Raw genomic sequence first — 72,089 nt, 5'->3', positions numbered from 1 at the left:
ACTGGTCGTGGGCACTAAGGAAGAGGACCATGAGTACAGAGCTTCAGCCATTACTGCTTCTGGTGTGTGCTACTGGCCTGCATGGAAGAGGAGTAGGAGAGCTGCTGGAGGGGGTTAGTAAAGGTGGCTTTTTAAGTTTATTTTTCTTGATTGACTGCCATTTTAATTACTGAATATTATGTGATGTGTCTGCTGTTTTGAAATATTTTATTGGTGTTTGGAGAATTTTAAATAATTTTTATGAGTTTTTAATTGTTGGATATTATTCTGTTCATAGTTGTTGTGAAACATTTATTCTGCTTATTAGTATAGTTATACAATTATTTCTGTGTTGAGATCTGTAGCTGCTTGGCTAGTTCTGTTTTCCTAAAAGAAGGTTTATTGGTGTTTAGGGCCTGATTTAATATTTGTAATGTTGCCTTTTCATAGGTAGGGTTGTTACTGTTTGAGTGCATTCCATAATACAGGTGTAACTGTGTGCGGATTAGTTTATGTGCATTACTGCAGATCCTGGGAGTATGTTAGGCTGGTTCTGTGTATGTGACCGAGGTGAGGTATTTTACTGTGTCGGTCTTATTTGTTGTATTTTCTCAAGAGGACATGCATTAGTGATAAACTGCTGTCTTTTCATAAGTAGGGCTATTGAGCCTGTTAGTTGGAGTTTGTGTTGCTGTTACTTAGATGACACTAGAACCAGAATATATTTTTTGTAAGGTGAGTTGTACGGGGAATGTCATAATTCTGCTTTACATCCATAATTGTGGGTCAGGGGGTTCCTGTGGATGCAAACTGTACTTTTACATTTAGCCCTATGATGGTCATGTGTTCAGTGTGTGAAGCATGTGAGAACCATCTGTCAGGTGTGTCCCGACAGAAAAAAGGTTGAGAACCACTGCTCTAGATGATGTAGCATCCAATGCTAACAATTCGGAGTTAAACAGCCTTAAGTACTTTCCCCCATATAGGAAAATATCCTTGAAGGTGCAACATTTGTCTCTGACCAAATAGTTCCTTTTTCTGGCATACTTCCAACATTGCATTATGATACATTGCCTGTTTCCACCGTCCAATTGATGGGATCTCATCATTATGCCAACAGAACAGGATCACCTTCTTAGCCAATGTAAGGGAGACAGCAGGAAACCTATTACCCCCATTTGGTAAACTGATTTCCCTTTTAATCATGTGTAAATAGATTGAAGCACCATCCCAGGCGAATAGATGCCCCATAATCTTTTCCAGGCACATACATATTTTTTTCCAAAATGATCTCATTTTCAGACATTCTGTGAGCATATGACAAAGACCCAGGTCCAAGGACCCAGGTCCGATATGAGGGTCCTCCCACATGGAGATCCTCCGAGGTGGTCGCCACCATTTTCCCTTGATCGCCGCCCTGTCCGCTGATCCGATCCGTGCGCATAGAGGTGAGCCTGGCGTACAAATCACTTGTGCGCATATCGGCGCGCACATAAGTGCTGTGTGCACAGCGATGCACTCGAGGGTGCTGGGCGCACAGCCACACGCTCAACTGTGCATAAGTTAAATCTGTGCACACAGCGGCACACGCATCTTATTGAGCGCGCATCCGACCTACATGCACAACTTCGGTGTGGCCGAACGCATAACTAAGCCTCCCGGTGTACAATTGAACGCACAAACTGGGGGTTTCTGAAATTCTACGCGCACAAGCCATGGCGCCACCGGATAAGAAGCTCAAGGCTCAGGTCCTCTGCCCAGCATGCCACATAAGAGCTGCACAGCACGAAGAGGCCAGGGCTCTGTGTCTTCAGTGTGAGGAGGCCCTGGGTGAACCAGGTCAAGGTCCTCCCCAGCCAGCACTGGGATACGGATCCACCGACAGTACACCGGACCTCTCTACCCCCAGCGGGAGCCTCCTTCAATCGGGGCTCCCCGGGGACGCAGCGCCTCTCAATTTAGACCCAGCATCTTTCTCCTGGGTAGAATTCTTCAAAGGCCTACATACCTTTGTCCACATGCAACTGATGCCTCCGATGTCACAGCCACAGCCTCCCCCAGAGGACCCTAACATCCCGGGACCCTCTAAATCCAGAGAAGTGCCTCTCCTGCCCAAAAGCCCCAACATTGGGGACACGGACACCTCAGCGAGGATCAAGACTCCCTGGAGGAAGGGGAAATTCCCCCAGGAACGGAACCTTACCGAACCATGAGGCGGTTCTTCGCCAAAGACGAACTATCAGATCTCGTGGCTTGCAGCTTGAAAGAGCTCGCTATCCCAGGCACGAGTGCCACAGGGGAACCGAGGATGAACCCCCTCGTCGAGGGACTCCATCAGGCCTCCCGCCATTTCCCTTTGCTGCAAGCTGTTCAACAGCCTAACAAGCCTACTCTCAATGATCTTTTCCATTTTTCTGAATTGCCAATTACTTGTTCTGTATCTCTGATCGATTGATTATGATTATCTTGTATCTCTGATCGATTGATTATGATTATCATTAATTTAATTGTTATTAGTTCTTAATGTTGTTCTTAATTTGTCCTTAATTGATTTATTATGTACACCTGATTTCGTTCTCATATTGACTGTAAAGCTTGTTGCTGATTTACTGAACCGAGGTGATGTTATTAACATGCCGTGTATATAAAAAATTACGAAATAAATAAATAAAATAAATAAACAGCTGATTGACCTGGAATGGGAGGCTCTGGAGGCCACGTTCAAGGGGGGACGGACCCTGGCAGCCCTATACCCCCTGGACCCCGCCACCAAAGATCTCCTGGCATTCCCCAAAGTGGATGCCATGGTCTGCGCGGTCTCAAAGAACACTACCATCCCATTCGAAGGAAGAGCGGTACTCAAGGATGCCCAGGACAGACGTCTGGAATCCATCCTCAAACAGTCATTCAACATATCAGCTATGTCACTATAGATTGCGGCCTGCTGTGCCGTGGTGACACGGGCCTGCTTATCAAAGACCAGGAACGCCACCACACCAGTCGAAGCACTAGAACCAGCAGTATCATTCCTCACGGATGCGACCTCCGACCTGGTGCGCACCACAGCCAGAGGCGTTTCATCCATTGTGGCAGCCAGAAGGCAACTCTGGCTCCGAAGCTGGTCAGCCAACGCGACGTCCAAGAGGACAGCAGTGGAAACCACACTGACCAAACTGCTCGACTTAAAGGCCATAACGCTGGTGCCCACGCATCAACAAAATACTGGGCACTATTCCATCTATTTTATTGTTCCCAAGAAAGAAAGTATGTTCCGGCCCATCCTGGACCTCAAGTCCATCAACCGCCACCTGAGGGTACCTCGCTTCCACATGGAAACCCTACACTCGGTCATAAGGGCGATACAGCTGGGAGAATTTCTCACATCCCCGGATCTGTCAGAAGCTTACCTGCACATCCCTGTCCATCACGAACATCAGCATTTTTTACGCTTCGCGATCCTGGACCACCACAACAGTTCCGGGCACTAACCTTTGGGCTAGCCACAGCACCCCGAACGTTCACCAAAATCATGGTAGTAGTGGCGGCGACATGAGGAAAGAAGGAATCCTCGTACACCCACATTTGGACGATTGGCTGATCAGGGCAAAATCCCCAAAGGAAAGTCATCAGGCAACCAGAGTCAAAACACTACTGGAGAACCTTGGGTGGGTGGTCAACACAAACAAGAGCTGTCTGCAGCCCTCCCAATCTCTGGAATACCTGGTAGTCCGGTTCGACACCAGACAAGACAAGGTCATTCTGACTCCTACAAGGAGAACAAAACTGATGAACCAATTGCGAAACCTGTTCAGCAGTCTTCACCCCAAGGTGTGGGACTACCTCCAAGTCCTCGGTCTCATGACATCCACACTGGGAATGGTTCCATGGGCAAGAGCTCACATGCGACCCCTACAGCGTTCCCTACTGTCACGATGGAATCCAATGTCCCAGAACTACTCCGTTCGCCTCCAGCTCCCGGAGGAAGTTCGAACCCAGCTACAATGGTGGCTACAAGAAGACCATCTGAGCAAAGGAGTAAGGCTATCCCCGCCGACCTGGATCCTGCTCACCATGGATGCGAGCCTACTAGGGTGGGCACTATATGAAGTTAGCATGTGGCACATTTAAAACTAATTGTAAAAAGTTCTTTTTCACTCAACGCACAATTAAACTCTGGAATTTGTTGCCAGGGGATGTGGTTAGGGCAGTTAGAATAGCTGTGCTTAATAAAGGATTGGATAAGTTCTTGGACGAGAAGTCCATAACCTGCTATTAATTAAGTTGACTTAGAAAATAGCCACTGCTATTTCTAGCAACAGTAACATGGGATAGACTTAGTTTTTGGGTACTTGCCAGGTTCTTATGGCCTGGATTGGCCTCTGTTGGAGACAGGATGCTGGGCTTGATGGACCCTTGGTCTGACCCAGTATGGCATGTTCTTATGTAAAAAAAAAACAGATAGATCCTTCTACTTCAACAGCTTAGAAATTGGGTTAAGAAACTGAAAGGAAATTTGTCTGAATTGTGGTTAGTTTGTGAGGAGATATTTGGATAATATTGTGACAAGGGTACCTGTCCCCATGAGCGTGCACATGCCTCTGGATTAAGCAGCACAAGCTCCTTAAGTGCCTTAATATTGACAAGCTGCTTTTCAGTTCCAGGCAGGGAAAATATTCATCAACTATGACAGCCCTTTACTGAGATAAAAAAGATTTAAAGCAAGAGAACTGACAGTGAATGCAGAATAAATGTTCACTCCTCTTCAAAGCTTCTCCCTCCCCCTCCTGAGGACAGCCAACTTGTGATGTTGCAGGAAGTGTTTTGGACCAATGGGAGCCTCAGAACTACCCAGGAAGCAAGGAGGTTTCTGACCAATGGGGAGAGAGGAAAAGGAGAGACCGGGTTTCTGCTGAAAGGAAATAAGGGAGCTGGCAGTGAAAGGAGACCAGGATCTGGCTTTTGTGTGAAGCCCATGCTAAAAAACCTCATAGAGGTGTACTACACCAAGAAGAGCACTGCTGAGCACCAGTGAAAGGGAAAGGATCTCTCAACAGGGGACAGGGTCAAGCTGGGAATAAACTCCTCCCTTACTTTCCTTCCCTCCCTCAGGCTGCAGATTCTGTGGAGGAGGTGTCATTCCTCTGCTGAAGGAGCCAACAGAGAAAAGTAAACAACCAACAAAACAATCTGGGGCAGATTTTTAAAATTATGCGCGGGTGGGTACATTTGTGCGCGCTACCCAGCGCGCACAAATGTACACCCAATTTTATAACATGCGCATGCTGCTGCATGCATGTTATAATATCCGGGGTCTGCGTGCGCAAGGGGGTGCACACGTGCACTTGCGCGCGCTGAGCCCTAGGGGAGGCCCGATGGCTTTCCCCGTTCCCTCCAAGGCCTCTCCAAAATTGGAGTGGCCTTGGAGGGAATTTTTTTTTGTTCCCCCCCCCCCCCCCACCTTTCTCTCCCTTCCCCTATCTAACCCACCCCCCAGCACTACCTAAATCCCCCCACCTTATTTTGTTGAGTTACGCCTGCCTCTGGCACTCGGCCACGCCCCTGGACCTCCCCACCCACGCCCTGCCCATTTTTGCAAGCCCTGGGACATATGCGTATCCTGGGGCTTGCGTGCGCCGCCGAGCCTATGCAAAATAGGGTCGGCGCGCGCAGGGTTTTTTTTTAAGGGTTACACGCGTAACTTACGCGCGTAACCCTTTTAAAATCCGCCCCTCTGTATTTTAACTGTTAACCTGCATTTGGACGCGGGTTTTCGACGTGCTAGCTTTACCCCTTATTCAGTAAGAGGTAATTGCGCGTCGAAAACGCGCTTCCAACCCCCCCCCCCCCCCCCGAAACTAATAGCGCCTGCAACATGCAAATGCATGTTGATGGCCCTATTAGTTATTCCCGCGTGATTCAGTAAGTAAAATGTGCGCCGGCCATCCATTGCTCCTACCATGTGACAGGGGCCGACCAATGGCACCGGTAGCCCCTGTGACATAGTAAGGTCAAAGGCTATCGGCGCCATTTTGAATACCGGCAGCCGAGGGTGTGAGTGCAGGAGATGGCTCCCGGATCCCCCGCTGGACTACCAGGGAGTTTTGGTAAGTCTTGGGGGTCAGGAGGGTGGGGGAGTTGTAGTTAATTCAATTTTAGCAGGGAAACGAATAAGAATGAACCCATTAACGTATTGGGGGCCCCCCCCTTGCCGAATGCAATGTATTTGCCCCCCGACGAATACGAATTCCGAATGCAACGTATGGCGTCCCTCTGCACATCCCTACCCTCCACCCACCACGAGGTTATGCATGAGGTCATGCATATTCATCAGCTAGAAAATATAAGACTGGGGCAAGGAAGAAGAAAAAGTGAAGGAAGACCCTGAAACCAAAAGGAGGAGAAAGACAAGCAATGGACCCAGGGAGGAGGAGGAGACACAAACCTGGGGAGAAAACACAGAGAGCGAGAACATGTGCTGAGGTGTCCCTGGAAGCGAAAGGGGGCCAGAGGCAAACCAGCTCTCCCTGCTATCGAGAAAGGAGAAGACTAGGTGTGGCCAGGTGATCAGAGAGAGGAGACCCCAGCTCAGGTGATCGGAGAGAAGAGACCCCAGCTCAGGTGCGGAGAGTGATACATAGTCATAGACGAGGAAGGATGAGAACCAGACCAGACAGCTGGCAGGCAGCAGAGCCAGAAGCTAGCCTCCTTCCTGCATATCCTGCCTGCCCTGCCAGCACCAAGCCCAGGAAGCAAGCCACTCCCCTGCCCACATTCTTCAGCTCTCCAGCTGGAACCTGCTTCAGAGGTGAACAGAGGTATCACCTGAAGTTGGAAACAGGGTAAGGAAGTTAGCCATAAGTATTAATATCTTAAGCAAGCTAAGGTTTATTAAGTGTGAAACTACCCATGATACAGAACTTTCTCTAGGGAAAACTGGTGCTTAGTGGCCAGGACGTTAGAGATAGGAATTGCTGTTCTAAATGCTATGTCCTGCCAAATCTGATAAATAAAAGTCTATTTCTGAGGAGAATACACGTTGTCTTTTCCCTGAATTAGGATCGCAAATAAGGTAGGAGGGCAGCTGGCAGTGTCTTGTAGCAGACAGATCCCTGCACCCCTAAACCTGCTTACAGTTTAGTGATGGAGGCAGCCCAAAAGCCCCATTCAGACAGAAATGCATACAAACGTCTGCAGACTTTCTCCGCAAAGATTCCAGAACCCAACGGAGAGGATGACTGAAAGTTGGATGCAGCAACACAAATTGTTCAGGAGTAGAGCTGCTCAGATGGGGAGAAATGTCAGTGTATTGGAGAAAGTTTACGAGGCCCCACTTTAAGTATATTTGGGGTCCTCAAAGCTAAGAACCCCTAAGCCACGGCGGTAGACTGTCTGGATACCTTGGACTTTGGTAGTTCTGAAATTGGGCCTGACCTATATTTTAGGTTCTGGAAGACTAGTCAGTGAGAGAAGGAACAACTATTGGACTTCCTGAGACGACTGGAACACCTCCTTTAGGAGAGTTGTCCAAAAAGGGGGAGCTCTCCCTACCCAGAAGGCAGCACTTCTGATAGAGCAGTTGGTGCGAGGAGCCCCACAGTCTGACTGGATAATCATGCATTTGCATTTGAGAGAATGGTGAGTTGCTTCTCTGAGTTTTCTACAGCTCCTTCAAGAGATCAGAGATGAAGAGGAGCAGAAGGCTGCTGGTCAGGCCCTGGTTAGGGCTGAATGGAAATTGGACCCCCCGCCTGTCTGTTGGCACAGGTAAATGAAATGGCTGGATGAGAGAAGCCCCTCCAGCAAGTAAAGGAAGAGATCACTGCCCTGAAAGCACACTACACCCTTCCGGTTCTACCTGCAGAGAAGCCAGCAGCCAGAGCCAAAGCTGTGACCACAAGTTCAGATAGGGACTTAAAAGCTATTGTGGCATGATTGAGCCAGTACATGGCAGCCCTGAAGCAAGCCATATTGGGCCGAGAAGAGCCTACATCCTCTAGGGAGGCATATACAACCCTCTTTGAACAAGAAGAACATTGGGCCAGAGCTTGTCATATCCTATAATTGAATTTAAAACCCTGTCTTCTGAATTCCTATGGGATTTGAGTTGTTTAAGAGCTATCTTTTTAGAAGGCCTCAACACTCGTATAAAAGATGAACTTGCTGCACAGTCGTCCCATCTGTCCAGGAAACATGCAGGCCTAGGATCCGCCGGAGGACTCTTCCTAGGTCTGATTGCACCATCTACTCCATTGACTCTCCCAGTCTCTATCATCTCTGGGCCACTTGAGTTCGCCACACAAGCACTAGTCGATTCTGGTGCAGGTGAGAATTTTATTCTGTAAAGACTGGTAGAACAGCTATGCATTCCTACCGAACCAGTACCCATACCGCTGCTTCTCTCATCCATACATGGTGAGCCGTTGCCAGGAGATGTTTTGCTTACCATGCAACCCGTCTGCCTATACACTGGGTCCCTGCATACCGAGACCATCACGTTCTTGATCCTCGAGAAAGATATCCACGCTATAGTACTGGGTATCCCATGGATGGAAGACCATTTTCCCCAGTTCAACTGGTCTTTGATGGAGTTATCTCAATGGGATCAGACCTGCCATGACAGATGCTTAAAAAAGGTAAAACCATTGCCATGCTTTGCCACTTCTACTGCTCTCCCTGGCCTACCACTGCAGTATGCATCATTCCAAGATGTATTTTCTGTTGCGCTTGGAGGTGGACCCTTGTTCTGGAGCAGTGTAGGGTGGCTCCCTGGTCGGACCGAAGAAGCACCTGCCACCAGGAGGCGGAGCACAGGAGGAGACAGAGGCTAGCTGGAGCTTCACCACTGGAAGCCCGCGGTCCCCCCGAGTGGAGCCCTTGGGGACTCGGGCCGCTTGGACTTAGGTGGGCCTCGCAGGGTCTCCCAGAAAGGAAGTTCAATGGTGTGCCCACCAGGATCAAGGGTGCGTGGTCGACGTCTAAACTAGAGGCCTGAGGGATCAAGGAAGGCCAGTACAGTGTCTGCGATGACAAGGCTAGGAGCAGGGCCAGAATCAAGAAGGTGTGGTCAGTAATCGCAGAGGTCAAGTTCCAAAGATCAGGCCGAGAGTAGTCAGCCAAAGCAGAGGTCAAGTTCCAAGGATTGGTCCGAGAGCAGTCAGTCAAAGCAGGGGTCAGGTTCCAGAGATCAGACGTGATCAAGGAGGCAGGCAGAGGTTAGAACCCGGGCAGCGATCAACATGGTCAAGGACAGGCAGAGGTCACTACCAGAGAGTCAGTCCAAAGGGTACTACCTGGGGGAACGCTGGAACAGGAGGACGCTGGAACAGGAGGATGCTGGAACAAGACTGGAACAAGACTGGAATAGGTGATGAGACATGGAGGCAAACTAGTACATACACGGTGTCGACCCAATTGCCAAGGCAAGGAAGTGCAGGCAGGCACTTCCTCTTGTACTGCATTCAATCAGGTTGAGCCACGGAGCTTGGACCTGCCCCTGGCCCTATAAGGGACCAGGCGGTTCGCGCGCGTGCCTAGGGGCAGGGCCAAAACCACGGAGGATGCCGAGCCCCGCCGTGAGGCCTGGTGCGCTGAGGAAGGCGCAGCGACTGCCGCCGTGGGACGCCGAGGCCTGGAGGAGCTTGCGGCTGTTGCTGGAGAGGCCAACCCGGGACCTGCAGAGGAGTTGTAGAGGTGAGAAGGCCCATGCGCGGGCCGAGCGTGGACGGGTCGCGCAACAGTACCCCCCCCCCCCCCCTTTCTAGGCCTCCCTCTATGCGGGCGAGGTTTTTCAGGATGAGCCTTGTGGAATATTCTGAGGAGTTCTTTGTCTAGAATATTGTGGGAAGGTTCCAACGAGTTCTCCTCAGCCCCATAACCCTCCCAGGATAAGAAGTATTCCCATCTGCCTCGACGTTGACAAACATCGAGAACTTCTCTTACCTGGAGAGTGGAATCTGGTTCTGTGGAGATCTGAGGTGGCGAGGAATCTCTGCGAGAGGGCCAGGATAGGACTAGTGGCTTCAGCAGGGAAACGTGGAAGGTGTTGTGAATACCCATGGCACGTGGCAGTTGCAATTAGTAGGACACTGCTGCCAATCTTTGGAGGACAGGAAAAGAACCAATGAACTTAGGTGCCAAACGATGAGGGGAGTCACAGCCTTATGTGTCGGGTGCTTAGCCACACCTTCTGGCCAGGATGTCCTGTCTGTGGGCATCTGATGTTCACTTGGAACATTCGGCGGCCTGATTGAGGCATTCCTTAACCTGGTTCCACACCTGACGGTGTGAGCCGTGAATTGAGCGGCTGGTGATGGAACAGCGAGGGGTACTGGCAGCGGTAAACGTGGTTGTCGACCAAACACCACAGAATACGGTGATACATCAGGGCAGCAGGTCGGACCAATTGTCCTGTTGGTCATTCACATATGAGCGGAGGAAGGTCTTCAGGGTCTGATTGGTTCTTTCTGCTTGGCCGTTGGCCTGGGGGTGATAGGCCGACGTGAGATTCAAGGTGATGTTGAATTTTTTACATAAGGAGTGCCAGTACCTTGCAGCGAACTGTGATCCTCGGTCTGATATGATCTCTTTTGGGAGACCATGGAGGCATAAGACATGCTTTAGAAACAATTTGGCCAATTCTGGAGCCGATGGAAGGCCTTGCAGGGGAATGAAGTGACTCATTTTAGAAAAACGGTCAGTGATGACCCAGATCACGGTATTGTTCTGTGACGGTGGTAGGTCCGTGATGAAATCCATCGATATACTTGACCAAGGTTTGGTGGGAGCTGGAAGCAGTTGGAGGAGATCCCATGGCCGCCCTCTAGGGGGTTTCTGTTGGGCACAGATGGGGCATGAATCTACGTAGTTGCGGGAGTCTTGCACCATACTAGGCCACTAGTTAAATCTCCGCAACATCTCGAGGGTTCTTGTACAGCCCGGATGTCCTGCCAACTTAGAATTATGGGCCCACTTAAGAACCCACTCATGTAATCTACATGGAACAACGGTTTTTCCGGCAGGGACCGTGGTGGTCGCTGCAAGAGATACACAGGCAGGGTCAATAATGTGTCTTGGAACATTGGGAATGTCTTCTGGTTCAAAGGATCTGGAGAGCGCATCTGCACGGAGGTTTTTTGAGGCTGGCCGGTAGCGCAGTTCGAAATTGAATCACTCGAAGAACAGTGCCCATTGGGCTTGCCTTGGATTCAGGAGTTGTGCCTCTTTTAAGTGTTCAAGGTTTTTATGATCGGTGAAAATGGTAAATTTGTGTTGCACCCCTTCCAACCAGGGGTGCCACTCTTAGAGGGCCAACTTGACCACTAGGAGTTCCTGATCTCTGACTATGTAGTTCTGTTCTGTAGGTGAGAATTTGTGCAAATAGAATGAGCATGGTATCAGTGTATCCTTGGGAGAAAATTGGCTTAATACTGCCCCAGCTCCAATAGCAGATGCGTCGACTTCTACGATGAATGGGCGTCTCAGATCTGGATGTTGCAGGCAAGGGCCAGAGCAGAATGCCTCTTTTAGCGTTTGAAAGGCGGCTTGTGCTTTGGGAGTCCACACAAGGGTGTTAACCCCTTTCTTAGTAGAATAATTAGCAATAAAGCTTCTATAATAGTTCGTAAAACCAAGGAAGCATTGCAAAGCATGGAGGCCAACTGGCTGAGGCCAGTCTTGGATGCCTTGAAGTTTTTCTGGAGCCATAGAAAATCCTTGATCGGAGATGATATGACCCTAGGAAGGGCAAGTGGTTTTGCTCGAAGATGCATTTTTCTAGTTTGGCGTTGAGATGATTCTTTCTTAGTGGTCTTGACATGATCACGATTTGATTCTAGATCTTTAGAGAAAATCAGAATGTCTTCCAGGTATATGACTACAAAGGAGTATAAGAGGTCTCAGAGAATTTTGTTCATGAGACGTTGAAAGACAGCAGGGGTGTTACATAGGCCTAAGGGCATCACGATGTACTCATAGTGACCATCCCTAGTGTTGAATGCGATCTTCCAAATATCTTCCGGTTGGATATGCACAAGATTGTACGCATCCCTCAGATCCAACTTGGTAAAGATCCGAGCCCCTTGGAGGCGGTCATACAGCTCGCTGATGAGGGGCAATGGGTACCGGTCTTTTCGGGTTATGGCATTACACCCTCTATAATCAATACAAGGGCATAATCCTCCGTCCTTTTTCTTAATGAAGAAAAACCCCGCTCCTGCGGGAGAGTCGGAGGGTCTAATGAACCCTTTTTCTAGGTTTTCTTTAATATACTTGGATATGGCTAGGGTTTCTGGACGAGACAATGGATAGGTTCTGCCCTTGGGGGGCATCGTGCCTGGCAGAAGCTCTATAGGGCAATTCAGTTTGCACAATGAAGGTAACGTGTCTGCCTTCTGCTTCGAGAAGACGTCCTCAAACTCAGCATACTGGGTTGGCAACCCAGTAAGGGTGGTGGACTTTAAGACGGTTACCACTGGAGATACTTGTCATAAACAGGTCTTCTGGCATTTGGAACATGACTGCACAAACTGCAGGGATTGCCAATCAAATTGAGGTCCGTGGACCAGGAGCCAGGGCAGTCCCAGGATGAGAGGGTGTGTAGAACGTTTCAACACAGAGAAGGTCATCTCCTCCTCGTGAAGAGTGCCCATGGTAAGGTGGACTGCCACTGTTCGGTGGGTGATGAGCCCTGGGAGGTGTTCCCCTTGGATAGACGCAATGCGGAGGCTCACCTCTAGTGGCTGTAGAGGGATGTTCAGGAGCTTGACGACATCATCCATGATGAAGCTGCCACTTGCCCCTGTGTCGACAAAAGCAGTGGTGGCAAAGAAGTGAGACTCGATGCCAAGGGAGACTGGAAGTAGACATTGGGGGCCGGTGACAGTAGCGTCCATGCTCGGGACCCCCGCTGGGCTCAGGCATTGCAGTTTCCCAGTCAAACCAGGCAGGACTACCGAAGAAGTCTGGAGGCACCACAGTAAAGGTAGACACCTTCCTTCCTCAGATGAAGATGTTCGGTCGGAGACAGTTGCCCTCGATTAACCTGCATGGTTTCTTCAGCAGGAGGTGGTGCTGCCATTGAAGCCTTAGATGGAGGACTTTCGGCATGCATGGGGCGTGGAGTAGGAGATCGAGAGGCCTTTATTTCTATGCGCTGTTGCCGGAGTTGGTGGTCGATCTTCCCGGTGAGGGAGATCAGGTCCTCTAGAGATGTGGGAGTCTCACGGATGGCGAGTTCATCTTTGACAGCGCTGGAGAGTACATCTAGGAAGATGGCTTGCAGACAATCCTTTTGCCACCCGAGTTCAGTAGCCAGGGTCCTGAATTCCACCGTGTACTCAGAGAGGGTTTTCGACCCTTGACGAAGGTGGAGAAGATTATGGCTGGCTACTGTTTTGTGGCCCGGGTCTCCGAAGATCTGCTTGAAAATAGTGACGAACTCTGATAACTGGGAGAGCATGGGGTCGAGCTTTCCCACAACGGAGAAGCCCATGCTAGAGCCTTTCCTTCTAAGCAGGAAAGGATGAAAGTCACTTTCGTGGTCTCCTTCAGGAACAAGGAGGGTTGCAGTGCAAATTGCATGAAGCACTGATTAAGGAAGCTTCGACTGAGGCGTTGATCCCCATTGAATCGAGGAGGTGCTGGGAGAGCCAATGATGCTCTAGGTAGCAGGGAGGCCGACAGGCCCATGGGATTGGCCAGAGCTGTATCTTGCAACTGGGAGTGAAGCTCTTCAACTGAAGAGGCTGATTCCAAGGCTCATTGATGCTCTTGGACAGTTGCGGCCAGACCCGGTAGGGCCCGGGAGGCAGAAGACTCCACCGAATCCATGGCCTTGGCAACCTGTTGTGCTTGGAGGTGGACCCTTGTTCTGGAGCAGTGTAGATCGGCTCCCTGGTCGGACCCAGGAAGCACCTGCCACCAGGAGGTGGAGCACAGGAGGAGACAGAGGCTAGCTGGAGCTTCACCACTGGAAGCCCGCGGTCCCCCCAGGTGGAGCCCTTGGGGACCCGGGCCGCTTGGACTTAGGTGGGCCTCGCAGGGTCTCCCAGAAAGGAAGTTCAATGGTGTGCCCACCAGGATCAAGGGTGCGCAGTCGATGTCTAGACTGAAGGCCTGAGGGATCAAGGAAGGCCAGTACAATGTCTGCAATGACAAGGCTAGGAGCAGGGCCAGAATCAAGAAGGCGTGGTCAGTAATCGCAGAGGTCATTCCAAAGATCAGTCCGAGAGTAGTCCACGAAAGCAGAGGTCAAGTTTCAAGGATCAGTCCGAGAGTAGTCAGTCAAAGCAGGGGTCAGGTTCCAGAGATCAGACATGGTCAAGGAGGCAGGCAGAGGTCAGTATCCAGGCAGCAGTCAATGTGGTCAAGAACAGGCAGAGGTCAGAATCCGGGCAGTGTTCAACATGGTCAAGGACAAGCAGAGGTCAGTACCAGTCAGTCCAAGAGGTACTACCTGGGGGAACGCAGGAATAGACAGCTGCTGGAACAGGAGGACACTGGAACAGGAGGACGCTGGAACAAGGCTGGAACAAGACTGAACAGGCAATGAGACACGGAGGCAAACTAGTACACACACACACAATGTCGACCCGATTGCCAAGGCAAGGAAGTACAGGCAGGCACTTCCTCTTTTACTGAGTTCAATCAGGGTGCACCGCGGAGCTTGGACCCGCCCCTGGCCCTATAAGCGACTGGGTGGTCCGTGTGTGCGTCTAGGGGCGGGGCCGATGCCACGGAGGACGTTGAGCCCCGCCGTGAGGCCTGGTGCGCTGAGGAAGGCCTGGCGGCTGCCGCAGCAGAACACCAAGGCCTGGAGGAGCTTGCGGCTGTTGCTGGAGAGGCCGACCTGGGACCTGCAGAGGAGTTGGAGAGGTGAGCATGCGCGGATGGGGCGCGCAACATTTTCTAAATATTTTCTAAACACAGAGCCACCCAGAGGAAGAGTTTATCCACTCTCATTATCTGAGAACAAGGCCATGTTGGCCTACATTCAAGAAAATCTACAGAAAGGTTTAATTAGACCATCTAAGTCGCTGGCGGGAGCCAGATTCTTTTTTGTCGGCAAGAAGGATGGATCCCTTCACCCTTGCATTGACTATAGAGGTCTGAACGAAATTACAATCAAGGATCGATATCCTCTACCACTAATCTCAGAGTTGTTTGATCGGCTCCAAGGCACAAAGATCTTCACGAAGTTAGATTTAAAGGGTGCTTACAACCTGGTTCATATTCGTCAAGGGGACGAGTGAAAAATAGACTTTAATACTCGCGATGACCACTTCGAGTATTTAGTGATGCCATTTGGCCTGTGCAACGCTCCGGCCATTTTTCAAAATATGATGAACGACATCCTGCGAGACTTGCTATACCAGTGTGTGGTCGTATACTTGGACAACATCCTCATCTTTTCCAGTAATGTCCAGAGCCATCAAGCTGATGTTATCAAAGTCCTGCAGAGGCTGCGATATCATCGTCTATATGCCAAGCAGTATGTATTCCATCAAGAGTCTGTTCCTTTCCTGGGATACATTGTGTCCAACAAAGGCTTTCAAATGGACCCCCAGAAGACCAAAAGCATACTAGACTGGCTTCAGCCTACCTGTATTAAAGCACTCCGCCATTTCCTAGGCTTCACTATTATCGCACCTTCATCAAGAATTACTCGACCTTAACGACGCCACTTAATGCCATGACAAGAAAAGGAGCCAACCCATCACAGTGGTCTCTGGATGCCATCTCTGCCTTTCAAGCTCTTAAAGTCATTCCTCAAGAAACCCTGCCTACGCCATCCTGACCCTCTTCGGCCATTCATCGTGGAGGTCGATGCCTCAGATGTCGGCGTAGGGCCCGTGCTCAGTCAGCACAGTGATACGCATATGCTTCATCCCAGCTCATTTTTTTCAAGACGCTTTTCACCAGCTGAGAAAATTATGGCATCGGCGACAAAGAGTTGCTCGCTATCAAGCTTGCATTCAAGGAATGGCGTCCCTGGTTAGAAGGTGCTCAACACCAGATAACAGTGTTCACTGATCACAAGAACTTGGAATATTTACTTCATGCACAGAGACTTAACCATTGCCAAGCTCAGTGGTCTTTATTCTTCAACCGATTCGATTTCTTGCTCAAATACCATCCTGCTGATAAAACGTCCGGGCAGATGCCCTCTCACGCTCCTTCACACCTGAAGATGTCCCTGACCTACCCCGTCACATCATCAACCCGGAGAAGATAGTTCTGGCTGCTATCCACTCTTTCCAGCGGGTAAAGAGTTCCTCAAAATCTCCGGAAGAAACTCCTGAACTGGGCTCATGACTCCCGGTTAGCCAGTCATCGTGGACAGGCCCGTACGCTTGCCACCCTTCAATGTTTTTACTGGTGGCCATCAATGAAAAAGGATGTCCAAGCATACGTTGAATCCTGCGCTACTTGAGCCAGACAAAAACCTCCTGCTGGTCGCCCTTGGGGCCTCCTACAGCCATTACCAGTTCCAGATGAACCATGGACGCACATCGTGACAAATTTCATCGTAGATTTGCCACCTTCAAGCGGGAACAATACGATATGGGTCACAGTGGACTGCTTCTCAAAAATGGCACACTTTGTGGCTTTACCCAGACTACCATCTGCCCCAGAACTCGCCAAATTGTTCATACGGCATATATTCCGCCTGCACGGAATGCCTAAGCACATCGTCTCTGACAGAGGTGTTCAATTCACCACCAAGTTCTGGAGGGCACTGTGTCATAAATTTGACATTGCATTAGACCTGACATCAGCGTATCACCCCCAATCAAATGGGCAAACAGAAAGAATGAATCAGACTCTCAAACAGTTCATTCGTGCCTATGTCAACACTAGGCAGAATGATTGGGCAGAACTTTTACCCATAAGAACATGCAATACTGGGTCAGACCAAGGGTCCATCAAGCCCAGCATCCTGTTTCCAACAGTGGCCAATCCAGGCCATAAGAACCTGGCAAGTACCCAAAAACTAAGTCTATTCCATGTTACTGTTGCTAGTAATAGTAGTTAGGGATGTGAATTGTTTTTTGAAAATTTAAAAAAATCGTCAGATATTTTTTAAATCGTCAAAAATCAGAGTCGCGATACAATAGAAATTCCCCCGATTTATCGTGAAAAATCGTAAATCGGGGGAGGGGGAGGGTGGGAAAACCGGCACACCAAAACAACCCCTAAACCCACCCCAACCCCTTAAAATGAATCCCCCACCCTCCCGAACCCCCCCAAAATGTTTTAAATTACCTGGTGGTCCAGTGAGGGGGTCCTGGTGCGATCTCCTGCTCTCGGGCCATCGGCGCCATTTTGGCTGCCACTAAAAAAATGGTGCCGATGGCCCGATAAAAAGAAAACCCACCCGACCCTTTAAATTGACCCCCTTAGCCTCCCCCACCCTCCCGACCCCCCCTAAAACCTTTTAAAATGACATGGTGGTCCAGTGGGGGCACGGGGAGCGATCTCCCACTCTCGGGCCATCGGCTGCCACTAATAAAAATGGCGCCGATGGCCCTTTGCTCTTACCATGTGACAGGGTATCCGTGCCATTGGCCGGCCCCTGTCATGGTAGGAGCACTGGATGGCCGGGGCCATCTTTAAAGATGGCCCCGGCCATCCAGTGACAGGGGCCAATGGCACAGATTCCCTGTCACATGGTAAGGGCAAAGGGCCATCGGTGCCATTTTTATTAACGCAGCTGATGGCCTGAGAGCGGGAGATCGCTCCCCGCGCCCCCACTAGACCACCAGGTAATTTTAAAACGGTTTTTGGGGGTTCGGGAGGGTGGGGGAGGATTTTTTTGTTATCGGATCGGGTGCAGCCGATAACAAAAAAAAAATCGAGCCGGATGATAAAAATTTTAAGATTTTGAATTGGAACCGGAACCGATCAGATTCCGGTTCCGACTCACATCTCTAATAGTAGTGGCTATTTTAAAAGTCAACTTAATTAATAGCAGGTAATGGACTTCTCCTCCAAGAACTTATCCAATCCTTTATTAAACACAGCTATACTAACTGCACTAACCACATCCTCTGGCAACAAATTCCAGAGTTTAATTGTGCGTTGAGTAAATAAGAACTTTCTCTGATTAGTTTTAAATGTGCCACATGCTAACTTCATGGAGTGCCCCCTAGTCTTTCTATTATCCGAAAGAGTAAATAACCGATTCACATCTACCCGTTCTAGACCTCTCATGATTTTAAACACCTCTATCATATCCCCCCTCAGCCGTCTCTTCTCCAAGCTGAAAAGTCCTAACCTCTTTAGTCTTTCTTCATAGGGGAGCTGTTCCATTCCCTTTATCATTTTGGTCGCCCTTCTCTGTACCTTCTCCATCGCAACTATATCTTTTTTGAGATGCAGCGACCAGAATTGTACACAGTATTCAAGGTGCAGTCTCACCCTGGGCTGAATTCGCTCTAAACTCTCATCCTGCTTCTGGCACTGGATCCATTCCATTCCAGATAGTTTATGGTCGTCAACCATTACCACCACTTCCTATACATTTGACAGGTACATCACTAGTGGCTCAGGCTACAACTGAGGAGATTCGCCAACTCTGGACTCAAACTAAGGACCTTCTACACAAGGCAGGACAACGGGCCAAAAGGCAATACGATGCCCACCACAGAGCAGCACCTCAGTTTGAGGCAGGAGAAAAGTTTTGGCTCAGTACCAAGTACCTTCACCTCAAACTACCATCTGTTAGATTCGCTCCACGCTGTATTGGACCCTTCTCTGTCCTTCGCTGCCTAGGTCCTCTGACCTACAGCCTAAAGTTACCATCATCCATGAAAATACACAATGCTTTCCATGTTTCACTGCTGAAACCTCTCATCCTCTCTGAATTCTCTCGCAAGACTCCAGATCCTCAGTCTCTGGATGCCGAAGAGGACATCGCATACAAAGTAGATGACATCTTGGATGTACGTAAAAGAGGAAAGCTTTGGGAGTACTTAATTTCATGGGAAGGATACGGCCCTGAAGAAAACAGCTGGGAACCTGCCATCAACATCCTTGACAAAGACATGTTACATCGTTTCCACTTAACTCACCCAAGGAAGCCAAAACCCCCTGGGAGGGGCCCTAAGAAGGGAGGTACTGTTGTGCCCGTCGGTCGCAGATGGCTGCGACCTTTGCTGCTCACCTCAGTTTGCCCAGTAGCCTTGATTCTGGCTAAGATGGCCATCTCTGCCTCTGCACGCCGACCTCCTTGGCGTTCCCGGGACGGCGAGGTCGATCCCGATCGCCATCTTGAATCCGGAGTGACCTAGGGCATGCGCGTGCACCTGCCTCCTTCTTGTGCACGTCATGGCAGGAACCTCGGGGGCGTCCCCTCCGTATGATGTCACTGCCTACATGTATTTAAGCTATCCGGACTTTCCTACCTACGATTTAGCAAGCATTCCATCTTGCTATTCCTTCTTTGAGACGCTTCGCATCACTGCACCGGCGTTCCTGGCTGAGTGACTCAGGTACCCGCTCCTCGGGGGCCTTGCTGCACTCAGGGCTATCCGCTTCTCAGAGAGCCTCTCCTGCCTGTCTCACCTTCTTCAGCTAAGTGAGTTCTCCTGCATCGGATCTCTGCTGCTGCTACTATGAATTCACTACTGCATTGTGAGTACAAGACCAACTCTGCGTTACCTCATCTATCCTGCTGTGTGGGATCCTCGGGTTACCCCGCTCTGCAGACCACTACCGGATCCATGCTGCCTTGTGCCAATTGCCATCACCTACCTCTAGCTTACCCCGCACTGCGGACCACTACCAGAGTACAACGCACAAGCTATATCTGAAGCAAGTACTTTCCGGGTTACTCCGCTCTGCGGACCACTAACGGATCCACGCTGTTTTGTACCGATTGCCAACACTAACCTCTGGCCTACCCTGCGCTGCGGACCACTACCAGGGGACAACGCACAAGCTATATCAAGAAGCAAGGATTCCCCGGGTTACCCCGCCCTGCGGATCACTACTGGAAAATCCATGCCAGGTCTTCTAATTCCAGGACTGAGTTTACAACCCGCTCCTCGGGTTTCTCTTTGCTGTATAATAAATAGGGATGTGAATCATTTTTTGACGATTTAAAATATCGTCCAATATTTTTTTAAATCGTCACTAATCATTAAAGAGTGCGATACAATAGAAATTCCACCGATATATCATGAAAAAATCGTTAATCGGGTTAGTGCACACTAATCGGAGTTAGGACACAACCTAAAAACCCACCCCGACCCTTTAAAACCGCTCCCTTAGCCTCCACCACTCTCCCGACCCCCCCAAAAAGTTTTAAAATTACCTGGTGGTCCAGCGGGGGGTCCCGGAAGCGTTCTCTCGCGCTCGGGCTGTCGGCCGATAAACAAAAAACCCACCCTGACCCTTTAAAACCGCTCCCTTAGCCTACACCACCCTCCCGACCCCCCACAAAAACGTTTTAAAATTACCTGGTGGTCCAGTGGGCCCCGGGAGCGATCTCCCGCTCTTGGGCCGTCGGATGCCACTAATAAAAATGGCGCCGATGGCCCTTTGCCCTTACCATGTGACACGGTAACCGTGCCATTGGCCGGCCCCTATCACATGGTTGGAGCACTGGATGGCCGGTGCCATTTTTAAAGATGGCGCCGGCCATCCACTGGATGGCCCACACCATTTTTAAAGATGGCACCGGCCGTCCACTGGCTGGCCCGCGCCATTTTTAAAGATGGCGCCGGCCGTCCACTGGATGGCCAGCGTCATTTTTAAAGATGGCGCCGGCCATCCAGTGCTCCTTTTCCTTTTGCCAGTTAAAATTCTTACTGCTGCATTTTGCAGGACCTGAAGAGGTCAAATGGAAGAGGTGGGGAGACCTAAAAATAAGGAATTCCAATAGTCAGTGCTTGCAAAGATTAATGCTTGCAGGACTGTGCGAAAATCACTGTTACCAATCTGTTAGAATCTGCTCCTCTAGAAGGGAGGAGTTAGCAATCTGTAGAATCTGCTCCTCCAGAGGGGAGGAGTTAGCAATCTGTAGAATCTGCTCCTCCACAGGGGAGGAGTTAGCAATCTGATAGGATCTGCTGCTGGATACTCCTGTAAGGGAAGGAGATAGCAATCTAATGTACTTCTGCTAGCAGGTTGGCAATCTGTAGGAAAATCTGCAAAGGAGAAGCAATCTGTTGTGGGATATGCTATGCGAATGGAAGGAGCAGATGAAAATAGCTGTCTGATAGAATCCTCTCCCCAAAGGGGAGGAGTAGCAACCTGTAGTGAACTGCCTCCTCTGGGTCTGCTAAGGAATGGCAATATGTTATGATGTAGACTGCAGAGTTGGTAGTCTGTACCAGCGGAGTATTGGAGATGGTGCTCAGCTGGACAGAAGGTAATTAGGTGAATCCTTGGGCCGATGGCAGATGACAGCGCCCCCAGGAGGAAGTCCCGAGAGGGACCACCGGCGAGGCTGGAGTATGGAGACAGACACAGGTAGTTTTTTTATTAGATAAGTAGTATAACCACCAGAGGTGGCAGTTGTGAGCTGGTATGCCCGGCAGGGCTGAAGACCCTCAGATACTGGAACTGCAATTCCAAGGTTGCTGAGCTGCAAAGAGACTGTAGATAGTGAATAGACAGGATATGCAGTTATACATAGCCAGTACAAGATGAATTCACATAAGGTCTTGAGATAGCTCAGTAGCTGGAAAGGGTTAGGCCCTCGAGAAGTGAGTACCTGGTTCCAGGGACAGCTCTGAGAGAGAGCGGTGATCACTCACAATAATCTATATCTGGAGTAGCTTCTTAATCGATATAGAATCTTCAGAGTGTTCAGGAACATAGGCCCTCGAGGAGCGAGTGCCAGTTCCTATATACCATCTGAAATAGTAACTCACAATGTCTGTACATGCAATAGCTTCTGGACAAGGAGAATTTTCAGAGTCTTCAGGAACATATGCCCTCGAGGAGCAAGTATCGATTCCTATCTGTAGTCTGAAATAATAACTCACAATGTCCGTCTCTTGCGATCGCTTCCAGGCAATGGAGAGTCTTCAGAGGGTTTAGGAACATGGGCCTTGAGGAGCGAGTACCGGTTCCTTTCTGTAATCTGAAATAGAGAAAGAGAATGAGGCCCCCGAGGAGCGGGTACCCCTGGTAGGTCCGGAGAGGCAATGTTGCAAGAGTGAAACGGGTCTGGAGGAATTCCGCAAACAATCCTTTGAATGCAAAGTAGTCTTGGACAGCCGAAGCTAGTCCAATCGAAGTCCTTGCTAATTCGATCTGTTAGCAAAAGTAAAGACCTTTTATGTTGGAAGCGGATGACGTCAATACAGGGGGATGCCCCTGAGGTTCGCGCCCTTGCTGGTACTTACTTCGGAGCGCGCGCACGCCCTACGTCATCAGGAACATGGCGGATCCGCAGTGTCAAGCCGGCCCGGGGACGCCAGGGAGAAGCGGCATGGAGACACAGCGACATCAAGCCGTCCATCAGGCATGGAGGGAGTCGCCACACAGGTGGAGAGGGTGGAGCGAGGGCGAAAGCAGGCACAAATGCAACAATCACTTTGCGAAAGAAGGGGTTTCAGGTGTTTTAGTGTCATTAGTTTAGTCGAAATATGCTTAAGACATAGTTCTGGATCAATTATGACTCCTAAATCCCTGATATGTTCGGCCAGCTTGAAATTAGTATTATCTTGTAGAGATATCAACCTTGAGCATCTGGGGAATATTTATTTATTTTATTTATTTGCGGATTTTTCTATACTGACATTCATTTAGTGAAAAACATCACATCGGTTTACATTCAACAAGAAAGATAGCAATGGTGTTTTACAAGTGCAATTGTAGAGAATACAAGATGATATTAAACGAACTAGCAATTAAGGTACTCAAGTGTATTAAATAAACTAATATTGTAGAAATCCAAGGAAATGATAGTTATAGTAATTAAGGATATTAAACATACAAGTAATCAAAGGAGGTTAAGTAAACTTAGTCAGTTAGCTGGGAGAGATAGCAAAATAGTCAATTAGCTGAGAGAGATAGTTAGGCAGGAGGAAAAGGCAAGGTATCATAGCAAGAGATAATTATAAGATAGGAAGTAAGGGTTGAAAAGTGAGTGTTAAGAGAGCGTCCAAATAGTTGGCGATATTTTCCTTTCTAATAAAATGATTTCAGTTTTTTCATTGTTTAATACCAGCCTCATTTGTGTGAGTAATTGTTTGATCACTTTCAAATACATTGCCATCGTTTCATAGGCTTTTTCAATGGTATCCTGGATTGGTAATAAGATCTGAATGTCATCTGCGTATAGGTAATAGGTTAGTCAGAGTCCAGACAGTAGGTGGCATAAAGGTAGCATATAGATGTTAAATAATGATGCTGATAAAGCTGAGACTTGGGGGACCCCAGTATTATCATTGTCAAACCCCTATAGTATAGGGTCCATTAAAGATATGAGTAGAGTTTCTGTTGAGCGATCTTTTCTGAATCTGAATTGGTTTGGGTACAGAATATCATTGTCTTCTAGGTGGTTTTCTAATTGTGATAACACTGCTTTTTCTAGGTCTTTTGCGATAAAAGGTAAGTTGGATATTGGTCGATAATTGTCCCAATCGTCAATTCTGCCATTTTTATTTCTTAGCATTGGTTTGACCAATCCTTCTGAGAGCAAGTGATTGAATATGGTTGTGACTGTTGGAGTGACGACGCTGAGTACTATTTTCAGGGAACTCGCTGGGATTGGGTCTAGTGGATGGATAGCTGGCTTAAATTTGGTAATGATTTGATTTATTTCCAGTTTAGGTACTATGTCGAATGTGTTCCATTTAGGTGGCCCATGCTTTTAGTCAGGTTCTTTAGTTGGCGAGCAAGTGGCAAATTGTGTTTTTAACTTATTTATTTTATTTAACAATGAGGTGGCATATTCATTGTAGGCATTCTTTGAGAAGTTGTAGTTACTTGAGATGGAGGAAGAGGGGTCCTTGATTAAGTGTTTTACGGTTTCACAGAGTAATTTGGAATTAAATATTACCCCATGAATCAGTTTTCCATAGTAGTCTTTTTTATGCTTTGTTGATTTGTTCACGCTATTTAAGGTGCTGCACCCCTTTTGGTTTATTTCAGTGCTGTGTCTCTCTGGCTGTTTGCTTGTTTATTTAAGGCGCTGCATCCCTTTCGGTTTATTTCAGCTATCTCCCTGGCTGTTTTCGTGTTTATTTAAGATTCTCTACCCTTTTTCATTTATTTTGGTACTGTATCTCCCTGACTGTTTGTTTGTTTATTTAAGCTGCAGTGCCCCTTTTGGTTTATTTCAGCGCTGTATCTCCCTGGCTGTTTGCTTGTTTATTTAAGGTGCTGCATCCCTTTCGGTTTGTTTCAACACTGTGTCTTTCTGATTGTTTATTTAAGGTGGTTTATTTGGATGTACTTTTGTTTTTCTAAGTTGTTGCATCTTTATTTACTTTTGTAGATTTAAGTGTTGAATTCCTGTGGTTGTTGCTTGTTTATTATAGGGCAGATTTTCAAAGTGGTACGCGTGTAATATACGCGCGTACCCCCCGAAAACCTGCCCCAAGCTCCCCCTGTGCGCACCGAGCCTATGTTGAATAGGCTCGGCGGCACGTGCAAGCCCCAGGACGCGCGTAAGTCCCGGGGCTTTCCTGGGGGGCGTGTCGTGGCGGCGCATCATCTGGGGGCGGGGTCATGGGCATGGTTCCGGCCCGGGGGCATTTTGGGGGCATGGCCAAGGCCTCCGAAACCGCTCCCGGGCCAGGGAATCGTGCGCTGGCTGGCGAGTTACACCTGCCTCAGGCAGGCGTAACTTTTCGAACAAAGGTAGGGGGGGTGGGTTAGGTAGGGGAAAGGAGGGGAAGGTGCAGGGGGGGTGGAAGGAAAGTTCCCGCCGAGGCCGCTCTGAAATCGGAGCGGCCTCGGAGGGAACAGAGGCAGACTGCGTGGCTTGGCGCTCACAGGCTGCCGATTTTGCGCAGCCTTGCGTGCGCCGACCCCGGATTTTAAAAGCTACGCACAGCTACGTGCGTATCTATTAAAATCCAGCGTACTTTTGTTTGCGCCGGTCGCGCGAACAAAAGTACATGCGGGCGTAGTTTTTTAAAATCTACCCCTATGTATTTATACTTCTATTTACCTGATTTATTTAATCTGTTGCACGTTTTTACTTAGATTTTTGTTCTAAATTTTGGGTGAATAATTGATCAAAAATGCAGGTAATAAATCCTAATAAATCAGTAAAATAAATGAATAGAAACAGGTTCCAGTCTGATACAAAGGAAAAGTGGAAACTTCCTAGCATCTCGCAATCTTTCCTCACTATTAATTCTTTGAACATGTTTAGTGGATTGAGATTCTGAAAAAATACTAAGGAAAGCACCCCTGAAATAAAAAAAATCTCAAAAGCAAGACAGAAATGTAGTAGTTATTTAAATTGGACATTTTAAGTATGGTAATTAGATTTCTCTAATTTACAGATTCAGTGAAAACATAAGTCCCTGAATATCATCTGCAGTTTTGTTTAATGACTCTAGCAGCAGTCTTTTAATTTTAAGAAAAAATGTTCCTATTTGAAATATATTCCAATTTGAATAAGTCTCACAGAGGGGAACAATCCAGAAGGTAGGAAGACTTGTACAGTAACTCCAGGCAGGAGTTCATTTGATGTGCAAATATAAATACAGCTACAAAGGAATTCTGCTTATGTATTGGCAGTTTTTTAAAGAGTATAAAATACTAAGAAAAAAATTAAAATGTTCAGCATAAAAAGCTACTGACAATGAGCATAGAGAGTCAGAGGAGACAGACATTCTTCACATATTCCCAAAGGTTCAAGGAGCAAATCCTCATTTCTAAGGCTTCACTGCATCTTTGTCCAGGGGAAGTGACATCATATACCTCCTGTCACAATGGCCAATCATAGGTGAAGCATGGCAGATCTCCAACCTACACAACATGGCTGGAAATATTACAGCTAGTTGCTAAAAAAAAAAAAAAAGAAAAAAAAGGTCATTTGTGCTTCACTTTTATTCATTAAAATGAAAAATATGGGAAAAATTGAATATACAATGGAGCAAAGATGGGGAGGATTGATCACGTACATCTCACAATGAGATCCTGCAATCATCCCTCCCCATAACACAGCCTGCAATCTGCAACCTCCTCTGCAAGTAGGCTACATGCCTGTATTACTATCGCAGGCCAGAGGAAAGAAATGTGAAATCAAACTCACCGCCACTCCCGCTGGCATACACTGCTGTGTATTGACAACAAATTATCCAAACTGGGAGAAAATGAAGAAAGGGATCTTCTGACTCCCAGAAAATCAACAAAGATGGCAACCTGTGGCCCCAAACAGCACCATTTCTCCTGGGCAGAGGGAGCAAATACCTTCCCCTCTACATTTTTTTGTAATATATTTCACATTGAGATTGTTTAAACTATTATAACATCAAAAATCGGAATTCCTAAAGCAAGCACTCTGCGGTTAGCAGATTTCCAAAAGCGTGGTCAAACACACAGGCACAAGTCAGCTTTACTACTCTAGTCTAAAGCATAGTGTCAAAAACAGCTTGAAATCCATATCACCATTTCTATCTTTACTTCCAGAATCCTTCTCCCTCTAATACACAGTTTCTCAGTTGGTTATATACACAGTTTGTGTCTGGGACGATTCAAACCTAATAGAAACAATGGAACGCCTTGCAATTTAAGATCTAGAAATGCGAGGCCTATTTTACATCTTTCAGCAACAGGAGAACACAAGAAAAACAGCTCGTTCCCATCAAACATATCTCATAAAAATATACATTCATCCAGATGGGCTGTGTGAACCCTAAATCTGCAGCCCCCACAAATCAGGAGCACCCTGCCATTTCCCCCAGCCATTAATCCCAAGGTAGAAACCTGTCATCAACCACCCATCGGTGCCCCACATGTAGAAAATCCCAAAAGGAGTGAGCTGCAGCTTCTGAGATGCTGGGACAGGGGAGTGGGGGGGATCTCACATTTGGACCTGCTTCGATTGCTAATCAACTTAATGTTTTACTGCCTTTCCATATAAACTCAAGGCAACCAAATTAAAAAAAAAGAACAGAAATAATAAAACTACAGAACATCACAACATAAAAAACAAGAAAGAAAAGCTATCCATAAACCTGTGAAGCCAAGAAGTGACAAGGCAGGTACCAGCAGGACGGACTTCATTTTAAAGAGTGGAATTATAAACAGATTTACTTAGAGCTGACTAAGTTTCTTGACGTGGAAAGGCTTCTGGCCAAAGATTTATTAGGGAATGAGGGAGGCAGGTAAATTAACTCATTCTCAAAATAGTATCACACAGTTTAAACAGTGTCAGTGCCAAGATAAAATACACAAGAGGAAGAAGGAGGGATTTATCGGAAATAATGGCAGGGAGAGGCGTGCAGCACACACGGCAAGACCAGCTTGGGCCAGGAAATGGAGAATTTTTTTTTCCCTTGGGCCACTGCAGCATATCTGGCGCTTTCGCACCTGATTGTCAGTACAGGGTTTTGAAAACATATATTTTTATGACCTTTCACATGCGTATAAAATACAAGCACCACATATTGCTATAATTCGCTCTACTCAATCTTTTCCTCAGAGAAAATATTATGGGCTTTTGCTCGTTATATAACGTTTTTCAAGATGGTTGCTGTGGACGGGTGTAAAAAAAAAAAAAAATCAAACTGCGGACACGCTGGTCATTGAATTGCAGAACTAACAGGACTGGGGCAAATAGTCCCCATGTTTGCTTATCCTTTCCCGGCTTTACCAGACACAATAGGTGCTCACTGGCTTCTGTTTTGAAAAGCTTGCAAGATTAGATACAGCCCAGCACATTCGGTCTCGTTTCACTTTCCTCAGATGTGCCACATAAGTTAACTGTGCACATTCTGTAACTAGTTGCAGTTTCAGTAATCATGAAACAGGGCACATCTAACACAGAGGCACACGTATATTCAGCTCTACCTCTGCCTGAATTGTATTCCTTCCCAGCAAACAGGCATGAAACAAGGGGGGGCTGACGGCTGTGTTTGCAGGTCATTGAAGTACGGCTGCATGTCAGAATTGTAACCAGTCCATCCATCAACAGCTGACTGAAAATGTGCGCAGACTGGAACAGGAGCAGCCCAATCTAAAACCTGACCTGCTCAAATGGAAAAAAAAATTATTTCAAGCCTTGGCCAAGCCCACAGTGCAGTTCTGAGAGGTTTTCAGTTAAATTAATTTTTGTAAATATCCCCTTGTGTGCACCCATTTAACTCTGAGGGTCACAGGGAGAGAGCTTGAATGCTACTGACAGTAGCTGAGGGATTTTTAAATTGTGGTGCTCTGCCAGCACCATTTGTGCTTTCTAATAGGAAACTAATGGATTTAAATTCAAGGCAAGAAATGCATAGGAAAAACATGCTGATCAGAATGAAAGCTACCCCCCCCCCCCCCCCCAGCCAGAAAACGGGATTATTATAACAGCCCCATGGCTCAGCCTGCAGAGCCGTGGTGCAGACGACCAGAGTTCGGATTCTTCCTCCTCCGGCAGGGATCCTTGGGTCTCAGCGTGTCATGGAGGGAATGTGCGCAGACCCTAGGGGACAGAAGGAAGTCCCTATTAAGTGGCACGAAAGTTGCTCCCTTCAGGCTAGTGAAGGTCGCTGGACCGAGGGTGGTTATCGTTTGAGGTTATAAAGGGAAAAAAGGGGAACCGATGAAATTCTGCTCTGCAAAATTTAACAAAAACAGTTAATTACTTCTTCACTCATTTTATTTTCCCCTCCTAAATATTATAGCAGAAACGTCACAGATAGACTTCATAGCTAATTTAATGACAGCTGAAGTTCGGAAAAGCCCCAACGTCTCCTGCTGTTTGCCCCCCTTCCAGCTAAAGCAGGACGGGAGCAAAAGCACAAGCCCCGACAATGAAATGAGCCTGGGATGTGAGAACCCTCAGTGTCCCAAACATTAACAGAACGGCGAATGCTAGGGAACACGAGACAAGACAAATTAGGTCCACAGTTCTGATTTAAAAAGGGATATCTTTGTGCCTTTCTCTGACGTGTGAGAGGTGCCGACCGTGGACAATGGCCAGACTGGACGTCTGTGCCAGGATGTGACAAGGCCCGGGGTGGCTTGCCAGCCTGCGGGCGCTGTCTCTTGTGGCAGAAGGGTGCTTCCAGGGCTCCCCCAAGCAGCCCCCAAATTCTTGCAATGGTAAACAGGATGTTTTAGCTGGTAAACGAAACATCAAGAACGCCAGCCAAACCTTTTGTCTGTCACAAAGCACAAAAACAATCAGAAAAGGAAGTGCAGCGTGCCAGCCCAAGGCAGGCGGCAAAACGGCTATAGTCTGTGACAAGAAGAAGGTCTCTCATAATTACAAATCAATGAAATCAAACTGGGATTTACCATAAATTTCAAGAAGCAGCATTTATAAAAGGTAAACACATAAATGGCAATGCCTCCCTCTTTCTACCTGATTTGAAGAGAAACTTTTAGCCAATTTTCTGCTTCCACTGATCGGGTAACAGGGTTGTCAGAGATTTGTTTCTTGTAATATTCTCACATCAAGGGCTTGCGAAGAATGACTGTTTTGCCAGGTCAATTGGTCTGCAGGCTGTCGGAGGACAGTTTGCATCATAAATCATAATGAATGCTGCATCCAGAGGAGCTGAAAAGCTGGCACCAAAAAATGAATTGCCCAAACAATTCAGCATTCAAAACAATTTCTACACCACAGAAAGTAGTAAACGGTGACACATCAAGCATAAGCCGCTCTAGGACCTTCATAACAGCCGTGCATGCTATTAATTTATTGCACGAAATGCCCGGGTCATGTTTAATCATTGGTCCTCTCTAGTGCTCCTAAATAAACATCAATTTTTTTAGAATTTTTTATGCAAGATAAAAGCAGTTACTTCCCCCTCGGTTGGTTTAAGCAGAGGCAGCAATAAGCATAAATTTGCATTGCACCCAACATAACATCATGTTTCGAATGAAGACTGCATTGGGGTGATATTTTTTGTCCGCATTCATATTCTTTTGGACTCTTTTTGAAGCCTTGTAATTTACCAAAAATGAAATGCCAGGGTTTTTTTTTAACTTTTCCTTCTCAATTTAAAATGATAAAACAACTTTAAAGAATCTTTATCATATACTTATAAATGATATATTTATGAATGAATGCTTATTCGTTATATGGCAAATATATATTTCTCTGTATACATACTTGTAATTAAATAAGGATGATACGTCATATTCTTAACACAATAAAACATTCTCCCCCCAGACATACACATGCTGTAAACACAGAGACATGTACATGAGAATAAAGCAGAAAAGGGTGTAATATCTGAGCAGAACACACAGGAATAACAACTGCAATAAAACCCTCTTTCTTTGATTTCATTCTAGAGCTCCACTTCCTTATTTCCTCCCAACCTCTACTGTCAATAAAAGAAGCCATCTTGGAATCTGAGACTGCACTGGTTTTTGTAAATTTAAAGATATACTTGTAAGAAACTAACACATCAAACTATTCTGTTCTTACTGCAATTATTTGTTTTAAAAATTATTAATTCCTATAATCGTAACTGGAAGAATAGATACAGTTTCCTGTGAATACAGTGAGACTCAGTACCTCCTGTTAGTGTATCCAAACCAAACCGGGCACCTCAACCTGCAAAATAAAAAGCAGTTACATAATTACTAAAATAGCATTTCCCAGTCTTAGACTGCCTGCCAGCTGAGGGGCTGCTCCTGTCCTGGTCTCCTATGGATTCGGCAGAGCAACTGATAGGGCACTCGTGACAGAAGACAGACAGACACAAAAAACGGGCAGCAGAACATTGCACATATTTCTGCTGTTTTGAAGTCAACAATGCTTTGTACTAAGCACAACACTGGGATGGGATCCAGTTCTACATTAATGCTTAACGGGAGAGCAAACCAGCAGAGAGGGCCAGAGAGAAGGAAGCTTGGGGTGGACCTGAGCACCATCCACTGCAGCCGACGCTCCAGGAGGCAGAGGGACAGGATGCTGCTGCTGCTACCTTGGGCTTTTCTCCTGTGTGCAAGCAAAGCCAGCTCCCAGGAACTGAAAGTTTGCAGTATTTACTGAAACAAATAGGCAGAAGTTCCCCAGAATTTCCTGTGCATTTGACATATGACAGATAATTAGCACGCAGAATGACGATGACGATCATTTGATTCCCTTTCCTAGTAATAAAACCTTCTCCTCTTAGCAAAAGGGAAGCCGTTCATTTTCTTTTTCTTGCTCATAGCCCCTAGAGGCTGGATTTAGGACAAACTGAAAGAAAGACAGGAAAGCATTTGAAGGGTTCCCTGAACAAAAGAAAGGGGAATTAATTCCGTAGATGCTTTTAAGAATAGTAGTCAGTTTCTCCTATTAGGAGGCTAAGGGCTTACGATGATACTCTGGGTCTATGCCACTGTGTTTAATGCCAAACGATGAAGAGCCACGATAGTAAAATATATTCTAAAAAGATTTGTAAAATGTGTGCTTTCTATTAAATCCTTTCTTACAACTAATATGAAACAAGCCCACCTATATTCAACAACAACAACAAAAAACCAACCCAATATTCTGTTGAAGCTTAATTCATTTCCCTCTTTTGGGAATTTGCAGGTCTCTGCCACCCTGCACGTCCAAATCGGGAATACAAAAGCTGAAACTTTCCAGCTGCTAAACAGGAAGAAGGCCCTTTCTCTCGAAACCGGTGCTGCAAGTATCTCAGGGGCCCTGTGAGCAGGCAAGATGGAAGCCCTTTCCGGCTGGACTTAGGCTGGGGAATACCTTGATAATAACACCGAAGGACCCCCAAACCAGCATGCGCCTTCTTCCAAAGCTCTGAGAATGGGCATCCAATTTGCAACTGTTAAGGGTTTCATGGCTGCACATTATTTACATTTCTTTGCAATTCTGAAGCAATCCTTTAGTTAAACTGTGCGATATTTCCCTAATCAAACATCGATGGAACAGGCCTTTCAAAGAGAAGATGGTAGGATAAAAACAGAAGGGCTTTCTTTTCCTGTCAGATGTTGAAGGTCCTTTACATTTATGAAAAATCCTCCATAAAAAAAAAAAAAAAATGGCAGAAAGCATTTTCTATTTTTCTCTTCTATTCCCTTAGGACAGTGCAGGGACCTCGTGTCAAACCCCCCCCCCCCCCACTTTAGAACAATAGATAAATAAAGCAGCTAAATCTTCCCGAGGCCGGCCAACTGTAGCAGAAGTAATTCAAGAGGCTGAGGGATGCCAGATAAATTTGATTACTATAAACGATGGGGATATGGGGGCCTTCCTTTGAGAATTCAGAAAAAGGGGTCAAAAACCAAACAGCTCTGAACGTGAACAATTTCATTTTGCCTCTGCAATTGAAGGCGCAAATTCAAAGGCAATTTTGCAGGAGCATTTTATCGCCATTTTATCCTCCCATTTCCTGCAAACACTCTTTAATTTCGGAAAATAAAAGGAATGGGAGAAGGGGGTGCAAAGTCCTTTCTTTCTCGTCTCTCTATCAATGCACATCTTTTAAGAGCAGCGAGAGATTTGGAAATCTTTTCTCCAGCTTGTGATTTGCAAGCAGTGGCTGAAGAACACAGCAGGCTCATCCCTCCGCCTTTCCTCTTAACCCCCTCGCCATCCTGACCTCTCCTTTCACCCACTCACCCCGCTCCTCAATTAGCGTCCTGACAGAGGTGTCAGTGGAAAGGTTATTTTTTTTTCTTTTATATGCGGCATCTAAGATGGGCTCATAAATTCACATTACAAGACAGAAGATAAAATAAAAGGGGGGGCCGCTCCGTCTCACACGATTTCCCCATTTTCGTGTAATGATGGAAAGAGCTCAGTGCGCGCCAGGACTGTGGCCTGAGGTTGAAATGGCTCAGCACTAGCACTGTAGCACTACGTGACCTCACTGCAGAGCACGGCAGAGTCAACATTTGACAGCTTTAACAATCAGAGAATTACATGCTTTCATCATTGTACATTGTGCCTACAAGGATTGTACTTCCTCGTCATTTCTCATTTTTTTTTAATAAAGATATTTGCCTAAAGTTTTCCAGTTGGTTTTCTCAGCAGAGGCTCTTATAGGAAACAGTGGCACCTAAGGCCAGGTTTAGACTGCCACACCTGCTCTGCCCTGCGCCATAACCCCAGGACCATTGGCTCTGCCAGTGCTTATTCTTGGGTCAGGCCAAACCTCAAACTATATTTTTTCACCAGAGCCAGACAAAACTCAGAGCTAGCTGACAGCAGGGACCGTAGCACTGATTCCCTAACCTACCACTGCACACGTACAAAGCTTTCCCAATGCTAAGAGGGCACTGTCAGGGATGGCAAGACAGGAATATGAAAATCCCAGTGCCGTTAGTTACCCCCCTGCATAGCGGTTAATGGAAGTATGAAAGTTTCATGGTCATAGTGAGCTACACATGATGTTTTCTTTGAACAAATTCCTAGAGGATAGGTCCATTAACAATTATTAGCCAGGTAGCCTTGGGGATTACCTGGGGATGTCCCCATTTGGATCTTCTAAAAGTCCTGGATTTCTTGTGGCTGCTAGACAAAACGTGGCTTTGCACTGGAAGCTGCAGGAAAAGCCATCATTTTGAAAGGTGTTTTCAACGGAACATCACTTTCCGTGTTACAGTAATTATCAGAATGCACTGAAAGTCTGGAATGGTACGGTCCAGTCTTAGATTTGCTCTCTGTTAGGTAAATTTTAAAAGCCCGGCATGCACATAAATTAGGGGATGAGCGAATAAGTTTGGCTCATGTGCACTATGTGGATTTTAAAAGCCACTGAGATATGCGCACATCTTCCGCAGGGTGCACGTCTCGAAAGTTTTCAAAAAGGGATGTGATCCGTGCGGGGCATGGGTGTTTCAGAGCATGGACCTGGGATGTGCGCATAGTTACTTACGCACCCAGCTGCCTGCCGAGGCCCCCTGCTACGTGACCTTATTTCTGCTGTGGTTGATGTAAGTTAAAAATTAAAGAAAATTAGGCAGAACTGCAGGGTTTTAAGGGCTGGGGCTAACTGGGGGGAGTAAAGGCTATTAAAGTAGGAGGGTTTGGAGGACCTCACTCTTAACTGGGTGAACTGGGGAAGGACTGGTAAAACTGGGCATAGTGTTGGCGCACGTCCCTTTAAAAATCCCCCGATTTATGCGGTAGAAGCGGCATTTGCCCGTATATGTTATAAAATGGTTCCACGTCCCTGGGTGCCGGCCGACGTATGCGTGCATATGTGCGCCCGCACGCCGGTTTGAAAGTTACCATCCCTGAGTGTTTGGATAGAGGAACTGCTACTGGATAAGACATTGTAAGAGGGTGCTTTTGGGGTGAAGGCTATTGATTTCCTCTAATATATTGTTATATTATGGGGGCTGGGGGTATGCCCTCCTTGTTTCTGCAATTGCATTTTGAAATTGTTCTTCATAAAGGAGGTTTATATTTTAAATGTGAAAAAAAACCCTCTAAAAATTACAGCCCAAGTTTTGGTTGAATGAAGTTTTCCTGTGAAATTGTGTCTCCCTTCCAAAAGCTGCAGGACGTTAAATCCTGGGGCAGAAGATGAGGAGGCATCCGGGCTCTGGATGATCCTTGAATCTGGCCTTTGGTTCTTTCAGAGACAGTCCAAGCTCCTTAACGCATGTTGTCAGGGCAGCATGGACCTTTCCATGTGACACCTGCAACACGTGCATTTTTGGAAATAGCCCTGCTGAAAATTCCCCTGCCCCGAGCAGGTGCTGTTATCTGCTGGTAAAGGTAGGCAGGGATGGAGTGGAAGGAGGTCAGGGGAGACAGAGCACGCACATGGCTTTCATCTGGCTGCACACATTTGCCCCACACGGAGCTTCCCTACAATGGGCCTGCGGGGGGATAATGTCCTCAATGGCTTGCATACCCCACAGCCAGCCTCAAAATTGCCCCCAAAATATATAAATGCAGCCCTGAACCACCCTCCACTCTTCCTCCCCCCAGCACATCTCTCTTCTACGTGGCCAGAATTACACACTTGCTTCTTGGCAGCTAAAAACCCACTTATTCAGATGCAGCTGACTTAGGTGGATTCATTCTATTCTTACCCACTTAGGAACTGATTTTGAAAGATTTATGTGGGGGTTGCATGCATAAACTCAGTATATTTGTGTGTGTGAGGAGTGTGGAAATACTGTGAGTGCGTGCAATGTCATGTGTTCTGCGTCGGGATTCGGAAGTGCAGACACAAGCTGCTATTTTGCAAGCTGTGCCCATGCGTACATTACTGAACTCGTACGCATGCTACTACACCTGCTGAGTCACGGAGCTGCAACTGCACTTGCCTTTTCTCTGCGGTTTATGGGTGGGAGAGCTGGAGGTGTCAGCATTTTCTGAAGCAGCGTGCATGCGCTCCTTATAAAATCCACGAATAACTCAAGGGTTATTATGCACTCATGCATATGCATGCCATTTTATAAAGCAGATAGAGAACTATAGCCTTTTTTTGCATTACAAATACACGCGCATTTCTGAGGCAGGAATTCAAGATGCGGCTCCGGCCACGCTGATTTATAAAACAGAGGCATAAATCTCCATGGGCCTATTTACAAGCGCATTACTGAAAATCAGGACCTGAAAGGGTTACTGTTAAAGGGGCTTCGGACTGATAATGTGCCCATGCACCTTTATGCACAAAGAGGGGCTGGGTGGATTCTGCGTGCTCTTTTTGAATTTATAAAGTATGGGCTAAATTTTCAAAGGGTTATGCGCGTAAGATACATGCGTAACCCCCGAAAACCTACCCCTGCGCGCACCGAGCCTATTTTGCATAGGCTCGGCGGCGCGCGCAAGCCACGGGATGCGCATATGTCCCGGGGCTTCAAAAAAGGGGTGGGCCGGGGTGTGGTGGCGATCCGGGGCGGGGTCGAGTGCTCCGGCACTGCAGCCTGTACCGGGGTATGGCGCGCCGGCAGCCGGCCGGTGTGTGCAAGTTACGCCTGCCTCGGGCAGGCATATCTTTTGGAGCAAAGGTAGGGGCGGGATTTAGTTAGGGATGGGGGGTGGGTTAGATAGGGGAAGGGAGGGAAAGGTGGGGGGGGGGTCCGGAAAAAAAGTTCCCTCCAAGGCCGCTCCGATTTCGGAGCGGCCTTGGAAGGAATGGGGAAAGCTCCCCTCGGGCTCGGTGCTCTCAAGGTGCACATGTGTGCACCCCCTTGCGCGCGCCGAGCCCGGATTTTATAACATGCGTGTGGCAGCATGCACATGTTATAAAATCGGGCGTAGATTTTAAGATCTGGCCATATGTGCGTAAATACTCTCAGCAAAACCACACACAACAAATAGTGGCTGTAAGTGTGCATGGAGCTCTGCCGAGAGAATTTTCAAAGCAGATTTCTGGACGCAAGTCTGATTGCTGTGACGTATGTGCATGCTTGCCAGCCAGGTTATATTACAAATTCTCCCCTTAATCAGTATCGAAGTCATTGAGACCTCAATCCTTTAGGCATTGAGCCTTCATTTTCTTTTCTCGGGCATTTTATATTTCCTTTTGGTATTATAATTTGCATATCTTTTAGATGCTTGCAATGGCTCTGCCATAAAGCTGGTGACTGTACAGGAAAGGAAGTAGGCGTGAGAGGTTTGTACAGCAGGGCCTGGAGTGAGTGCTGTTTTTTCACAGCAGTATACTGAAAAGTTAAATTCAGTGGTAAAATAATGAGGACATACACCAAGGTTCCTTAAATCTGGCCAGTAGGTGTTGCTGTTGCTTGATGAATTGGATTCCCTCTCCCCAGGAGTACTGAAGGCTGCTTCTTCAATATCCCCAACCCTAGGCAATGAAATACCCGACTCAGGAATTGATCTTAGGTCCCTCTGCATGGTAGGAAGTAGTGTTGGGCTAGCTCTGGCCCCTGGGTATTATTCTTGGTTGGGACAAGTCAATGAAACCCCCCTGCAGCTCCTCAGCTCCTTACCCTTATAGTGTACTTTGAGGGGCCTATCTTTACCATAAAATCTATGTCTACATGTAGACTGTAAATATTATCGAGTCTATAATAAAACAAATTGCGTTCTTTAAAGAGGTTCCATGAGATTCTTTGCATGGGTGACGAGTGGTGCAGACTTCTTTGTGCTGCCAATAACCCTTCGTACATCAGCCCCAGGCTGGCTGAGAGAGTTTTCCAGCAGAAGCTGCAGAGGGGGGTCTGGCTCACAACCCTTCACATCAGACCTCATGGATTTACGAATTTGTTGGGGAGAATTTGAATAAATCTCGCTGCAACTCCTTTTAAAACTCGTTTTAGGCTCTTGCACGATTTACAGCCTGAAATTACACGTTCAGTAAGGGCTCGGTTTACTCTCCCACGTGAGGGGAGTGGCAAAATCAGTGGAGTTCCTGAAAAGAAACTGCCAAGAGGCTGGAGAGAGGAGCTCTGGGGTCTGCCAGAGCAGCTTTGCAAGAGCACGCCAGGCTTCCTGAGAAAGAGGCGACGGATGCAGGACGCGCTGCGACATTAAACAGAACGTCACTTCTGCTTTTACAACACGGACCACCATTTATGAGTGATTTACGTACCTGTGCTCATTAATCACACAGGCAAACATTTCACCAGCTTAAAAAAAAATAAAACTGATTTATGGCTGGCCCCAGTGCTGTGTGCCGCCATGCGGAAGGCCCCCGCCTACATACTGAGGGTTCACAGCCCCCCCCCCCCAATAGGGCGACACCTAGTGCTGAATTCAGAGCCCCTGGTTGCAGGGTTTCCTAAGTTTTGGAGCCCAGCCTCTGGCCCAGGGCCATCGCTGCAGGGACCAGACTAAACACAATCTGGGCGAGGGTATACAAGAAGGGAAAAATCCCCAGCTAGCTGTGAATGAGGGCTCAAGGGGCCAAATCCCAGCCTTGGTTCTGATCTGAGGAGAAAAACAGCTGGGGGGGGGGGGGGGGAAGCCAAATTTCTGTAAATGCAAACCGGAAAAAGGAGAAGTACTGATTTTCTTTGTGATACAAAATAATTTCCCTGTAACAGGTTACAAACCAATCTCGAGAAAGAGGGTGGGAGATATCTGCAGTCACAAATAATCTGTTGATTCTCAGTGGTATAATTAGCTGCTTTGTACTAATAGGATTATTTAGCAAGCATTAGAGATTGCAGAAGGTTCTTGTAAAAAGCATTCTGGAGAATTGAACGGCCTCTAAGTAGCGAAATGAACAAAGGGCTCCCATGGATTTTAATAACTCTGAGCCCGTTATGAATCATAAATCAGATGAAAGTCCCGTGAGTGTTCCTGGTTTCTGCTGGGAAGACATCGGCACAGCAGCAGGTGATCCTTTGGGATTAACAATATTTCCTAGTTTTTTGGTACAATAAACGCATCCTCATACGGGGCAGAAAAGAACATAACTGTGTGGGTTCTCAGCTTTTCTCTGGAGGAAGCAGCAACCTGACACAAGCAGGGCTAGAAAATAGAAATAAAACATGAGAGTCCAGCCCTAGATACTATTAGTGTGAAAACACAGCTGAGGGCAAAAGTAGAGCACAGGAGAGCTTTCAAACAGGAAATAACCAGGACACGGGAAAGTTTTCAAACGGAGAATAAACCGGGATATGGGAGACCTTTCAAACAGAGAATACACCGGGACATGGGAGACCCTTCAAACAGAGAATAAACCAGGACATGGGAGACCCTTCAAACAGAGAATAAACCAGGACATGGGAGAGCTTTCAAACAGAGAATAAACCAGGACATGGGAGACCCTTCAAACAGAGAATAAACCAGGACATGGGAGAGCTTTCAAACAGAGAATAAACCAGGACATGGGAGACCCTTCAAACAGAGAATAAACCAGGACATGGGAGACCCTTCAAACAGAGAATAAACCAGGACATGGGAGAGCTTTCAAACAGAGAATAAACCAGGACATGGGAGAGCTTTCAAACAGAGAATAAACCAGGACATGGGAGAGCTTTCAAACAGAGAATAAACCAGGACATGGGAGAGCTTTCAAACAGAGAATAAACCAGGACATGGGAGAGCTTTCAAACAGAGAATAAACCAGGACATGGGAGAGCTTTCAAACAGAGAATAAACCAGGACATGGGAGAGCTTTCAAACAGAGAATAAACCCGGACAGGGGAGAGCTTTCAAACAGAGAATAAACCGGGACAGGGGAGAGCTTACAAACATAGAAAACCAGGACATGAGAGCCTTTTAACATAGAAAACTGGGACATGGGAGTGCTTTCAAACAGAGAATAAACCGGAACACAGGAGATCTTTCAAATGGAAAATAAACTGAGACACAGGAGACTTTCAAACAGAGAATAAATCGGGACATGGGAGACCTTTTAAATAGAGAATAAACCAGGACACAAGAGAGCTTTCAAGCAGAGAATAAACTTGGACATGGGAGACCTTATAAACATAGAAAACTGGGACATGGGAGACCTTTCAAACAGAATAAAATGGACGACTAGAGATCTTTCAAACAGGGTAAATCAGGCCTGCACCTTGGCAGCTGCCTTAGGGCACCAAAGGTGTTGAATACCTAGCCCTAAGGGGAGCCTTCTCCCATTTACTTTAGGGCCATGTGCCAGTGCCACTCTGGTCCTCCTCTGCTTTCAAATCTCCAGGAATGAACCCTCCTGCTTTTCAGGGCTGACCCCTGCCCTCACCCTCTGGTTCTATCCATGGATGACAAAATCTTAAATCCAATCCTGAGGAAAAGCAGAAGGTGGGGGATCTTTCCCACAGAGTAAACTGGAACACTCATTAGTCAGCCTAAAACCCATGAAAGTACTCTTGGCTAGTAATCAGATCAGTAAGTAAAGCTTTTCACAATTTACTTCAGCCCCGGGGCTGAAGTAAGTTGCGCGTGCCAGCCAACAGCCTGCGCGCGATCCCTGGCACAGCGGCAAATATGACCGCTGTGCCTGGAGCCTGACCCAGCCCCGCCCCATTTTTGCAAGCCCCAGAACTTACACGCATCCCGGGGCTTTACGCATGTCACCGGGCCTTTTTAAAATAGGCCCTGTGCGCATAACCCTTTTAAAATCGAGCCCTAAGTTTGCACCTAAGGCAACAGAGAGTAAAGTGACTTGCCAAGGTCACAAGCAGTAGTGGGATTTTTGAACCCTGGTTTCCCTGGTTCATAGTCTGCTGCTCTAACCATTAGCGCTGCTCCTCCACTCTCAAGAGGGCTCTCGAGAAAGTTTTTCAATGAAACATAAAATGTTTGCACAGGAAATAATTTTAGAATAACACCAGGCTTCTACAACGGCAGAGGCTGATGATTACCAAACCATTTTTGTAATTACTTCAATTAGGGAGATGTATACGAAAATGAAGAGGACCTGGAAACTGGTTTTATAATAAACAGTTCAAAAACTGAACTTGAAAAAATCCAGTACACATGTTTGAGAAGGTACAGAATAGGTTCTGGCTCCTCTTAGCTACACATGCAGAGAATCTGCACTTAACCATCAAGCCTTGTGCTCTGGGAATTTTTTTTATTGCCATCTTTGCATTTACAACAACGTAATTGATCCATTTTGGGGTTAATATAGCTAATCAGAACCTATAAGCTGTTTATTACTTATAGAAGATTTACGTTAGATTAAGGATTCTGCTGACATTTGTGTGCCCTTAGCAGTAAAGTGGTGAAAAAAAATGACAAGTTCTCAGGCACGCCCAGCCTAAGATTTAATCAGGCGTGTTCTCTTCTAAAAGAAGACCTCCTGGAAAAAAAATGGCAGAATGGGGATGTGCTGCCCTTCCCTGACTGATCATCTCACAGGAGAAGCGCAGATGTGCCAGGATGAATTTTCTAAGACTTATGCAGTGGTTGTGCGTGCAAAATTAGAAGAGACCTACGTGTATGGCAAGCCAATGCTTAGAAGGGGGAGGGAGTATGTGTGCACTGCTGCTGCGTGCACACAAACTCCCTCCCGGGGTTTGAAGTACATGCATATTTACATATTTTATAAACGGAGTATGCCCATACTGCATCAAACGTGCGTGCAGGCATCTGCTCATCAAGTCGCGGAAATTATATCTGACTTCTTGGGCCCTGCAGTTTTTGAGTGGAGGGTCTGCCGTAAGTACTGGAGGGTGAAGATCTGGATCAGCTGGTGAAGAACTCAGTAAACTACTGCATTGAAGTGCACACACAAGTAAGTAATTTCCTAAGCAAGATACATGCATTCACCTGCCAAGTGTAATAAAATTTCTGCCTTGGCGCATGAACTGAAAGTTATTATATACACATGCTACAGTTAATTAATGCATAAAATATGTGCGCATACCTTTATAAAATGGGTAGAGAAAGTATGCTTTTTTCTGCGTTACAAATATGTGTGCATACTTTCAGGGCAAGAATACACAGCTCCCACCACACAATTTATAAATCTCCATTGACCCACTTACGAGCACATTTGGTGACTTACACAGACATTCACCTCTGCTCTCCCTATTGAAAAGTATCCTTGTTATATGCATGAAAGCAATGAATTGTCCTTGGTTTTGAATGGCTCTAAGGGAAATTTAAGAAGGACTGAATAAAACTAACTCTGCATCCAGGCCTAAGCGTGACAATCCTTTTTCTGAATTTCCCCATGGAGGTGTACTATGCTGATAAGTCTACTAGCACCACACAGTCACCCAGGCCACTGAAGGTTTGTATCAATAGCGAGGGACTCACAAAAATATTCAGGGTAATGGAAAATACTGAATGGCCAGATTTTTTTCATCATAGGGTGCAGAGTCCAATGTCTTTACTTGGAAAATGTTCTTATTGCAATGAAAACATCTCATCTCGGACAGGTAAATTCAACGAAAAGGAATACTTCCCAAGTAACATCCAAAATTTAAAAAATGATTTCATCACAGGTTCAGTGCGCCAGAAGGAGGAACCCACAGGAAAAAGCCCAGCCCGACATGACCTGCAGTTCGACAGAAGTCTGCATCAGGGGAACTTAACAATATCATCGATCCCATCTAGTGTTCACATCCATACTTCTTGTATCTGTTACATGAACTGAAGATGGCTACTCCCCAGGGGAGGATATAAATAGAAGCAAATCGGTCAGCACAGACATAACAACTGGTAACATTATCCAACCAATAAGGTAGAGTGGAATGGAGGCCTAATGGTTAGTGCCATAGGCTGCAAGCTAGGGTTCAGATTCCACTGATGCTCCTTGTGACTTTGGGCAAGTCACTTCACAGTCCATTGTGTCAGGTACAAACAGGGAGGGTAACTTTAAAACATGCACGAGCGTGCCCATGGACACACGCATGCACATGTATTTTATATCATTTGCGCAAATGCATGCACATGATATACCTAAAAGATGTTTGCATACCTAAAAGATACGCGGCATGTTTTTTCAACATTGCTAGATAAGTTTTGACTTATCCAGCTAAGTGGCAGCAAAAGACAGAAAAGTCTCAAAATACACTACTTATTCTGGCTAAGTAAGATATCTATTTGAAGATTTATGAGAGAGAGACTCTTTATAAGGCTCTCATATAAGTAAACTATTTATACCACTGTAAGAGGGGCAACTAGTAAGTCGGGGTGAGATTTTGGGGGCAGTTTTACATGCACAGTCAGGTACGAACAGCACAGCAGACATTGAAGATTATCAGGCCAGCTTTATCCCTTATTCAATAAGGGGTAATAGCACGTCAAAAACGTGCGTCCAACCCCCCGGAAACAAATAGCGCCCGCAACATGCAAATGCATGTAGATGGCCCTATTAGTTATTCCCGCGCGATACAGAAAGTAAAATGTGCAGCTAAGCTGCACATTTTACTTTCAGAAATTAACGCCTGCCCAAAGGCTGGCATTAATATCGCAATGATATTAAGTCGGAGGGTGTACAGAAAGGCAGTTTTTTCTGCTTTTCTGTACAGTTCCCCGGCGCTGGCAGAAATTAAGTTGGAGGCCCCAAAAAAAAAAAAAAGTAAAAATCGGCCCGCGGGTCAGAAGACGGATGCTCAATTATGCCGGCGTCCGTTTTCCGAACCTGTGGCTGTCAGCGGGTTTGAGAACTGACGCTGGCAAAATTGAGCGTTGGCTGTCAAACCCACTGACAGCCACCACTCCTGTCAAAAAGGAGACGCTAGGGACGCGCTAGTGTCTCTAGCGCCTCCTTTTACCGCAGGCCCTAATTTGCATAGGCCACCCTCCTGAATCGCGCGCCCAGGAGAGTGGCCTGTGCGCTCGCCGGGAGCGTGGGCGCTCACCAGCTCTCCCGCGCATTTTTCTATATCGGCTTGTATGTGATTTGGAGTGAGGAAAGATACACAAAGATGAGATTTGTACATTGTACTCTCGACCTAGCTTCATAGCTGCTAGGTAGAAGGTGCATCAAGGTAGGTCGAGAGTACAATGTACAAATGTCATCTTCGTGTACCTTTCCTCACTCCAAATCACATAAAATCTTCACTGATGTCTACTGTGCTGTTTGTACCTCTGACTGTGCATGTAAAACTGACCCACCAAAACCTAGCCCACCACCAAAACCTCACCCTCTTACAGTTGACTAGTATGTGTGCCTCCCCAGAGGCTCATATCACAAATCCTGTTTCGGCCATAACGCACAGCATAACGCCAGCAAAAAAAGGTGTAGCTAATTCTGGCATTAAATCCAACGACAGTGTGCGTTACAGTATTGCACACAACGTTAAGTGCCCCTAGTTTGATGAAATTTTTAAAATTTGGATATGCATCTCGCGATGCATTATTTATCGCATACGTTAGGGCATTATCACAGGTGTTAGAGCCATAACGTGAGCGACAAGGCCCTAATGCAATTTGATGAATGACCCCCCCCCCCCTTGGTTAGATAGAAGTTACTGCTTTGGGAGGGGGGAGTTCCTTGGATGTTTTATTTGTTCTTATGCTGTCTATTTTAAATTGTGTATGTTATATTTGGGGACCACCCAGAACAGTTTTGGTAATTGGGTGGGTAGAAATTGTATAAATAAATAAATGAATAGCCACATAAGTCAAAATTTATCCAGATAAGTGTCGCACATCTGCTATGAGTGCAGATTTGGGCTCCTAATTTTAATCATTTACAGAAGGAAATTTAACTCGCGTATTTTCCTTAGCACTTGTCAGCTTTTGCACATGTAAATCATCCAATTTTATAACATGCGCGTGTGAGGGAAATTACCAGTTTAACCAATTAGTCCACCAGTTTGCCCAGTCTGTCTCTAGGTCATCAAGACACCCCCCCCCCCCCCCCCCGGTTCTTCAGCCTGCACTCCCTCCCAGTTTACCCAGAAACCCTCACCCAGTCAGTATCTCCCTATAAAGAATTTTATTCTGACTTACACCTGATAATTAGCAGGTGCAAACATGCGCCGGTAACGGCCGAACGTACTTCTCTTTCGTGAAAATGTTGACCCCCCACCCAGAATGCTTCTGGCCCGTCCCTACTTTTATACGAGAAAATGTATTCACGCACCACTACTTGCGCGTGTATGTTTCAGGTTTGTGAAAGCGCTTGCGCGAACATTCACTATTTGTGCGCGCATGGGCTTATTTTTCTGTACATAAGTCTTTTAAAATTCACCTTTTAGACTGTAAGTCCTCTGGGGACAGGGAAATAGCTACAGTACCTGAGTGTAATCTGAATGGCTGACCAGTCACAAAAAGTGGATTGTAAGTTAAAAAATATAGGGGGTTTTTTTCACCTTTATAATTGCTAGCCTGTAACGGTTTGAACAACCCTCCCACAATTTCTTATCAATAAAATGTTTTGTTCTGACCCTTTTTTGATCTCTCTGTGCCTGATGAACTTGCCTTTTTAACTGATGAAGACTCAGAAAACCAAGGGATTCTATTACCCTCTTCCACAATGGGGCCAATCAGTCTACAAGAGCACCCACTCCTAAATTTCAATATCTAATCCGATCCGCCAACAATACAGAATTTCAGGCAATCTACACATTGTTCAAAATTCATAGTAGGGAACACCTCAGCAACCTAGAAACAGGGTTTTTGGGGCATTGTATTCCTGCTCCTCTCAAAGGATAGAATGAAAAGGTCAGAACAAGTGTCACTCCCAGGCCTGAAACACTGTGGGGACCATTGGAATCAGAGGGGGCAAACACTAAATACAAGCTATTTCCTTGGACATGCACTGGCATAGATATCATCTAATTAAACTCCATGTCCTGCAAACAAATCAAAAATCTGATATAGCCCTTGACCTAGAAGAAATCACAGAAAACTTAAAATCACCCAGGATTATCACATAGGGGAAAGATATCATTATACTAACAGTAACTTCTAAAAGGTCTTCTAATACTTCCTTTGGGATTATGGAGCCCAATAAACCAACAAAAAGGCTACCACAGATCTTATCAATTCCCTAGCCATCAGCAGAACACAGTCTACCAATTTTTTATTTATTTATTTATTTATTTATTTAACAACTTTTAATATACCGACGTTCGTATGGCACATCACGCCGGTTTACAAGTAACTCAATTAAAGGAGGAAATTACAATGAACAGGGGGCAGGGGATGGGAGCAGGCCAGAAAAAAGGAGGGGGGTAAGGGAGACAGGAGAAGAGAGAGAAAGATAGGTAGCGTAAAAGAGAGTAAGGAACAACCGTCAAAAATAAGAAATATTTTTATACCAATATACCAATAAAAATGAAAAAAAAAAAAAAGACCTAGCCAATATAGCAGCACGCCTCCAATAAATGAAACTCTTGGATGAGCCAGAATTTGATAATCAGGCAGGCACAGGGAGCCTAACACTATCCCTTCTTATTCTGCAGCCATTAACCTCTATTAGAAAGAGTTACTCCTGGGGGAATTCTGTGCTACTGCGAAGCACAGAATTTGCACAGAATTCCCTTCCTGTGCAGAATTTCCATTTTCGGCACAGAATTTGGAGCAGGCCCCGGCGTGCCACAATTGAAGCCCATCCCACTTGCGGCTAAGATGGTGTAGGTCCCGGTGGCTGCGAGCGGAGCCCATATCACTTACAGCGAAAACAGTGAAGGCCCAGGTAAGAGTGAGTCTGTGTGTAGAGATGCATGTGTAAGACTGCAAGCCTGTGTGTGTGTGTGTGTGTAAGAGAGCATGTTTGAAGGTGCCTGGATGTGTGTGAATGGAGAGGGAGCCTATGTGAGTAGATTGTGAAAGAGTGTGCATATGTAAGAGAGATTGGGAGCTGGTGTATGTGAAAAAGGGATTGTGTGTATGTGAGAGAATGAGGGTGCTTGTTTGTGAGAAAGGGAGCTGTGTGAAGGTGTGTGAGAAAGAGAGCCTGTGTGAAAGGATGTGTGAGAAAGAGAGCCTATGTGAAAGGATGTGTGTGTGTGTGTGTGTGTGTGTGTGTGTGAGAGAAAGAGAGGGAGCCTTATGTAGGGGTGTGTGTGTGCGCATGTGTGTGTATGTGAGAGAGAGAGCCAGTGTGTAGGGATGTGTGAGAGAAGGGTAATCTGTGTGAGGGTGTATGCATGAGTGAGAAAGGAAGCCTGTGTGGGTGAATGTAATACAAGAGAGAGAGGGAAGCATGTGTGAGTGAGAAAGAGAGAGAGGGAGCCTGTATGAGTGAATGTGTGTATAGAGAGAGGGAGCCTGTATGGGGGAGTGTGAGAGAGAGAGGGAACCTATATGAGGGGGAGTGTATGTGCACGAGAGAGCGGGAGCCTCTGTGTGTGTGTGTGTGTGTGAGAAAGAGAGAGGAACAGAGGGAGCCTGTGTTAGGGGCAGTACTGAGAGAGGGGTCAAACTCTGGGAGTGGAGATAGAGTGGAAGGGGTTGAGCCTAGAGTGGGAGGGGAGAGATAGTGGCGGGTGGAGGAGTAGGGGCCTGAGAGGGCAAAGTGAAAGGAGACTGGCTAGGGGAGTAAGAAGAGAGGGTAGAAGAGACACTCTTATAGTGAACTTTTAGGGAAATTCTTCTCAAAATATTTAAAACTGCATCTTTAAGTGATAACTTTTTCTGTATTGCATTTTAAATTAATTACTTAAAGACTGTCATGTATATTCTGTTATTTTGACCAATATAAAGTATGCAGAATTTTGCAGAATTTTAAGATTTTGTGCACAGAATTTTACATTTTTTGGTGCAGAATTCCCCCAGGAGTAAAGAGTATATTTAGCCCTCCTTCCCCCAACAAATCACACACAATCATAGTTCCTTATGATTAAGGGAACTAACACCAGTCCTGGTGGTGCATGCACAAGGAAAAAAAAAACCAAAAGCTTGGCAGGGCCCTGGAGTTCTGAATAAACCAAATGTCCACACAAGGCTGGTGTGGCAGGATGATATGGACTCTCCTGTGACAATGGGTTTAGATCAAACTGCGTGCAGCAGCCACTGTTGGTCCCAGTATTTACAGCACAGAGGGTTTCTCTGGATCGAAATCCCCCTGCAGTCTGACCCTCCTGTAGTATTTGGAAGTGTAGGGCAAAACTCCTAGCACAGTACACTCTATGTAGCATCCAGTAAAAGAATGCACCTTTAGGAAACACCCTCTGGTTCTCACTATTAGAGTTATGATTTAGATTGTTTTGGTTGCTTACTTATCTCTGTTGGCTCCTTCAGCAGAGGAATGACACCCCTTCCACTGCAGCCTGAGGGAGGGAAGGAGAGTAAGGGAGGAGTTTATTCCTGGTTCGACCCTGTCCCCTGTTGAGAGATCCTTTCCCTTTCACTGGTGCTCAGCGGTGCTCCTCTTGGTGTAGTACACCTCTATGAGGTTTTTTATTTGCATGGGATTCACACAAAAGTCAGATCCTGGTCTCCTTTCACTGCTAGCACTTCCTGTTGCTTCTGTCCTTTCCTTTCAGTAGAAGCATGGTCCCTCCTTTTCCTCTCTCCCCACTGGTCAGAACCCTCCTTGCTTCCCAATTAGTTCTGAGGCTCCCATTGGTCCAAAACACTTCCTGCAACATCACACGTTGGCTGTCCTCAGGAGGGGAGGGGGACGCTTTGAAGAGCAGCGAACATTTATTCTGCATTCACTGTCAGTTCTCTGCAGATTTTCTTGCTATGAATCCTTTTTATCTCAGTAAAGGGCTGTCATAGTTGATGGATATTTTCCCTGCATGGAACTTAAAAGCAGCTTGTCAATATTAAGGCACTTAAAGTTCTTGTGCTGCTCAATCCAGAGACATATACACGCTCATGGGGACAGGTACCCTTATCACACTCTCCCCCCCCCCCCCCAGGGAAAACATGTCCTCACAAGTCTGAAAAGGAAATGGGATTATCAACAACTGTCTAATACAATTGCAAATACTAACTAACAGAGCAGTGATAACACATTCACTGTCTATACAATCAAGTATGGCCCGAGTTTCTTTTTATAAAGGCCACTACGCCCCAAGAAGTTGAGTGCAGTGGAAGATCAGTAAGCACACCTAGAATATTGTGTCTTTTTACTGGTTTAATTACTCTTTTCATGGGCTGCTCACCTCCCTCCCCATCATAACTAACCTGGGGGGTCTGATATATCTTCCACATTATCATCTTGATGGAAGGCTCAAGGGGTTTCCTCAGGGGTCTAATTAAGTTTAACCTGCCCCTGAATTGTTACATCATTTGAAGCCTCATCCTCCCCACCCACCAGTACTGTCGATGGGTATGGTGTCTATTTTAATGTAGGTGACTGAGAGGCTACTGAGGGAGGTGTTTGAATTGGTGCAAGGTGTGGGGATAGCTGGCTCCTCTTTGGCTGGAGGTCGGGGCACCTCAAGCGGCTTAGCTGCTGGCATCTGCGTGAATAGCCGCACCAACTCGACAGTATTAACACTCTCTCTGTATGGGAGACAGAGTATTCCACATCTGACCTAGAGGCATCACTGTGGTGAAAGCAACTGTTCCATCTGCCCTATGGGGAGCAGATGATTTCGGTAACGGGTCCGCTCAGTGCCTTGTCCAATTTTGGGCCTCACTTTGTACACTGGCAGGTTTGGCAGTTTGCTGATAAAGACATAGGCCTCCTGGTACCATCTATTGGATAATTTATGCTTCCCAGGAATACCAAGGGCCCTTATCAGTATCTCAATTCTTGGCCCTTTACACAGCATTTCTGTTTCCAGCAGCTGCAGCAGCAGCCTGGTAAGCCTGGTTCAATTGCTCTTTGAACTGCTCAATATACTTTAAATGACGTCTTGCAGAGTTACCATCACCCCAAAGCACACGTCTATTGGCAATCAACCCTCCTGACCAAACATGAGGTAATAAGGTGAATAGCTGGTGGCATCATTCTTTGTGCAGTTGTAGGCACGAACCAGCCTGCTCACATGCTGACTCCAATGTTGGTTCTGTTTGGGGTTAGAGTTCCCAACATATTTAACAGGGTCTTATTGAATCTCTCAGACTGTGGATCACCTTGAGGGTGATAGTGTGTGGTATGTGACTTTTTGATATCGCAGACCTGAAGCATTTCTTTCATCAGCCGACTTTCAAAATCTTGCCCTTGATCAGAGAGGATTCGATTAGGGAAGCCATAATGAACAAAATATTTCTCCCACAGTATCTTAGCCAGTGTGGTCGCTCGTTGGTCTCTTATGGGGAATGCCTGAGCATAGCAGGTGAAGTGATCAGTGACCACCAGGATGTTACTGATGTTGCGGCGATTATTCTCCAGATGTAAGAAATCAATGCAGACTAAATCTAACGGGCCTTTGCTGTGATATTATTTAAAGTCACAGCTCTAGTGGGTAGCATTTTCCACATAATACACTTTCCACAATTCTTTACATAAGATTCTACAGTGGACAGTCTAGGCTAGAAGAAACAGGCTCTCACCAGTTCAGTGGTGCGATTGATCCCCAGGTTCCCTGTGTTGTCATGTAAGCTTCACAGGACACAGGCAGAACTCTCTAGGCAACACCAGCTGTTTCTGGGACTGGACCGCTGAACCCTGCATGATGCAATACAACAAATCATCAGACATTACCAACCAGGCCCACTCAGAGTAGCAGAGGGTATATTAGGGTGTTGAAAAACAACCCAGCTAGCTGGTCTGTAGTGCTTTTTGGCTGTCCACACAGCAGACAAGATGGGGTCCTTGTTCTGAGCTCACTGTAGGTCAGACTTCTGTAGCGAGGGTAAGCTTTCCCCCTGTAACATAGGCAATGATGTCATATGGAGGGGACGCCCCCGAGGTTCCCGCCGTGACGTGCACAAGAAGGAAGCAGGTGCGCGTGTGCCCTAGGTCACTCCGGGTTCAAGATGGCAACCGGGATCGCCCTCGCTGTCCAGGGAACGCCAAGGAGGTCGGCGTGCAGAGGCAGAGACGGCCATCTTAGCCAGAATCGAGGCTACTGGGCAAGCTGAGGTGAGCAGCAAAGGTCGCAGCCGTCTGCGACCGATGGGCGCAACATCCTGATTGACTTACACTGGTTACCCATTGAATCATGGGTTAAATTCAAAACACTGCATTTTGCATAAACTTATTCATGGAGAGCATGTAGACTGGCTAAATACAGCTGTTAGACTGCACGTTCCTCAAAGAAATCTGCGTTCTGCGAACAAGGGGCTTACTATCCTTACCCTTTGTTCATTCTGCACGTCTGAATCAAGTTAGGGAAAAAGCGTTATCACTAGCAGGACCCAAACTTTGGAACACGTTACCAATGATTATGAGACTTGAGATCGATTTAAAAAAGTTTATGCGTGAATTAAAAACCTGACTTTTCAGCAAAGCATATATAGAGTGATTTAGAGAGCTTCTATCCCTTATTTTTATGCCTTTTAGTGTTTTATTTTAGTATGAATGCATTTTTTAGTGATTATTTCATTAATTTTCTTACTATTTATTTGAATTTTTAATGTATATTTTCAGGGTTTAGTTTTATGTACGATTTTAGTTATTATTTACATTGGTTGTCATTTTATATATAGGAGTTTTATGACCGCATTTGTGATTGCTTTATTGTGTTATATCTTGTGAACCGTTACGATGGCTTGAAATAGTGACGGTATCTAAAACCTAATAAATAAATCAATCTTATATCCTGGTTCTAATAGATTTAAAAGTGGCCTTTGACACTGTGGACCATATCCTGCTTTGCATCAGACAGGAAAAACTGGAATAGACGGAATGGTTCTCAAATGGTTCTCTTCCTTCCTAGCTGACAGGACATTCCAAGTCAAACTGGGCAACCACATATCTGACACTTTCCCTATCAATACGTGTCCCCCAGGATTCAGCACTATTGGCAACACTTTTCAACATTTATATGCTTCCTTTGTGTACACTACTAACAAAACTAGGAATTAACTTATTCCTATATGCAGATGACATACAGTTCTACATTCCTCTCACCAAATCAATTGAAAACAACACTAAACACTAATAAAACTGAAATCGTATGATTAAGGAAAAACTCCTTGATAGTTAAACCGCCACCCCTAGACCTGGGAGAGTTTCAGATTACACCCTCTGAACAAGTACGAGACCCAGGAATACAGATCGACGAGAACATCACAATGAAAAAGCACATAAATTAATTAAAACAGGTTTTCAGCTCACGTTTGAAAACTGCAAATATTACATCGGTTGAAACCATTACTAATGTTCTGAATGTTTTACAAACACTAATAATCTAAAATATAGATTATTGCAACTCCCTATTACTCAGCATATCTTCAGGACTTTTAAAACCACTACAGTTACTACAAAATGCCTCTGCAAGGCTACTATTAGGGACAAGGAAATTTGACCATATCACCCCCTCGCTGATAGCTCTGCACTGGCTGCCAGTACAATCCAGAATCCATTATAAAGTACCAACACTAATTTTTAACATCATCAGCAACAGAAACCCCTGCTTAATAAGTGTGAATCTCCAACCATACACTCTACACTGAACACTAAGATTGCAAAATAAAGGTCTATTAACAGTGCCTACAAACAAAGTACACATCTAACGAAAATAAGAGATCGTATATTTTCTATAGTAGGCACCAGGTTGTGGAAGTCTCTACCAGAGATGTTGCGTCTGTAAACCGAAAGAAAGAGTTTCAAACGTGAGCTGAAAACCTGGCTCTTCAAAAATGCATATGATCTAACATATATCAATATGCAGAGAACTTCAATATTAAAAAACAGATAATCTTAGAAGAATGAACAACAAGTAACAAGTGATATAAAGTATACTAAGACAACTCTCTGACTAATATAAGAAGACTATTGAAACGGAAAATATGTAGCACAAATTATCATCTAAGCCCCAAGTTAATATGTTTTAGATGTTATGTTGACCTATACTATGAATATCGCTTTTGTAAATCATTGTGATCTTCTTTTGAAATGATGGTATATAAAATGCGTAAATAAAAAAATAAAAAAATAAAATAAACAAGCAAACAGCCAGAGAGATACAGGGCTGAAATAAACCAAAAGGGGTACTGCACCTTAAATAAACAAGTAGGGATGTGAATCGTTTTTTGATGATTTAAAATATCGTCCGATATATTTTAAATCGTCAAAAATCGTTAGAGCCGCGATACAATAACAATTCCCCCGATTTATCGTCAAAAAATCGTAAATCGGGGGAAGGGGGAGGGGAAGGGGGAGGGCGGGAAAACCGGCACACTAAAACAACCCTAAAACCCACCCCGACCCTTTAAAATAAATCCCCCACCCTCCCGAACACCCCAAAATGTCTTAAATTACCTGGGGTCCAGAGGAAGGGTCCCAGTGTGATCTTTTACTCGGTGTGATCTTTTACTCTCGGACCTCCGTGCATTGTAGAAATGGCGCCGGCGCTACCTTTGACCTGTCATATGACAGGTCAAAGGTAGCGCCGGCGCCATTTTGTTTTTTTGTCCCCCGACGTCAGGAGCGTAGGAGATCGCTCCCGGACCCCCGCTGGACCCCCAGGGACTTTTGGCCAGCTTGGGGGGGCCTCCTGACCCCCACAAGACTTGCCAAAAGTCCAGCGGGGGTCCTGAACGACCTCCTGCCTTCGAATCGTGTTACGGCAACACGATTCGACTGCAGGAGGTCGTTCCGGACCCCCGCTGGACTTTTGGCAAGTCTTGTGGGGGTCAGGAGGCGCTCCCAAGCTGGCCAAAAGTCCATGGGGGTCCAGCGGGGGTCCGGAACAACCTCCTGCAGTCGAATCGTTTTTCCGTACGGAAAAATGATTCGCGGTAGGAGATCGCTCCCGGACCCCCGCTGGACTTTTGGCAAGACTTGTGGGGGTCAGGAGGCCCCCACAAGCTGGCCAAAAGTCCCTGGGGGTCCAGCGGGGGTCCGGAAGCGATCTCCTACGCTCCTGACGTCGGGGGACAAAAAAACAAAATGGCATCGGCGCTACCTTTGACCTGTCATATGACAGGTCAAAGGTAGCGCTGGCGCCATTTCTACAATGCACGGAGGTCCGAGAGTAAAAGATCACAACGGAACCCTTCCTCTGGACCCCAGGTAATTTAAGGCATTTTGGGGGGGTTCGGGAGAGTGGGGGATTTATTTTAAAGGGTCGGGGTGGGTTTTAGGGTTGTTTTAGTGTGCCGGTTTTCCCGCCCTCCCCCTTCCCATCCCCCTCCCCCCCCCCACTGGACCCCAGGTAATTTAAGGCATTTTGGGGCGGTTCAGGAGGGTGGGGGATTTATTTTAAAGGGTCGGGGTGGGTTTTAGGGATGTTTTAGTGTGCCGGTTTTCGATTTACACGATTTACACGATATTTAAAAAACCCAAACTGCGACGATCCGATTCCCTCCCCCTCCCGGCCGAAATCGATCGTTAAGACTATCGATCACACGATTCACATCTCTATAAACAAGCAAACAGCCAAAGAAATACAATGCTGAAATAAACCAAAAGGGGTCTAGCACCTTAAATAAACAAGCAAACAGCCAGAGAGATACAGTGCTGAAATAAACCAAAAGGGGTACAGAGGCTTAAATAAACACGCAAACAACCAGGGAGATACAGGGCTGAAATAAACCAAAAGGGGTAAGCAAGCACCTTAAATAAGCAAGCAAACAGCCAGGGAGATACAGCGCTGAAATAAACTGAAAGGGGTAAACAAGCACCTTAAATAAACAAGCAAACCGCCAGAGAGATACAGTGCTGAAATAAACCGAAAGGGCTTAAATAAACAAGCAAACAGCCAGGGAGATACAGCGCTGAAATAAACTGAAAGGGGTAGAGCACCTTAAATAAACTAGCAAGCAGCCAGGGGCAGAACAGCTTAATTTACCCACTATGCCCGAATCATTGCATAAGCTTTCTTTTCGGCAAACTGTGGTAGCCCTGTACCACAATGCCTTTTTCCTTCTAATGTTGGAATTTCCTTATTTCCCTCTCCTGGTAATTTCTGGTGTAAAATTCCTGCTAACCTTGCTGATGAAAATATTTGTTTTAAAGTGCTGATTTTTCTTTGTTATTCTAATCCTGGGAATTTGCAGCATTGTTTCTGTTAAAGTTTAACTTGTACTGTAGATTTTGAATAACCGATTTTAAGAAAAAGCCAAATACTTTCTTTTCCACCTTCACATTGTTGGCCAATATCATGTGCAGCTCTTTAGAGGCTTTGCAAGGGATTCCCTGAGAAAGGGGGGGGGGAAGGGAGATGGATAAAATGGCAGTGAGAGAAAGGCAGAGACAGATGGAAGAATAGCACATATGCCGAGCAATCCGGGAAACTATAGACCAGTGAAATATAGACCAGTGAACTATAGACCAGTGAGCCAGTGGAAACTATTCTAAATTTCAAAATCATAGCGCATATAGAAAGACATGGTTTAATGGAACACAGTCAACATGGATTTACCCAAGGCAAGTCTTGCCTTACATCTGCTTCATTTTTTTTGAAGGGGTTAATAAGCATGTGGATAAAGGTGAACCGGTAGATGTAGTACATTTGGATTTTCAGAAGGCGTTTGACAAAGTCCCTCATGAGAGACTTCTAAGAAAACTAAAAAGTCATGGGATAGGAGGCAATGTCCTTTCATAGATTACAAATTGGTTAAAAGACAGGAAACAATTTTCTCAGTGGAAAAGGGTAAACAGTGGAGTGCCTCAGGGATCTGTACTTGGACCGGTGCTTTTCAATATATTTATAAATGATCTGGAAAGGAATACGAGTGAGGTTATCAAATTTGCGGATGATACAAAATTATTCAGAGTAGTTAAATCAAAAGTGGATTCTGATACATTACAGGAGGACCTTGCGAGACTAGAAGATTGGGCATCCAAATGGCAGATGAAATTTAATGTGGACAAGTGCAAGGTGTTGCATACAGGGAAAAATAACCCTTGCTGTAGTTACATGATGTTAGGTTCCATATTAGGAGCTACCACCCAGGAAAAAGATCTAGGCATCATAGTTGATAATATTTTAAAATCGTCGGCTCAGTGTTCTGCAGCAGTCAAAAAAGCAAACACAATGTTAGGAATTTTTAGGAAGGGAATGGTAAATAAAACAGAAAATGTCATAATGCCTCTATATCGCTCCATGGTGAGACCGCACCTTGAATACTGTTTACAATTCTGGGTGCCGCATCTAAAAAAAGATATAGTTGTGATGGAGAAGGTACAGAGAAGGGCAACCAAAATGATAAAGATGGAACATCTCCCCTATGAGTAAAGGCTGAAGAGGTTAGGGCTGTTCAGCGTGGAGAAGAGACGGCTGAGGGGGGATATGATAGAGGTATTTAAATTCATGAGAGGTCTTGGAACGAGTAGATGTGAATCAGTTATTTATACTTTCGGATAATAGAAGGACTAGGGGGCACTCTATGAAGTTAGCAAGTAGCACATTTAAGAATAATCGTAGAAAATTCTTTTTCACTCAACACACAATTAAGCTCTGGAATTTGTTGCCAGAGGATGTGGTTAGTGCAGTTAGTGTAGCTGGGTTTAAAAAAGGTTTAGATAAGTTCTTGGAGAAGTCCATTAACAGCTATTAATCAAGTTGACTTAGGGAATGGCCTCTGCTATTACTAGCATCAGTAGCATGGGATCTTCTTGGTGTTTGGCTACTTGCCAGTGTTTTGTAGCCTGGTTCGACCTCTGTTGGAAACAGGATGCTGGGCTTGATGGACACTTGGTCTAACCCAGCATGACAATTTCTTATGTTCTTATGAGCATGGAGCTTCCCTTCACTTCTTTTGATGACTTTGGAGTGTTCATGTGATGGACCATTACTTGTTCTTTTTCTTATTGATTAATAATTCGTGGTCTACCTTTGTGCAGACTTCCTTGCTCTGCCATTGGAAAGTGTTATTAATATTTATATTCACCCCTTAATATTGTAAAGGAAATTCAGATGTAAATGTATAACAAGCCTTATATATGTATGATTGCTAAATATCAGTAATGCAATGGTAAGGAACTGATTATTTTACTCTCTGTAAGGAATTAAGTCATCTCAGTTACAAAAGGCACCCATAAGAAATCCTAAAATTAATGCCTCTGGAAAAGGATGAAATCTTGCAGTAGAGAAGACAGCTGGGATGTGCTTGATATGGACAGTAGTGACATAGAGGGTCGTGAGGCCCTTATCCATCTCCATGTTCAGCCAATCTGACAATTACATGGGGCTGCAGCTCTTCCAGCTGTTGGAACCCAAATATGCTCCATGTGAATGGCTTCCACTAGAGCCATTGTGCCATACTGCATTAAATGGGCTTGAAATGTAGTTGGGTTGCACCTTTAACAGGTCAGGTCATTTGTAACTGTTGGATTCGTGGACCCTTGGGTCAACTAGGACAGTTGGTGGCTCACTGAGGAGATACCCAGTGGGTGTCGAAGCCAGGAGGTGGCACAGACAGGAGACCAAGAGATATTCACCACTGGAGACCCGAGGTCCCCCCAGGAGGAGCCCGTGAGGACCTGGACCGCTTGGACTTATGAGTGGTCTCCTGCGAGGCGGTATCCAGGGAATGAAGACGAAGAGCTGCAGCCAGGAGGCCAACTGGAACTTCACCACTGGAAGCCCGCAGTCCCCCCAGGAGGATCTCGTGAGGATTCGAGCCGCTTGGACTTAGGCGAGGCCTCCTGGACGAAGCCGAAGTCAGAAGCCAAAGGACGAAGCTGGATCAGAAGTCTGTGGTCGGAAGCCGGAGTCGAAAGCCAGAAGTCAGAAGCCGGAGTCAGAAGCCAAAGGATGAAGCAGAATCAGAAGTCTGTGGTCGGAAGCCGGAAGCCGGAGTTGAAAGCCAGAAGTCAGAAGCTGGAGACAGAAGCCAAAGGACGAAGTAGAATCAGAAGTCTGTGGAAGGAAGCTGGAGTCGAAGCCAGGAGTCAGAAGTCGAAGTCAGAAGTCAAGGATCTGAAGTAGCAACTAGCAACTCTTACCAGAGTGAACCTCGTTGCAAGGCAAGGGAGACTGGCGTCCAGCAGGGTTATATACCTGCAGCGTCTGACGTCATCCTGAGAGGTGGAGGCATCCTCTCCTGCACTGGGCCCTTTAAATTTCCGGGCTTTGTGCGCGCGCGCGCGCCTAGGGGGCAGAGCCTGAATGGACGCTGCGCCGGAGGCTGCAGGCCCGACCAGGCCTCAGCCACGCTGCCGCTGCCGTAGCTACTCGGAGGTAGGTGGGGGGCCAGCCCGCGGACCTCCGCAGGTTGGGCACATATCCGTACCCCTCCTTCTACGCCCCCTTCCTGGGGGTTTCGGTTTGGCAGGATGACGTAGATGGAATTGTTGAAGAAGAGCTTTATCCAAAATGTTGGAGGCAGGCTCCCAGGAATTTTCCTCATGGCCATAACCCTCCCAGGAGAGGAGGTACTCCCATTGTCTGAGGTGGAATCGCACGTCTAGAACCTCTTTCACTTGGTAGACGGTGTCCTCCTGAGCCTCAGGCACGTTCGGCTCTGGGATCTTTTTATGGAAGGCAGATAAGACCAAAGGCTTGAGCAAAGACACATGGAACACATTGTGTATCTTAAGCGTTGATGGAAGACGGGGGCGGTAGGTGACAGCGCCCATCTGGTCCAAAATTGCGAATGGGTATGTACCATGGACCCAGCCGCATTGAAGGAAGCCGCAGGCGAAGATGTTTAGTACTCAGCCATACCTTTTCCCCAGGGAGAAATGAGCGGGCTGGATGTCGTAGGCGGTCGGCATACTTCTTTGCTGTGACTGCCCCGTGGAGAAGGTTCTCCCAGGTAGCACCCCAGAGGCGGCATAGCTGTTGGGCTGTGAGTTGTACGGCTGGGGACGGAACCGTCAAAGGCAAAGGCAGGAGTGGTCGTAGACGTTTCCCATAAACTATATGGAAGGGGGACCTGCCAGTAGCCAAGTGTCTATGGTGATTGTAGGAGAATTCTGCCTACGGAAGTAAGGCCACCCAATCATTCTGTAGGTCTCCCACGAAGACTCGGAGGAAGGTCTTCAAGGATTGATTTGTGTGTTCCACTTGGCCATTACCTTGAGGGTGAAAGGCGGTCATGAAATCCAGTTGAACCAAGAATTTCCTGCAGAGTGTCTTCCAATACTTCGCCGTGAATTGTGATCCCCGGTCAGTAGCAATATGAAGGTGAAGTCCATGAAGGCGAAAGATGTGGTGCGTGAAGAGGTTCGCGAGCTCAGATGCTGTGGGCAACTTGGCGAGAGGTGACGAAGTGGGCCATCTTTGAGAATCTATCGATCGTGACCCATATTACCATTTTTCCCTCTGAAGCGGGTAAGTCCACGATGAAGTCAGTGGACAAATGGGTCCATGGTTCAGTGGGGATAGGTAATGGCTGAAGGAGCCCCCACGGGCGACCAGTCGGTGTCTTTTGTCGAGCACAGGTTGGGCAGGAGCTGACGTAGAGGCGAACATCTCTCTTTACCTGAGGCCACCAGAAATGTTCGGTCAGCAGATCCAAAGTTTGTGCGACCCCCGAATGCCCTGCAGTCAAGGAGTCATGAGCCCAAGACAACACCTTCTGGCGCAGGCGCACGGGCATGACCATTTTACCCACAGGGACCACCTCTGAAGCTGCAAGAAGGACCTTGGCTGGATCGAGGATATAACACGGTGGATCTGGGTTATCCTCTGTTTCCGCTGTGCAAGAGGGGGCGTCCGCCCTAATGTTCTTGGAGGCTGGCCTGTACTGGAGAAGGAAATTGAACCGGTAAAAGAAGAGCGACCATCGGGCTTGCCGAAAGTTAAGGCATTGGGCTCGGCACAAGGATTCCAGATTCTTGTGATACGTATAGACTATCACGGGGTATTGGGCCCCCTCCAGCCATTGTCGCCACTCCTCCAGCGCGAGTTTAATGGCCAGAAGCTCATAACTATAAAACATCATGCAAGAAACTTAGGCATAACTATTGATTCAAAACTAACATTAACCAAACACATTTCAGCAACTGTTAAAAAATCTTTCTTCAAAATACACATGCTCAAAAAACTTAAACCACTATTACAATCATCTGATTTTCGAACAGTCACACAAGCTTTAATACTATCAAGTTTGGATTACTGCAATGCACTATATATTGGCTTACCTCTATCCACAGTACACCCATTGCAACTAGTCCAAAATGCAACTGCTAGAATGATTTTTAACTTACCACGAAAAGAACATATCACCTCCATACTGCAACATCTACATTGGCTTCCCATATCTCTCCGTATTAGATACAAAATTTTGAATATCATTCACAACCTACTCTACAATCCCAGTTCCGTATGGATTTGCACTATGCTACACATTTATAAACCTCCAAGACAACTCCGATCCATGGACAAATGCCTATTAGAGATTCCATGGGTCAGAACAGCCAGTTTAGCTTTAACAAGGAAAAGGGCCTTTTCAATCATAGGTTCAACTCTGTGGAATTCCATTCCTGAATTTCTTCGAATGATACCAAACTGTAAAGAATTAAAAAAAAATGTTAAAAACTTATCTGTTCAATGAGGCCTATAAAGTGCAAAAATAACATTTTCCAAGTTGTACCACTATGGAGCTAAGTCTGTTTTAATTATGTTTGTAAGATTGTAAACCGCCTAGACCAGTGATGGCTAACCTATGACACGCGTGTCAGAGGTGACACGCCGAGATGTTTTTGCTGACACGCGCAGCGTTTCAAGGACTATCGGGAATTTTTTTTTTTTTTTATCTGCTGCGCCGAGCCTTTTCTTTTTCAGCTGCGCCGACCCTTTAAAATTTGTTTTTTTAGTATCCCCCTACCCTCCGGACCCCTCCACTAATGCCCCCGGGCGCAGGGAGGCTCATGCGGCGCAGTGATGAGGCTCAAGACAAAGATCGCATTTAAATGCGCTGATGCTCCTCCTCCTTCCTGCCTGTGCATCCCCGGAAGTAAACGTTGCCGGAGCCGCGTGGGCAGGAAGGAGGTGAAGCATCAGCGTGTGCAGAAGAGGAGCAGCATTTGCGTTTACGGGCCGCCGCGAATTCCAAGTCGCAGCGGCTCGAGAAGAGGAAGAGGCCCGGTAGCAGGGCCGCTGTGGTCCAAGAAGATCAGGGCCACTGCAGAGCCCATCCTGCTGCGACCCGCGAAGAGGAGGCCCAGAGGTGAGAGAGAGGCTGAGGGTCTGTAGAGTGTGCATGTGTGCGTGTTTGAGATGAGCCACCATCCAGGAGTAATGGGATATCAACTGGCGATAGAAATTGGCAAAGCCCAGGAAGCGCTGTAGGGCTTTGACCCCTACCGGCTGTGGCCAATCTCGAATGGCCACCACTTTATCAGGATCCATATGGAAGCCCGTGGATGAAACTATATATCCGAGGAATGGCAAGGACTCCTGCTCGAACTGGCACTTCTCTAGCTTAGCAAAGAGACAATTGTCCCGAAGTTTTTGTAGTACTTAACGCACTTGTACTCGGTGCGTGGGCAAATCCTTAGAGTGTATCAACATGTTGTTGAGGTACACTATAACCGAGGTATGCAACATATCCCTCAAAACCTCATTCATGAGGTTTTGAAAGACCGCAGGGGCGTTGCACAAGCCAAAGGGCATGACTAAATATTTGTAATGCCCATCTCTCATATTGAAGGCGGTCTTCCATTCGTCGCCGGGTCATATTCATACCAAATTGTAGGCACCCCGGAGGTCCAACTTGGTGAAGATCTTCGCTCCTTGCAGCCGGTCTAGTAACTCGGGAATCAAAGGCAAAGGGTACCTGTCCCATCATGTGATGCCATTGAGACCGCGGTAATCGATGCAAGGGCGCAGCAGTGACCCATCCTTCTTGGCCACAAAGAAGAACCCGGCCCCGGCAGGGGAGTTAGATGGCCGAATGAAGCCTCTGTCCAAATTCTCTTGAATATATGAAAACATGGCCCGAGTTTCTGGAAGCGACAAGGGGTAAACCCGCCCCCTGGGAGGCATCGTGCCTGGGACCAGGTTAATGGCACAGTCAAAGGGCCGGTGTTCCAGGAGAAGTTCAGCCTTCTCCTTAGAGAAGACATCTTCAAAGTCTTGGTACTGTGGCGGGAAAGCCATGGGCGTGGTCAAGAGCGGCATACTGGGACGAGGAATACTCGTCAGACAGGAGCCAAAACAAGATGGACCCCAAGCTGCGATCTGCAAGGTATCCCATTGTATGACTGGGGAATGTTTCTGTAGCCAGGGTAACCCCAAGATGATAGGATGCATGGACTTCTCCAGGATAAGGAAGGAGATCTCTTCCACATGCAGGAGACCTATTCAGAGGATCAAGGGCTTGGTGCAGGTAGTAATGCTCCCTGGCAGGAGGGTACCATGAATCGAGCATACCCGGATCGGAGGAATTCAGGGTTGGACCCCAATGTGCAACTGCTGAACGAGGTCTGCGAGAATGAAATTCCCTCCGGCTCCGGAGTTGACCAAAGCCAGCGTATCAAATGTACCCCTAGGATAGACGAGGGTAACCGGTACAGTACATGAGGAGGCAGAACATGTATTACTTAGGGTCAGCAAACCCTTTATCCCTAGGTCCTGGCGTTTCCCAGCCGTTCACCACATCGGGCTAAGAAGAGTCCCTTGCCACCGCAATATGGGCACAGACTTTGAGCACGGCGTCTTCTTCTCTCTTCCTGTGAGATTGGGCCCCGGCCCAACTGCATAGGCTCTACGTCTTGATTCCCTGGAGAGGCAGAAGAGGAGGGTATTGGTCGGGAAAATGTGGTTCTAGGGTTACTGGGTTTACGACCGGACCTCCCTTCCCGGAACCGGCCTTGGATACAGCGGTCCACCTGACCAGCCAAATCGATGAGGCTGTTCATGTCATCCGGGAGGTCCCTCGCCGCCAGCTCATCTTGGAGTTTAGAGGAGAGACCCTAGCTTGGCTGCTAGAGTCCAGAATTCCACCGCATACTCGGCCAGGGGCCGGTTGGCCTGGCGTAGCTGAAGTAACTCAGAGGCGGCAGTGGGCCTGCGAGAGGGCTCATCGAAGATATGTCGGAAAGCTGCGACAAACTGTTCCAGATTCACAAGACGGGGTTCCTGATGCTCCCATAGTGGGGAGGCCCACGCCAAGGGTTTCCCGTCCAACAATAAAATAATATAGCTAGTTTTAATCCGATCCGTAGGAAACTGGGCTTGCAGTAGATTGAATCGGATGAAACACTGATTGAGGAATCCGCGGCAGAGCTTCGCTTCCCCAGAGTACCATGAGGGTGCTGGTAGTTGTGTGGGCGTGGCCAGTCCGAGATCAGCCGTGGCTATTGGTACCGGAGGAATGAATGCAGCGGCTCCATCTATCTGATCGCTTAGTCTCTGCATGGTCGTCATCAGGGAATCAATGCAGATTTGCTGTTGTTGCAACCGCTGTGCAATTCTGGGAATGGCTTTCAAGCCCGTGGCATCCGCCGGGTCCATGGCCTTGCAAACTGTTGGATTCGTGGACCCTTGGGCCGACTAGGACAGTTGGTGGCTCACTGAGGAGATACCCAGTGGGTGTCGAAGCCAGGAGGTGGCACAGACAGGATACCAAGCGATCACCACTGGAGACCCAAGGTCCCCCCAGGAGGAGCCCGTGAGGACCCGGGCCGCGTGGACTTACGAGTGGTCTCCTGCAAGGTGGTATCCAGGGAATGGAGATGAAGAGCTGGAGCCAGGAGGCCAACTGGAACTTCACCACTGGAAGCCTGTGGTCCCCCCGAGAGGAGCTCGTGAGGACCCGAGCCACTTGGACTTGGGCGAGGCCTCCTGGACGAAGCCGAAGTCGGAAGCCAAAGGATGAAGCTGGATCAGAAGTCTGTGGTCGGAAGCCGGAGTCGAAAGCCAGAAGTCAGAAGCTGGAGATAGAAGCCAAAGGATGAAGCGGAATCAGAAGTCTGTGGACGGAAGCCGAAGTCAAAAGCCAAAGTATGAAGCGGAATCGGAAGTCAGTGGATGGAAGCCGGAGTCGAAGCCAGGAATCAGAAGCCGAAGACAGAAGTCAAGGATCCAAAATAGCAACTAGCAACTTTTACCAGAATGAACCTCGTTGCAAGGCAAGGGAGACTGGCGTCCAGCAGGGTTATATACGTCTGATGTCATCCTGAGAGGTGGAGGCTTCCTCTCCCTTGCTGGGCCCTTTAAATGTCCAGGCTTTGTACGCGTGTGCGCCTAGGGGTGGAGTCTGAACGGACGGCGGCGGCATCTCCCCTGCAGAGGGGACACTGCGCCGGAGGCTGCAGGCCCGACCAGGCCTCAGCCACACTGCCGTTGCCGTAGCTACCCGGAGATAGGTTTGGGGCCGGCCCGTGGACCTCTGCGGGTCGGGCAAGTAACAATAACCATATGATATTTTGCAGATTTTCAAAATGAAGAATAGGAGCCCCTTATCCACCTGCCAAAACAAATACATATTTTTTCTTTCTTTTATATTTAATTTACACCTTTTCATTGGTAAGTTCAAGGTGAGTTATTTTCAGGTACTGTGAGTTTTTCCTTGTCCCCTAAGGATCTACAGTCAAAACTAAAGGGGTTAATTACTAAAAAGTTTTCTCCCGATTTGTGCCTATGGGAAAAATGCTTAGTAAATGAGAGCTAAGTGACTTGCCCAAGGTCACAAGGAGATTAGAATCAGCAGTATTTAAGCCCCGGCTTTCCTGATTCTAAGCCCACTGCTCTAGCCACTACGTCACTCGAGGGGCTTAATGAAAAACTCTTCCTCTGGAGAGATGAAAAGAAATGGTGGGAGGACCAAAGATCCTTGTTTTCGGGTAAAGATAGTGGTGGGGTGGGTAATGAAAGTGTGGTGATAAAAATCTTCAGTAGAACTCAGATCATGCATTGAAAGCTACGCTTGTAAAAAGTCGCTGTCTTGGCCACCCCCTCTCTTGGGTTTTGTCCGTACAGTATCTAGTGCCTGTCTCTACGCCCGGATGGGAGGGTTTTAGTGAGAAGTCCTTGTCCTGAGCTGGTTGTGAGCTTTCCTCACCAGTGTGATATCCCAGTAAAGTGTCCAGTGAACAGGAGTGACTCATTCAGCGTTATGGTGTCACTCTGGAAAAGGAACTGCGGGACAGCATGTGGTTTCTTTCCACTGCAGATCTTGGTGATGCTGAACAGTTTCGGTAACATTTGAAAAGCGGAATTAGTCAGCCTTCATTTTGGGTGTGCTGTGTGAGTCGTCCAGATGCTCTGCCTGTGGACAGAAAGCACAGACTGCCACGCGTGTACGAGGAGGCAGAAAAGGCGACCATTGGTGGAGCTGAGAACGCTTTCAAATTGCGTTCTCAGCTCCACCAATGCACAGTGAAATCGGAAGCACGTGTGCAACCTGAAAACTGTGGATGAGACTTTTCTCCGAGTTGTGTTACATTCCCACAGCTGCAGTGATTATTCATAGAACTGTATCGTTGTCTTGTGGGGGTTGCATGCAGTTTCTTTATTGTGTGCTCCTGTTTATTATTTGAATAGGGATTATGTCATTTATAATTCTTCTGAGCTCTTTCCTCTCTCCTCTTTCAGTCTTCTTTGATTTTCATGATGGTGCCTTTCTCTCCGAGCAGGCCTGGATTTGTCAACAGACACACTAGGCCTGTGCCTGGAGTTGCAAATATGTAGGGGGCAGCAGAATGGCTTTTCAGCTTCTCACCCAGTTCTTGGTCCTGCTCCCTTCCTCTTCCATCCCTGAATTCTCCTCCCTGTACTGATACTTGAGATTCCTTTTCCTCGCCCAGTAAAAGGAAAATAAATTATACAAGGTAATATAAAAGATGGAAATTTTTGTCAACGTATTTAGGAATTTTCAAATTATTTTCGCAGAATCTACCCCTGAGCTGCCGCAGAGAACTGTGGGTCATCTATTACCTGTTGTCCGACCTTACTGGCAATGGGGCAGACAGGGTGCGACAGCACCTCAGTGCCTAGGAGCAACAAAATCCTAAATGCGTCATGGTCTCTGAGCTCCGTCTCCTCTTGCAGAAGCAGCCAAACTTGTTTCGTTCATTGTGGCTTTTTTTTTTTCTGTTAAATCTGCAATTTCTGTGATGTCAGTTTTAAAAGGAGGCCAGTGCTGGGCGGATTGTGGCTAGTGTTTTCAGACGAACCTTGGCAACTAAAAATGAGAGGTTTCCAGACATGAGCTCTTGGCGCAGGTTTCCTCCCTCCTTTATTTAAGAATGATTTTCATCATAAACCAACATGTCAGATAAGACATTTAATATTTTTAAATATTATTTCAGGAATTTCCATAAGTATATTTGATGTAAGCCCAGGAAGTGCATCCCCTGAGTATCTATTAACTCTCTTTTAGAGAAATTACATTCCATTGTTAGTGACAAATTTAGCTGCCTGCCAATGTATTTTCTGACTTTCTTCTTCATTCAGCTGACCTTAAAGGTGCTCAGCCCATTTCGGGAGCTCCAGCTGGTACTAATAGCAGGAGCCTCTGATAAATTTAGCACGTGCTCCTCTGAATTTGAAAGGAAAATGTTGCAGTTTTAAAATGTGATACAGTTTTCCAATTTCTTCCTCCAGCATTCTCACTATAAACTCTAGTGTTGCCCCTTACAGAAAAGCAATGTCGCTGCGGGTGTCCTAGAATCTGGACAGTCACCTTCTATCTATGTGCCCAGCAGGGACTGATGGCTGACAGTAGGAGATTACATCTTCCTGCCTGTCCTATGATTAGCTTAAGGAAATGTATTTGCCATCCTGCTTCGCAAACTTTTACGACTGCCTGACAAGAGGCTTCCAGCCAAATGTAAAAACTCAGGCACTCGGATAACCTGTCAGACTGAACGGGAAGATCCAAGGCAATGCTTTACAATCTCATTCTGGGGGCTCTTTACAAAGGTGCGATAACACATTACCGTGTGTTAAACTACAAAATTGGCGCTCAACGCACATTACATATGCATAATCCTGGGAGACAGATAATGTGGCAAGACTCAAGGCGCAATGCGTGGCAAAAATTAATGAGCTATGTCGCATGCTTACTAATATTAAAAGTGTAATAAATTTTGCAGTCCATGTTAAGACTAGTGGCACAGTCACCCACTCTCACCCAAGTGTAGTAAATAATGGGGAGAAAACTCTTGAAAGCAACGCAGAGAGCGTCTGAGATTGTGGTAGGAGCGTGTGGCACCGTGAGTGATCTCAGAGTAACCAGAGGACAGATTCAAGCTGGACTCTGGTAGAAATCCTTGCATAAACTCTTTTATTAGTGACAAAATAAAACAAAAGCAGCTCTGCTAGTCTCTGCAGTTTAACAACACAAAAAGTAGATTCACAACTTACAGTTCAGTAGTGTATTCTTTCTCTAGGCTTCCATCTCTCCGTTGGCCTCCTGTTCCTTCCTGGCCTGGCTAGATATACACCTTCCCATGGACCAGGATTCCCTATTACCTGAGGATTAAGGTGGACTGGGCCAGATCTCTGTATCCAATCCTTTAAGGTATTCTGGGCCTCTCTTGTGTATAGTGTATACCCCTTCACAGAGTGTAACACAGGGGTCAGGAACCTTTTTGGCTGAGAGAGCCATAAACGCCACATATTTTAAAATGTAATTCCATGAGAGCCATACAATATGTTTAAAACTAAATACAAGTAAATGTGTGCATTTTATGTAAGATCACACTTTTAAAGTACAATAAGTCTCTGAAAATATTACACCAGGCCTTAAGACACCAATACATCTCCTATTAGGAAAACGGACCAAGTCAGGCTGCTATAGAGTCCTACACAGAAACTACACGCCAGTAGAAAACCTCACCTGAATCACGTGCTGTCCCTCACCTAACATAGAATAAAGAGACCAAAACGCATAACAAGATGCATGCAGACAAAAACTGAATTGGAAACTGCAACAAGCCAGAGTCTCTGTATGCAGTGTAACAAAGGAAAAAAGAAACATCACACATCCTTATAAAACAAATCAAGAAATATAAAATCATCAGCAGTAAAACTGTACTAACAAAAAGAACATATTTCGAAACAGCTGATGAGTGGAATATCCAATAATTAAAAACTCATATAAAACATTTCCAGATACCAACAAAATATTTCAAAATAGCAGACACAAAGATCCAGTAATGAAAAATAATAAGGATACAAAAATTTATTCGCTCTGCATACCTGGGAACATTTGATATCCAGGTGTCCTGAGATTGTTCTGAATTAGCAGGAGGTGGGGTGGTTTGCTTGGAACTTTCTCCTCTCTCAGTCACATACCAGCGCTCTCTCTCACACTGGCTCTCAATGACACACCTATACACACATGCTCTCAGTCACTCACATATACAAATGTTTTTTCTCTCTCACTTATATAGGCTCTTAATTACACATTTACACACATGCTGTCTATCTTTTCACGCTTACACACACACAGGCTTTCAATCACATAAATACATGCTGTCTTTTTCTCTCACACACAGACTCTCATTCACATGCTTACAAACATGTCCTCTCTTTCTCTCATTTACACACAGGCTCTCAATCACATACTCACATGCTCCCTCACCTAAATCAGCTCTCAATCACACACATACACACATGGTCTCTCTCTCTCATTTAAACACAGGCTCTCAATCACATACTCACATGCTCCCTCACCTAAATCAGCTCTCAATCACACAGACACACATGGTCTCTCTCTCTCTCATTTAAACACAGGCTCTCAATCACATACTCACATGCTCCATCACCTAAACCAGCTGTCAATCAGACACAGACACACATGATCTCTCTCTTACTTATACACACAGGCTCTTAATCATACATACACATGATATCTCTCACACACAAAGGATCTCAATCATACACACATACTCTTTCAAACAAACAGGTTTTCAATTACAAACTTACACATACAGGTTCCCAATGGTAAACTTACATTCATGCTCTCTCTCTCACAGGCAGGATCTCAATCACAGACATACTCTCTTTCACATATACAGGCTCTCAATCATTCACATACATGCAATCTCTCACTCACACACACAGGATCTCAAACACACATGCTTGCTCGCTCATTCATTCACTCTCTCTCTCCCCCTTCCCCCCCCCCCCCGGGAACTCGCGGCAGCAGCAGCAGCCACCTCCCAACGCTAACCTCCTTCATTTTCAGCCCTCGCGGAGGCGAAGGCGGAGTCCCATCAGCCGCGGTTGAAGATTTTCATTTTCCTCCGAGCCGCGCTGCAGTCTTCTTCCTGTCGGACACTAGCGTGCCTGCGCGGGTCTTCCCGCGCAGGCACCCGATGCTCTCCACTTCCTCTTCCGGGCCGCGGGAAGAAGAGAGCACCGGCGTGCTCTCTTCTTCCCGCGGCCCGGAAGAGGAAGTGGAGAGCATCGGGTGCCTGCGCGGGAAGACCCGCGCAGGCACCCGATGACTCCAGCGCTGGCACCCGGCTGACACCCGATGACTCCCGCGCAGGCACCCGGATGACTCCAGTCGGCATGCTCTCTTCTCCTCCCCCCCGCGGCCCGGAAGAGGAAGTGGTGAACATCGGGTGCCTGCGCGGAAGAAGAGACCACGCTGGTGTGGTCTCTTCTTCCCGCGCAGGCACCCGATGCTCTCCACTTCCTCTTCCGGGCCGCGGGGGGGGGGAGAAGAGAGCACGCCGGTGCCGCTGACTCCAGCTGTCCTGCCGCGTTCCGCCCGGGCTGACAGCATTTTAAGCCCGGGCGGCGGAGGACCGGGGAGCAGCTGGGTCAGCGGGGAACCGCGAAGTATGGCGACACTTGTCTGCGAGCCAGATGCAGCCCTCAAAAGAGCCATATCTGGCTCGCGAGCCATGGGTTCCCGACCCCTGGTGTAACAGAATCCTGGGTAGACTGATGGTTTTGAGGGTGCCGGTTGGAGTGGGGAAGAGTTAAGTTCAGGGTGCCGAGGGAGGGAGGGAGAGGGAGAAGAGGAGTTGGCCAGAGGTAAGTACCTATTGCTGAATCAGGGAGAGAAGGTAGCTACAACGATCTGGCTCTATAATAAAAAAAAACTTGTATCATATTTGGGGGACCATGGAGGGGTGGGGAAAGGATCCAGCCAGTCGCCCTATATTTACTACACGGGTGTGGGTGGGTGATTGGGCTGCTAGGCCCACTTGAGACTTTTTTTTAACTCAGCTTGGCACTTAACCAGCTATATATATATATATATATATATATATATACAAAAAACCCCCAACATGCAGCCATGGGAGACCATAAGCACTATTATTATGTTTAATGAATCAATTGAGATATGTAATGTTTGTTAGAAATATAGATTTTTTATTAACTGCTTTAACAAATGTGCTAATAATTTAAGTGAAAAGTTGAATTACAAAGCATTAAATATTTCAAATATACTAAAATCTTGCTTTTAGTCCAATCGGTTATGACCCTCAATCCTCTCCTATACTTGTCCTCAATCTGACCCTAATTGAACTAAATATACCCTCACCTCATTGATGTTGAAATGGGTCTATACAAAGGAATACACCACTTATTACTTTAACAATCTTATACCATATAACTTAAAGTGCATTCCTTAATCAAAAACAGTTAACATGTATTAGTGGTATATCTCCTTTGGCTGATTCTCTCTCCTGTCCCGACAAGGTCCTCATTTCGCCAATGTTGGCTTCTTCAGGGGAATACTTTTATTAAGACCACACATCAATGGAAACCAATAACTTCCATCACTTGTATCTTTCTATCTCATCATACTTCCGTCTTCACAAACTTCTGACCATAAACGCTCCTCTCAGAGTTTCAATTAATTCCACCACACCTTATTTGTGAAGAGAACTGCTATTCTCATGATGGAGTCACAAATACCACGCTCCTAACAAACTTCCAGCCGACTCATTGTTCAACCGCACAGGTGAGGTTTCGTGTCCGTTTCATAGTGATTCAAAATCTGCCCCGATGTTCCTCTACCACTTGTATTTTCTCCCTGGATCTTCAGTAACCGTGCGTCTTCCTCAAAGGAAGACGCACGGTTACAGCCCCAAACTCTGGAACACCCTCCCAACGGGAGGGTGTTCCAGAGTTTGGGGCTGCCTAGGGATATGGCTCTTTCACGAGTTGAGGTTAGTTGTTTGGAGCGCACAGGTGGGATTTTCAGAAGGCCTTTGTTGGTTGAGCGGAGGTTTCGTTGAGGTGTGTGCATTTTATTGTTGTACTTAAAGTTGGTTCGTTCTTCGTATATTGTTTTGTGCAGTAGGGTCAGTATTTTGTAATCTATTCGAAATTTTATTGGGAGCCAATGTAGAGCTATGAGAATTGGTGTAATATGTTCGTGCTTTTTTGTTCCTGTGAGGATTCTGGCGGCTGTGTTTTGTAAGATTTGTAGTGGGCAGATAGTGGAGAGTGGTAATCCAAATAATAGGCAGTTACAGTAATCCAGGTTGGAAAAGATGAGAAGTTGCAGGACTGTTCTGAAGTCGTCTGGAGTAAGGAATGGTTTTAATCATCTTAGTGTGAGTAGTTTGTAGTATCCTTCCTTAATTTTATTCATGATGTGGTTCTTGAAGGATAATTCACTGTCGATGATGACTCCTAAGTTACGAGCATGGGAGACCGGGGAGATTGTTGTCTTTTGGTTCTCTGTTGAGCGGTGGTGGTTGTGGTTAATAGTTGTTTTATTTTGGAAAGATGTTTTTTTGTAGGTTTCTTCCAGTGTATTTTGGATTGGGATTAGTATTTGGATGTCATCCGTGTATAGGAAGTGGGTAAGCCCCAGGTCAGTTAGAAAGTGACAAAGTGGGAGAAGGTATATGTTGAAGAGGGTTGCGGATAGTGCAGAGCCTTGGGGAACACCAGTGTTTAGGTTTATTTTCTTCGAGCGGGTATTATTTATTAATACCTGGTAGCTTCTGTGTGATAGATAGGACAAGAACCATTGTAAAGTTTTCTCAGTTAATCCTATTTCAGTCAGCCGATCCATAAGGATTGCGTGGTTTATGGTATCAAAAGTGGCTGATAGGTCTAGGAGGATTAATAGGTAGCTTTGGCCATTTTCGAAGCCTCTGAGCACAGTGTCGCTTAAAGAGAGGAGTAGTGTTTCTGTGCGCAGGAATTTTCTGAAACTAAATTGTGTGGGGAATAGGATATTGTTCTTTTCAAGGTGGTTGGTGAGTTGGGAGTGGACGATCTTTTCAATGATTTTGGCGATGACGGGTAGGTTAGATATGGGTCGATAGTTTAGTGGGTTGTTTGGGTCTAGGTTGATCTTTTTTAAGCTAGTTTCCTTCTATGAGGGATAGGTTAACTATGTTGGTTATAGTTTTGGTTATTGCTTCGATAGCTTCGATAGCTTTGATCGTTGGTATAGGTATGCTGTCGATGGGGTGATTTGCTGGATTCATTTTTTTGATGATTGATTGTATTTCCAGTGAGGAGGCTTGTCGAATTTGGACCAGCTTGGGGTTTGTTTGGTATGCATTTTAATGTTTTGGGTGTTGTCGTTGAGGTTGTTGTTGATTAGGTTGTTGATTTTCTTGTCAAAGAATTCAGCGATTCTCATCCATGCTTGAACTCTGCCTGCCTCTGACCTCTGCCTGACTTGACCTCACCTGAACACTGTCTGCCCTGACCACTGCTTGCCTCTGACTAGGACTATACTCAGCCTGCTCGGGACCCTGACCTGTGATACTACCGCTTCCATGGATCTCCACCTCAGCAACAGAGGCCCGCACTTTCCTGCTGGCCCTGGCACCTGAGGGCTCAACCTAAGGGGAACGAGGGCTGGTATAGGTGAAGCTCCAGTTGGGCCTCTGCCACAGTCA

The 72,089-nt window shown here is 46.5% G+C and overlaps 1 long non-coding RNA gene across 2 annotated transcripts; it reads right to left on the bottom strand.

Moving 5' to 3' along the window:
• Positions 1 to 24,999: 24,999 nt before the first annotated feature.
• On the bottom strand, positions 25,000 to 47,816 carry LOC115096092. Of its 2 annotated transcripts, none has more exons than XR_003857958.1 (5): positions 47,566 to 47,816; positions 30,632 to 30,670; positions 29,468 to 29,670; positions 27,967 to 28,144; positions 25,000 to 25,955 (listed from the first exon to the last, which is right to left on the bottom strand). It is a non-coding gene; the product is annotated as an uncharacterized LOC115096092 (long non-coding RNA). The 2 variants fall into 2 exon arrangements; XR_003857957.1 differs by having other exon boundaries at positions 29,468 to 29,608.
• Positions 47,817 to 72,089: the final 24,273 nt, after the last annotated feature.

The sequence above is a fragment of the Rhinatrema bivittatum genome, chromosome 7 (assembly GCF_901001135.1).
Source record: "Rhinatrema bivittatum chromosome 7, aRhiBiv1.1, whole genome shotgun sequence".
NCBI lineage: Eukaryota > Metazoa > Chordata > Amphibia > Gymnophiona > Rhinatrematidae > Rhinatrema > Rhinatrema bivittatum.
Note: the sequence above shows the minus strand (reverse complement) of the source record. Positions and strands in the feature narration are given on the sequence as shown.